Source organism: Ochotona princeps, chromosome 2 (genome assembly GCF_030435755.1).
Source record: "Ochotona princeps isolate mOchPri1 chromosome 2, mOchPri1.hap1, whole genome shotgun sequence".
Lineage (NCBI taxonomy): Eukaryota > Metazoa > Chordata > Mammalia > Lagomorpha > Ochotonidae > Ochotona > Ochotona princeps.
Window position 1 is genome coordinate 107,547,891 of NC_080833.1, and position 72,089 is coordinate 107,619,979.

Here is a 72,089-nt window from a genome sequence, read left to right on the forward strand (position 1 = left end):
TATATATATATATATATATATATATATATATATATATATATATATGAAGAAGAAGAAGACAAATATTTGGGTTATTTTTAGATAGTAAGCTACAAAAACTACCAGAAATGGACAGAAAGGGCAAGGAAAAAAAGGACTTTCTGGGGAATTTCCTTAAGACCCAGCAGATGGTGCTACAGGCACACCCCCTCTACCTTCCAGAGTCAAAGGTAAGTTTGCACACGGATGGTATGAGAATATCATTGGGTATCCTCACCAGCTTATTTATTTCAACTTTATTTGAAAGGCAAAGAGACAGAGACACAGATCTTCCATCCTCTGGTTCACTCCCCAAATGCCTACAAAGGCCTTGAGCCAACGCCAGAAGCAGAAAACTCAATCCAGGTCTCCCACATTATTGGCAAGGACCCAACTACTGAGTCACCACCTGTTGCCTTTCAAAATGTGCATCAACAGAAAGCTATAGTTGAAAGCAGAGCCAGAACTCAAATCCCACTCTGCTATGGGAAGCAGGCAATCAAATGGATATCTTAACAGCCACACAAACACCTGCCCCTATTTTGTTTTAAAGAGAAGCATTACATTCCTCAAAAATTATCTGCAAAATCCTGCTTTTCCAAAACATGAACAGGCCCTTCCAGCAAATGATTTGAAATGAGTTACTAGCACATTTTCTGTGCGACTCAGTTTTCTCATCTACAAAGCAGAGATAATAACAATACCTACTTTTCAGGGAGTAGTGGGGATTGAGGAAATTACACACCTCGGCATGTACAGAACTCCGCTGCAAGGAGAATACATTTCATTTCTTCTGCTAATAGAGAATAGCACTAAAAAACCCAGAACTCCACACATACCATTGCAAATAGTTTCTCCTAAATTGTATTGTCTCCAAGATGAAAAACCACTAGTCAAACTTATGATGAGAGAATACGGATAGCTCTGTCGGTGCTGTTAGTGTGGAGTACACACTCCAGTAAAATCATGATGTCAGCTTTAGAAAGGAGTTTTATAATAACATGTGCATACTCTTACATTAGTAATTCTCAACAGAAAGAGAAGTCAAACGTATATTCAACATGCCTCTCATTTTCATAACACAAATCAAGGAATAAATCTTGAGTCAGATATTCAAAAAATAAAGCACTAAAAGGATTTTTTTAAGATTTACTCATCGTTATTTGAAAGGCAGATTTACAGAGAGGAGAGACAGAGAGTGAGGGAGCTCAGCAGGTTCACTTCCCAAGTGGTCGAACCGACCCGAAAACCAGAAGCCAGGAGCCAGGAGCTTCTGGATCTCTCATCTGGATACAGGGGCCCAAAGACCTGACCCATCCTCCACTGCTTTCCCAGTCCACAAGCAAGGAGCTGAGGGAGTGGAGCGGTAGGGACCCAAACTATTACCCATATAGGATGCCATCACTGCAAAGTGCAAGATTAGCCTGTTGAGCCACCATGTCAAACCCTAGCTTTTTATAATAGTATAATACTGTTCAAAAAGTCTTAGTAATACCTTTAATACACGAAAAGTACATGTATCAAAATATATGAAAATACCTTCGATAATGAAGAGTTACTTCACAGAGAACTTACTGTATTTACAGTAAACGCAGATGTCACAAACATCTTCCTCACATGAAGCCAAAGGTCCTTTGTTTTGTCCTTCCCCGTCTCCCCACACATGATGAGATTCACATGTCCATGTGCACTTTTTCCTCAAACATGAGTTAGTGGTTCTGATGTCCCATGCTTTCCAGCCCTTTCCTTACCTTTAGATTCTTCTCTGCTGGAGATACTTCCTAAACAGCAAATACAGATGAGGAGCAGAGTATACTAAGCTACAACTCACAGGCCATATCTAGCTCATGATCAATTTCTAATGAATTTTTTATGTTTGCAAGTGATTGAAAAAAAATATGACATTATGTGAATTTTAAAGGCTCATGCCAGTAACTATGGTATTGAAACAGAGTCTTACTCATTTCTTCTCATGTCATCTATGACCTATTTCAAGTTACAACAGCAGAGGAATTGCATGCACATCTAGGAACTCCTGGCATGCATAGCCTGCAATATTTACTATCCAGCCCTTCACTGAAGATATTCACTGCTCTGAATTTGGGAGAACACTGGCCTCACAAGCATGTCCAACTGGAACAGTCTTCACCTGCAACTGTTTCCTCCCTCTGTGGCAGCAGCTGACTCGTGCAGGAAACCAGTCTTCACTCAGCAAGTTCCACCTCTCCTTCATTCTGAGTCGCAGTCACACCTTTAAAAAGATCATTGTTCTGATGAAGCCTGGTAACCTGGCCCAAATCAGGCATTCAGGACACTGTCATTAAGTGAATAGTGACCTATGGCCTCTGGATAGTTCTTGGAAGAAAGCACGTAGTCTAGCAATGGCTGAATTTTTAAACATGTAATTTATCATTTGCCAATAGTTGCTGCTACTGCTTCTGATGGCCATATTGCAGAAGTGTTAAATCAAAAAAACTTTACAGATTCCCAATGAAACCCGTAATGTACATGTACAATGCATGGCACCAGAGCAGGGTCCTAAGAGGGCACAAAATTTCATATTCTGGTGAAATCGTGTCCCCTGAGCCACAGAGAGTGAAAGGACAGACCCTAGCCGCACTGTGGAAAAAAAAAACAGGAAGTGGCTGAATACAAGGGACTGCAGTCATGATCTCTGCTCCTCTTCCAGGTCACTTCAAACTGACAAGCATTTATTGGAGACCTTTACATATCAAACAATATACTGGATTTCCAAGGGACATACAAATAAATATGGGATGCCCATTCCTACTTCTCAAGGAGCTCATAGTGTAGAAATGACACACACACACAGAGACATACATATCTACACGTGTGTATGAAAGGATATACATCAAATAACTAACAGTAGTTATCTTTGGCTAGTGGGTTTACAGGTGTTTTGATTTTCTTTTCTTTGCCTATCAGTATTTTCTAATTTTCATATTAAACATTAATTTCATAATGTACTAATTTTAAAAGAGTCTAACAAAATGAATAGAGTAAACAAATGAGTATACCTGAGTAATTCAAGAAACATTTTCTACACGAGGGACAATGTAGATCGTTTTTTAAAAAGATGTATTTGTGGGTCCGGCAGCGTGGCCTAGCGACTAAAGTCCTCGCCTTGAAAGCCCCGGGATCCCATATGGACGCCGGTTCTAATCCCGGCAGCTCCACTTCCCATCCAGCTCCCTGCTTGTGGCCTGGGAAAGCAGCTGAGGATGGCCCAATGCATTGGGGCACTGCGCCCGCGTGGGAGACCCGGAAGAGGTTCTAGGTTCCCGGCTTCAGATCGGCGCACATTGGCCCATTGCGGCTCACTTGGGGAGTGAATAATCAGACAGAAGATGTTCCTCTCTGTCTCTCCTCCTCTCTGTATATCTGGCGGTAATAAAATCAATAAATCTTTAAAAAAAAAAAAGATGTATTTGTTTATATTGGAAAGACAGATTTAAAGAAAAAAAAGAGAGTTAGAAAGATCTTCCATCCCCTGGTTCATTTCACAAATGGCTGCAATGGCCTGAGCTGAGCCAATCCAATGCCAGGAGCTTCTTCCAGGTTTCCCACATGGGTACAGGATCCCAAGGCTTTGGGCCGTCCTCAACTGCCTTCCCAGGCCACAAGCAGGGAGCTGGATGAGAAGTGGACACAAACTGGCACTCATATGGGATTCTGACACTAGGAGGTGGAGGATTAGCCAGTTGAGCCAATGTGCAGCCTCCAAAAATATATGGATTTTAAAGAAAGAAATTTACTAAGCAGATAATAAGGAAAAATGTTTTCAGAAAAATATGAAATACCATATTTTAGCATTCAGGAATACTAAAATTTTCCATGGAACATAAAGGGGTATACAGAAAAAATAAATGGAACCAGAGATCAGCCAGCTCAGACCGTGAGGCACTTTGGACAATATTAAAGAACATGAATTTTAGGATCAACATAATGGCTCAAATGGCTAATCCTCCCCCTTAAAGTACCGGATTCCATATGGGCACTGATTCATGTCCCAGCTATTCTATTTCTCTTCCAGCTCCCTGTTTGTGGCCTGGGAAAGCAGTGGAAGATGGTCCAAAGCTTTGGAATCCTGCACCACGTGGGATACCTGGAAGAGGTTCCTGACTCCTGGCTTCAGATACGTTAGCTCCATCTGTTGTGGTCACTTGGGAAATGAACCAGCAGATGGAAGATTTTTCATTCAGTTTCTCCTTCTCTCTGTAAATCTTTCAAATAAAAACAATGAAATAGATTTTTTTAAAAAGCAGGCATTTCTTCCTAAGGTTATATGGTAGCTGAAATGAAAGCTATTCCTGACAAATGGCCACTTAGTTCTGATAAAGAGTAGGTACAGGGATGATTCTGTAACTTTTATTCATCCCAAAAGGAAATAACACTACATTAGATAACACCTTGGTTGGTATTGTAGATAAGAAAACTTAACTTAGAATTAGAGCATTTGACTAGATAGTTTTTTAAGTTCTTTCTAAACACTAAGTATCAAAATTCTCTGACATCTGTGTCATGATACATACCTGCACACATTTCATTTGATATCTATCAAAGTCCACACAATTTACTACCAATACATTGTACTAGAAGATAGTTTGTCCAGCATGTCAAGAGGCCTCTCTGTGAAATGCCCTGAGACTCAGGCAGGTGGGGTTGATACTAGCCCAGATTTGGGCACTGCTAATGCAATCTCAGGTGAACATGTGAGGAAGCGAGGAGGTAAACACCTGGGAGGTGGAGATGGAGAAGGAGCAGGACTTGTTTAGGAGTGAATTGGGACATCTCCACAAAAGCAGCTCCTCCCTAAGACAGACCATTACGTTCTATATAAAAAGGCCACTCTCCCCAACTAGCAACACCCTGCAAGCTGCTTCAGACTGCCGTACTGTTCCTCTGGTGAACTAGGTGAGTAAACTGGGGCTCAGCTCCACTCCATGAGAACTGAATGAGAGAAATGAGAAAGGTCCAAGATGCGACCTAAGGCAAAGAGGCACTAACACCAGGCTTATTTTTAGTCTACTTTGGGGGATTTCATTATAATCATTACCTTGAGAAAGAAAATGAAATAACAGTTGAACTATGGATAGTACCTCCTTCCCTTAGGGTTCTTCCTTAAACTCATGGGAATCTAATGATCCACTAGGCAGATTGTCTCCTTAAGTACAGAGTTTTTTGTCTCGGTTTTTGACCTGTATGACCTGAGAGTCAGTCCCTGCCTGAAGAATGGAAACAAAAACTGAATGTGAAAGCAGATGCCTCGCAGCTCTATATCATCTATGCTTATTGCTGATTTTACTCACTTTGTCTACTTTCTCAAGCCTAGAAGTCTGGAAAGTCCAGGTTAGTCACTACTGCTGCTTAGCTAGAGTCACACATGCAATGTAGGTAACAGACTATCCTCCACCATGGAATTTGTAAAAAACTTGGGAGGAATTGAGGAAATGAAAGGACTGGCACACTCCAGATTTCCATGGCTCCTAAATACAACATCCTTGTTAGAGACCAGCAGCTCAAAACACAAAGTGATTGCTTCTGTGTTTATTCAGGAATGGAAATTAGCAATATGCATTGTTCCTAATTTCATCACTCTCTTACTACAGGGCTTGAACAAGTCATTCAACTTTGAATAGGTCAATTACAATAGGATAAAATTACTCATGCTGATTAATCTGAACAATTATCACAAATGATGGACCTATTCATGTATTTAAGAAAGAAAAAAAATTCAGAGGCAGGTCTCTTTTCCTCCCTTTCAAGGTTAACTTCAGTTTGTGAAAAGATGTCTAAGCTCCTACAAAGTATTATCACTACCATCGATGTTTTCTACCAATACGCCATCCAGAAAGGGGAGTGTGACATGTTGAACAAGACAGAGCTGAAAGAACTTTTGGAAAATGAGTTTCACCAAATTCTGAAGGTAAGAACTTGGCACCAGGACTAATTCTATAGCAATTCTATTTTCTACCCCGCCTACCTTTTTGTTGTATATGTCTAACACACTGAAGAATTCTACCTACTTGGTCAGATAGAACGGGGCTTGTTAAATACAATTTTTTTAAAAAAAACTAACCCACAAGAGTTTCCATAACATGATCAAGGTAAATGATCCTACTAAGTAAAAGAATTCACGGATTTTAAAATGTCCTATCTATAGAAACAATTCTATGGAACAGAAATGACAGGGTCTTCAGAAAAATTACAAACTATATAAAATGCATCTTCTTCCTTTTGTCTTTTTTCAATTCTGAATTCTATCCCCCACAAGTGCCCATTTCTGAGATTACAGCACTGTAAGGCCTATGAATTCAGGAAATTGACTCTTACTCCCTCCCCCCAACACACACACCAAATCACAAAAGAAGGTGGTTACCAAATTAAAATTGTTGGCTTTGGAAAGAAGATTTGGGAACTGATCTAGCTCTTTAGCTTCAATTCCTTAAATTCAACTGCCAACTGAATACTACTCAGATTCCTATGGATATCTTAAGAGTCATGAATGAATCTCATCATCTTCTGCTCTAAACCTTTTTTTTGCTTTTTGCCCAAGGCAAAACCATGGGCCATTATTGATGTCTTCTGTCTCAGCAGGCACCACCACCTCACAATCTTCATCTAGTTCATCAATTGACTCTTAAAATAGCAACCACCTTCTTCCAATCTCAATATTAGATGTTCAAAATCCTTTAACAGCTTCCATCTGTTCCGAAGTTCAATGTTTCTTAGAATGACTTAAAATCATTTTCTGGCACCTGATGATATTTCTAGTAATAATCTCTTAACTTCTTAGGTTCTAAATCTAGCAATCCTGACTTTCTTTCAGTTCCTTGGAAAAGCCATGCCTTCTCTCACTTTTGCCCTTTGTTTCTATCATTTCCTCTTCCTGGAACAATTCTATTTCCCTTCTTAATTCTTCCATTTCACTAATCTTAACCCATCCTTCAAAAGAAATCACATCCTCTTATTAACACTTCTTTGATCCTCAGTGATTCCTTTCTGATGTACTTACAGAAACTTTATCATAATAAATCATGATTTTGTCTCTAATACAATAAACTTTCAATTTCATTTTGTTATGAACAAAACTTGTTCTCTTTTTTGCTCTATCATAAAATACAATGTAAGGAAGATGCCTGATTCAAATAAAGCTTTTTGATTAATTGCTTACTTACACTAGAAAAATAAATAAGTCATACATAATTAATATAGTCAACCAAATTAAATAATTCGTACTTCAGATTTTTACAACCCTCCCAAAAAGTCCCTTTATTTGCTTTTAACCTTTAGTTGCTCATAGAAATAGCTCATAGCTATTTCTCACTAAATTATTAAGTTCATATTCCTTTCTGTCTGCTCAGGATAGGACAAGTCAGCCTAAAGAACTATGCAATTGGCCTCCACTTAAAAATGGCAAATATTCATATTACTATATCCTTCAGTTGACTATCTGGGTGTGTAGTCCAGACTGACAAAGGTCTCCTGTCTTTTCACCGTTGTTTTTATACAGAATCCAGATGATCCAGATACTGTAGATGTCATCATGCAAAGTCTGGATCGAGACCATAACAAGAAAGTGAGTTTTACTGAGTATCTTCTGATGATATACAGGTTAGCTCATGCTTGTAATAAAATCATTGGCAAGGATTACTGTCAAGCTTCAGGGTCAAAGCAAAGAGATCATAGTCACCAGCACCAAGAGGAACAGAATGAAACAGAAGAAAGAGAAGAAAATGAGCAAGAATCCTCTTCTAGATATTCAAGTTCAAGTGCAGGAGAGAAGGACTCCTATTCCAGGGGCTCCAGAGGAAATAACAGAAACAAACTGAGGTCCAGCTCCAGAAAACTGAGACATCAAAGAGGCTTGTCTAGCTCTGGACATAGACAAAGCTCTGAAGAAAGGACAGATTCAAGCTTGGGCCACTTCAAGAATAGTGAGAAAAACAAGCATGGCTCTCAACAGCAAGATGAATCTGAGAGGCACACGTGCTGCACTCATGAATCTGGTTCAGGTCAGAACTATCTAAATAGAAGGCATGAAACAAACACTACCTATCAATCTGGACACTGTAAAGAACAAGGATATTGTTCTACTTCAAGTGAGCACTCTGGTTATGGAAAACATAGGTCACACTCAGGCCAGTCTTCCACTCAAAGAACACAGGAATCCAACTCAAGTGGTACATCCAGAAACAGCAGACAACAAAAACACGGATCTGGGTCAGGAGGATCCTCAACTTTTGAAGAATGTGGGTCTGGCTTAGGCCAATCCACAAGTAATGGACAACACAGCTCAACATCAGGACAGTCATCCTGTTATGGCCAACATGGATCCAGCTCAGGACAATCTTCAGGCTATGGTCAACAAGGATCTGGCTTAGGCCAATCATCCAGTTATGGACATCACAGTTCAACATCAGGACAGTCGTGCTGTGGCCAACATGGATCCAGCTCAGGACAGTCTTCCAGCTATGGTCAGCATGGGTCTGGGTCAAGTCAATCTTCTAGTTATGGCCAACATGGATCTAGTTCCAGGCAGTCTTCTAGCCACAGACAACATGGCTATGAATCAGGTCAGTCCTCTGGCTTTGGGCAACAAGCATCCAGATCAAGACAATCTACTGGCTCTAGTCAACACGGATCTGGTTTAAGCCAATCCTCCAGTTATGGACAACATGGTTCAACAACAGGACAGTCATGCTGTGGCCAACATGGGTCCAGTTCAGGACAGTCTTCCAACTATGGTCAGCAAGGGTCTGGCTTCAATCAGTCATCTAACTATGGCGAACATGGGTGTGCTTCAGGCCAGTTTTCCAGCCACAGGAGACATGGTTCTGGCTCAAGAGAATCCTCTGGTTTTAGCCAGCATGAATCCAGCTTAGGACAGTCTGGCTCCGGATCAGGTCAGTCTTCCCAGTATGGCCAACATGGGTCCGGATCAAGCCAGTCTTCTAGCCACAGCCAACAAGGGTCAGGTCTAGGCCAGTCTTCCAGGTATGGCCAACATGGGTCTGGCTCGGGTCACTCTTCTAGCCACAGCCAACAAGGGTCCATTTCAGGTCAGTCTTCCCGGTATGGCCGACATAGATCTGGCTCAAGCCAGTCTTCTAGCCATAGTCAACAAGGGTCCATTTCAGGTCAGTCTTCCCGGTATGGCCAACATGGGTCTGGCTCGGGTCACTCTTCTAGCCACAGCCAACAAGGGTCCATTTCAGGTCAGTCTTCCCGGTATGGCCGACATAGATCTGGCTCAAGTCAATCTTCTAGCCATAGCCAACAAGGGTCAGGTTTAGGTCAGTCTTCAAGGTACAGCCAACATGGGTCTGGCTCGGGTCACTCTTCTAGCCACAGCCAACAAGGGTCAGGTCTAGGTACATCTTCCAGGTATGGCCAACATGGGTCTGGCTCAAGCCAGTCTTCTAGCCATAGTCAACAAGGGTCCATTTCAGGTCAGCCTTCCCGGTATGGCCAACATAGATCTGGCTCAAGTCAATCCTCTAGCCACAGCCAACAAGGGTCAGGTCTGGGTCAGTCTTCTAGGTATGGCCGACATGGGTCTGGATCAAGCCAGTCTTCTAGCCATAGCCAACAAGGGTCCATTTCAGGTCAGTCTTCCCGGTATGGCCGACATAGATCTGGCTCAAGTCAATCTTCTAGCCATAGCCAACAAGGGTCAGGTTTAGGTCAGTCTTCAAGGTATAGCCAACATGGGTCTGGCTCGGGTCACTCTTCTGGCTTTGGGCAAAATCAATCTGGTTTAGGCAAATCCTCTGGCCATGGTCAGCTGGGATCTGGCTCCAATCAGTCTAGTAACCACAGCTGGCAGGAGTCTCAATCACAACATTCTTCTGGGTTCAGTCCACAAAGGTCAGGATCAGGTCAGTCTTCTGGTTATGGGCAACAAGGATCTGGCTTCAGTCAGTCTTCTAGTTATGGACAACATGGTTCAACATCAGGACAGTCATCATGTTGTGGCCAACATGAATCTAGCTCAGGGGAGACTCCCAGCTACAACCAACATGGGTCTGCTTCAGGCCAATTTTCAAACCACAGTAGACATGTGTCTGGCTCAAGAGAATCTTCTGGTTTTAGCCAGCATGAATCTGGCTTAGGTCAATCTGACAGGTATGGTCAGCAAGGGTTTGGCTCTAATCAATCCTCTAGCCATAGCCAACAAGGGTCAGGATTAGGTCAGTCTTCTAGGTATGGCCAGCATGGGTCTGGCTCGGGTCACTCTTCTGGCTTTGGGCAAAATCAATCCGGCTTAGGTCAATCCTCTGGCCATGGTCAGCTGGGATCTGGCTCCAATCAGTCTAGCAACCACAGCTGGCAGGAGTCTCAATCACAACAATCTTCTGGGTTCAGCCCACAAAGATCAGGATCAGGTCAGTCTTCTGGCTATGGGCAACAAGGATCTGGCTTCAGTCAGTCTTCTAGTTATGGACAACATGGTTCAACAACAGGACAGTCGTGCTGTGGCCAACAGGGGTCCAGTTCAGGACAGTCTTCCAACTATGGTCAGCAAGGGTCTGGCTTCAATCAGTCATCTAGCTATGGCGAACATGGGTGTGCTTCAGGCCAGTTTTCCAGCCACAGGAGACATGGTTCTGGCTCAAGAGAATCCTCTGGTTTTAGCCAGCATGAATCCAGCTTAGGACAGTCTGGCTCCGGATCAGGTCAGTCTTCCCAGTATGGCCAACATGGGTCTGGCTCAAGTCAATCCTCTAGCCACAGTCAACAAGGGTCAGGATTAGGTCAGTCTTCAAGATATGGCCAACATGGGTCTGGCTCGGGTCACTCTTCTGGCTTTGGGCAAAATCAGTCTGGGTTAGGTCAATCCTCTGGCCATGGTCAGCTGGGATCTGGCTCCAATCAGTATAGTAACCACAGCTGGCAGGAGTCTCAATCACAACAATCTTCTGGGTTCAGCCCACAAAGGTCAGGATCAGGTCAGTCATCTGGCTTTAACCAACAAGGATCTGGCTTAGGCCAATCATCCAGTTATGGACATCACAGTTCAACATCAGGACAGTCGTGCTGTGGCCAACATGGATCCAGCTCAGGACAGTCTTCCAGCTATGGTCAGCATGGGTCTGGGTCAAGTCAATCTTCTAGTTATGGCCAACATGGATCTAGTTCCAGGCAGTCTTCTAGCCACAGACAACATGGCTATGAATCAGGTCAGTCCTCTGGCTTTGGGCAACAAGCATCCAGATCAAGACAATCTACTGGCTCTAGTCAACACGGATCTGGTTTAAGCCAATCCTCCAGTTATGGACAACATGGTTCAACAACAGGACAGTCGTGCTGTGGCCAACATGGGTCCAGTTCAGGACAGTCTTCCAACTATGGTCAGCAAGGGTCTGGCTTCAATCAGTCATCTAACTATGGTGAACATGGGTGTGCTTCAGGCCAGTTTTCCAGCCACAGGAGACATGGTTCTGGCTCAAGAGAATCCTCTGGTTTTAGCCAGCATGAATCCAGCTTAGGACAGTCTGGCTCCGGATCAGGTCAGTCTTCCCAGTATGGCCAACATGGGTCCGGATCAAGCCAGTCTTCTAGCCACAGCCAACAAGGGTCAGGTCTAGGCCAGTCTTCCAGGTATGGCCAACATGGGTCTGGCTCGGGTCACTCTTCTAGCCACAGCCAACAAGGGTCCATTTCAGGTCAGTCTTCCCGGTATGGCCGACATAGATCTGGCTCAAGCCAGTCTTCTAGCCATAGTCAACAAGGGTCCATTTCAGGTCAGTCTTCAAGGTACAGCCAACATGGGTCTGGCTCGGGTCACTCTTCTGGCTTTGGGCAAAATCAATCTGAGTTAGGTCAATCCTCTGGTTATGGTCAGCTGGGATCTGGCTCCAATCAATCTTCTTGCCACAACCGACAAGAGTCTCAATCACAACATTCTTCTGGGTTCAGTCCACAAAGGTCAGGAACAGGTCAGTCTTCTGGTTATGGGCAACAAGCATCCAGATCAGGACAATCTTCTCATTCCAATCAACAGGGATCTGGCTTTGGCCAGTCTTCTAGTTATGGACAACCTAGTTATGGTGGATGTAGTTCAGGATCAGGTCATTCTTCCTGCCACAATCAACAGGGGACTAGTTCAGGTCAGTCTACAGGTTATGGTCAACCTGGATCTTTTTCAGGTCATTATTCTAGCCATAGCCAACATGTATCTGGGTCAGGTCAGTGTCCTAACTATGAGCAATATGGATCTGGCCCATGTTCATCATCAAGCTCTGAGCAACATAATTATGGTTATGGTCAGTGTTCTAGCTCTGAACAATATGTACCCTGTTCATATCCCTCAAGCTCAGGACAGTATAGTTCTGGATCTGGACAGTGTTATGGCTCTGAACAATGTGGATCTGCTTCTTGCCCCTCATCAAGTGCCGGACAATATGGATCTGGCTCATATCCCTCAAGCTCAGGACAGTATATTTCTGGATCCAGTCAGTGTTCTAGCTCTCAACAATATATGTCCGGCTCACAAGGAAGATGGCAATCTAGATGTAGACACTCAAACTGTAGTGAAGGGCAACCAAAACGCAATTATAGAGAAGTAGAGTGGTCTTCAGGACGTGGCTTTGAATAAATCATACCTTTTGAACAATCTAAATCCCATACTATCAATAAAGTGTCAGTTTGCAATGAGGACAACAGACAAGGTGGCTATCGTTATCAGAGAAGAGGGGGAAGTTATTGTGAAGGGGAAAGTAAAGATTTGTTAGTAGTACTCCATTCTATGAATATGTCCAAGAGCTGAGGACTTAATTCTAAGGACAAATGATAAACACAACTAAAATTAAGTGAAGAAATAATTTTAAAAATAACAAATTGTTACTTTTAAATAAGCAATTAATCATGGAAGTTCTTCCTCTCTTTTTCTTTTATCCTTACAATCTATTCCTTGGTATTGGGTTTCTTCCAAATCTAGGGTGTTTGGGCTACTTGCTAGGAAACATTGAGCTGAATAAATAATTAGTGTGGAGTAATAAATTTTGGAGAGTAATACAAAACACTTAAAGAACTCAGGTTTCAATTAAAGTATCTTTTTAATAGCTCATTGTCCAATTAGCAGTGATGTCAAGGCTAAGTTTGCACTTCTAAAAACAAAATATTATGTATGCATTGTCAACTATAGAACTTAGGATTACTCGTACAGCAAAATACAACCTAATTATCAGTGCATTCTGTGTTAGTGGTAGCAGAAGGTAGAATGTCATAAAAGCAAAACATAGCAGTAATAGTTAATTTTCTTTTCAAACTTTGGTACATCTTTAATCAGCTACTGGCATTAAAACGCATTTCAGTTGCTCCTCCCTAGCCAGTGAAAAGGAACATAATTTCTTAAAGAGCAGAAATGAATTGGTTTAGAATCAATGAATCTAAATTGATTTATGGTCAATTTAGTTACATCAAGAAAGAGCTTACCCTCTATTTCCAATAAACTGTCCTATATTCAAAATCATTAGAGGAGCTATACCACGGGAAAACAACATCTCAAATACACTTTTCTAGCTAATTGGCCATTTCATCTAGAGAAATACTATCCAAATTTGAATGGGAAGGAACACTATCTGCTACTGCTAAACAGAATTCAACAGGTTAACTAAAATATACGCTTCAAGTGATTGGATATAAACAATTGTATTGCATTAAAATTGAAAAGAAATAAATGATAATCAAATACTCACATCTGTCTCAATCTGCTTCATAATACTTCTCAACATGTGGTCAACTCAGAAAACAAATCATCTATTTTGCAAGATCCTCTCCTTCATAACAACTCAAATACATTTTTAAAAATTTTAAACTCAGACAAACTGCTAGACTTAAAAATAGCTGAAATTCCAGAGGCGAGCCGAGGGCTGCGGGAGAGGACGTCTAGCTCGGATCCCGAACCCAGTCCACCATGTGCCCATGGCTCATGGCGGGCTGGGCCCGGACATGCCTGGGTGCGGCCTGCTTCCTTCTGGGGTGAGTACGCCGAGGGGGGAGGCCTCCGTGACTGGGCATGTCCGGGGCCCACCCGCCACCCTCACTGGGTGGTGAACGGGATTGGGGAGGGGTGCAACCTCGGGCCTGCAGGATTTAACCTCCGGCTGCCAGAGGCGAGCCGAGGGCTGCGGGAGAGGACGTCTAGCTCGGATCCCGAACCCAGTCCGCCATGTGCCCATGGCTCATGGCGGGCTGGGCCCGGACATGCCTGGGTGCGGCCTGCTTCCTTCCGGGGTGAGTACGCCGAGGGGGGAGGCCTCCGTAACTGGGCATGTCCGGGGCCCACCCGCCACCCTCATTGGGTGGTGAACGGGATTGGGGAGGGGTGCAACCTCGGGCCTGCAGGATTTAACCTCCGGCTGCCAGAGGCGAGCCGAGGGCTGCGGGAGAGGACGTCTAGCTCGGATCCCGAACCCAGTCCACCATGTGCCCATGGCTCATGGCGGGCTGGGCCCGGACATGCCTGGGTGCGGCCTGCTTCCTTCCGGGGTGAGTACGCCGAGGGGGGAGGCCTCCGTGACTGGGCATGTCCGGGGCCCACCCGCCACCCTCATTGGGTGGTGAACGGGAATGGGGAGGGGTGCAACCTCGGGCCTGCAGGATTTAACCTCCGGCTGCCAGAGGCGAGCCGAGGGCTGCGGGAGAGGACGTCTAGCTCGGATCCCGAACCCAGTCCGCCATGTGCCCATGGCGCCAGGCTGTGCCTGCTGGCCGCCCGGCCGGGGAGCTCTGGGGTATTGGACATCTGAATCGCTGCTGAGATAGCTCTAGAGTGACCCCACTGTTTCTGGGATCTGAGTCAATCCTAAAGATTCCCAATGCCAGTAACTCTTCCTTTGAAGAACTTCCAATCCCTTAATAATGCTGAGCTTTGAACACCTATCAAGTAAAAGATAAGCTCCGGCTTGCGTAGCAGGCTGGCACCTAATGGTCCTCGGAGCAACCACGTGCAGGTGCGTGATTTACGGCTAGGAACGGTCCCAATCTGGGATGCCACAGCTGGGATGAGGTTCCCACCAAGGGTGTATGTGCTGGAATGGGGGCTGCGTTCTATCTAGGAAACAGTTGCAGTCACCCGAGGCACTAGTGTGGGCTGGGATTGGATGCACCAGGCCGGTTCAGATCCCAGCACCATCTGGTGTTATGGAGAAACAGGGTAGATGTGGGACTGACTAGGCTGGGTCTCAATCCCCTTCTGAGCCATGTGTGAGCTGTATGTGGGTATGGACGAGCCATGGCTGGGCTGAAACATCCAACAACAAGAGTCAGAATGGGGTGAAAGCCAGCCAGGAAAAGCCACTGTTCCTGCTAGGACAGGAGGTGAACTGAGTAGGGCTGGCTCAAGAACCCCCTGGCAAGCGCAAAATCTGGCATTGGGAGGGGTTCTGATGGAGGAGCCTGGGCAACTCCTCTGGCAGGACACAGTCCCTGCAGGTAAGCGCGAGAAGCATGATTGGAAACAGCCCAGAATAGGCCATGGAAAGTTTCCCACTGGCATGCATTCGGCATGGGTCAGGAGCAGACCAGGCTGAATCAGTTCATGTCATCCTCTGGCAAATCCGATCACCAGAACAGAGTGTGGAATGGGCCGGGTTTGGTTGCGACAAAACCAGTACACATTATGGAACGCCAGGGCGTGGTTGCCTGTACTGGATATGAATGCAGCACCCATCCAGCACACGTGAGATCCAGGAAGGGAGGGGCAGAGCTGGCGGGGTGGTTAAGGGGCTGGTCCCCTCGCTGGACAACCACTCCCACTGGAGAGTGTTGGCTGGGATAGAGACAGACACGACTAAACAAGGCTACAACACCTGTGCGCTGCATGTGGACAAGATCAGGGCCACAGCATCAGCTGGCAGAAGCTGGCACTGGGGACTAATTCTGTCGAGTCAAATCACAGGACCACCTAAAGAGTGCATAAACCGGGACAGAGAGACCTGGGAGGGAAAAAGTGGGTTCCCCCTTCTTGGGTCACTATTCCCGTGGGAGGGCATGAAAACTAGGACGGGGGCTGGGATGGCTAGATAGAGAGGTACTCAACAATATCTGTGAGGGCTGGATGGTTGAGTTGGTTAGATAAAACCAAGCTTTAATACCCATTGACAAGTACCAGAGCCAAATGGGATGGGGGACAGATTGGTCTTCTGCTACACATACTGGCAAACCAGGGTAGGGGGCGGTCTGGTGGGGGTTATTGTGGGTCGCCCCAACTAGGCTACAGCTCCCACTGGTTGATGTAAGGGCCGAACCAGACTGGACTGCAACACCCATTGGTTCCAGTGCAACTCGGGACTGAAAACAGAACCAACACAGCAATTGCAACCACCAGCTGATCAGGGTGATGGACTGTGCCGGGCCCTGTGCTTGCTAGAACATACAAGAATCTGGTCTGGGAATACCTCAAAGTATCTTTGGAGATCTCCCCACTTGAACTGCTGGACTCAGAATTCTAACCAAGAAAAGACAGAAGACAGAATAGGACAATCATTCATCTCAGCTACATGTTGGCAGCGAAATATGGGACAAATGGAGACTTTATGATGGACCATATCAATCAGTGGACGACCTCATCGAGCGAAACTGGCAGTGACTCATAACTGGAGAACTATTAACTCCACTTGAGCACATATCTCAGAGCATGCCCCACATCCGGGAGTTGGGGTGGGCAGGAAACCGGGTGGGGCTTCTCCCTCAATATCCCCTTTTACCTCAGATACATGATGGAAACAATATGGACATAATAGCATTGCCCACCTCCCTATCCCCCTGAACCTTTTTTTTTTTTTTCTTCTCTTTCTTGATTTTCCTTCAACTATAGTTAACTATGTAAAGATTGTCAACAACAATACAATTAAAAAAAAAAGAAAATGACAAAAAAAAAAAAATAGCTGAAATTCTATGACAGTTGTCTTAGTAATGACTATTTGGATATGACACTATGAACACAATCAAAAGAAAGCAAACTAAATGAGACATCAGACTGAAAAGATTCTGCCCAGCAAAAGGAATTTAAAATAATAATAAAAAAAATCAGCCTACAGAATGGAAAAAATGTTTACATAAAGACTTCAAGAAGTTCAATAGTAAACATACACACAGACAAACACACACAAATAATACAATATAAAAATGGGCAAAGAGACAAAGAAACATACAGGCAACAGGTACATGAAAAAGTACTCAATATCAATATCCATTAGAAATATTGGACCCGGCGGCGTGGCCTAGGGTCTAAAGTCCTCGCCTTGAACGCCCCGGGATCCCATATGGGCGCCGGTTCTAATCCCGGCAGCTCCACTTCCCATCCAGCTCCCTGCTTGTGGCCTGGGAAAAGCAGTCGAGGACGGCCCAAAGCTTTGGGACACTGCACCCACGTGGGAGACCTGGAAGAAATTCCTGGCTCCTGGCTTCGGATTGGCGCGCACCGGCCCGTTGCGGCTCACTTGGGGAGTGAAACATCGGATGGAAGATGTTCCTCTCTGTCTCTCCTCCTCTCTGTATATCCAGCTTTCCAATAATAATAAATCTTAAAAAAAAAAAAAGAAATATTCACATCAACTATAATGAAATGTCACCTTGAAGATGCTAGGATGACTATTATCAAAAAATCAAAAGATAACAGGGTTAGTGAAAATGTGGTAAAAAGAGAACTCTTACATACTGTTGGTGGGAATTTAAATTGTTATAGCTACTACAGAAAGAGGTACAGAGGTTCCTCAAAACATAGAACTAACATACATATGACCCAACAATCCCATTTCCAGGAAAGTAAATAAAATCACTTTCCTGAAAAGGTATTTTTACTTCTGTGATCAATAAAACATTATTTACATTAATAAGGAATCTGAAACCAATTTAAGTATTCTTCAACAGGTGACTAGATAAGGAAAATGTGACATAGTAGATAAATGTAAACACTGTAATATTATTTATCTTTGAAAAGAAGGAAATCCTTTAATTTCAAACATGGATGAACCTGAAGGACATTAAGATAAATGAAATAAGCTATAAGTATCAAGACAAATATTACTTATTTGTGAAATATTACATATTATGTGAAATATTACATATTATGTGAAATATGGCTTTTTGTTATTGTTATACTTTTGTTTTCAAAAGATTAATTTTTCTGGCCGAAAGTCTTAATTATTTTAGAGGTAATCTGTGACTACTTTGCCATGTGTGTGTTTTTCCTTTCTTCCTGCGTGTTCTATGAGGAAGATATTCTGACTTTGTAGATGAAACATGCTTATGCTTTATTGTACAAGAAGTCTTATGTTTTTAAAGCAAATAAAGGTGTTTTAAAAAATAAATAAATAAATAAATAAATCTTATAAAGAAATAGTAAAAAAAGAAAAAAGAAATGCAATGTAGGTGTCACAAGCAATGTAACCCCATTATGTGCAAAGATCCTAGACCTACGATGTTTATAAAGACTTAAACTGATCAATCAATATACAACTTACAGTAATTTTAAAATAAATATTGTGTTGTTCAAACATATTCAGCATTGAAAACTTGGGAATTTATACGTTAACTCTATGCCAAATCCCCAATACCCCTGCTCTCTGAGAACATTTTTTTTTTTTTGGTATAAAAATGGTCTGGAATCAATCTTTTCTAGAAATAATAATTGATACTTGTGACACTATTACAGATGATGATGACAATGAGAACTGATCATGTCTTTTAAGCAAAGAACCCACCAAATTCAAGAATAACAAACATCATCTCTTTCAAAGTTCATGAAAAAGACAGGAGAGCCTGACATATATGAGGCAAAGCATTAGAATAAGGCAAATAAAATTATTTTTTAACAGTTCAATCTAGGTCACAGTACAATTAACCATCCCAGAGGGCAAGAATTTTACTTTTAATAATTTTAAGGTGATGTATAGTATCTGGAATAGAAGAGACTTCACAAATATTTTTTTGAATTTATGAGGCTGGCAGACAAGATTTCTCAGACCAGAAATCTGAATGATTTTTTGTGGAATGTTTTACATAAAATAAATGTTAACAATATTATTAAGTTATTACCAATTTTATTTCTAAAGTGTTCTGTAATAAATTTTACTGTTGCGAAGTATGATGAAACATTGATGCTCTACAGATAGAAAAAAAAAGACAAATATTACTTGATCTCATTTATACATGGAATCTTTAAAAAGTCCAATATACAGAAGCAGAAAGTAGGAGGCTTATTATCAGATGTTTGGAAGAGAGAAAAAAAAAATATTGATCAAAGTATATAAACTTCCAGGGGTCGGGTCTTGGGGCTGGGAGCAACTACAGATCCCTGCAGTGTGGCAGCTGTGTGGGGGGCCGGACCCAATGCTGGGGATTTAAGCTAAAGCTGCTGCAGCCAGGTAGTGATTGAGTCCCAGGATTAGGTGGCCAGCTCATCAAGTGGTGTGAGGCTCTGCCTGCTGGCCGCCTGGCGGCAAATTCTAGGGTTTTTAGGTTATGTAATTGCTGCCTAGGGACACCCATGAATAAGGCCAGTTTTAGTGTAGGTGAGAGATGAATTCTGGGTGATTCCCAGTAACAGGGTCATGAAACTTTCGAGCAAACATGGGGTCTGGGACCTGATGGTTTGGAGGGAAGTATCCATAAAATCTATTTGGGCCAGACTGATTCACCAGACCAATTACGAATCCTGAGATGGGCTGTTGGCATAGAGCATCACAGACTGCCACACACCAGTCCATACCAAAGCTATGGATGGGAGCCTGTTTGGCAGGGCTAGGTACCATTACCTGACTGGGTGGTGGAATAGTGGACTGGTCACACTTGGCAGGGACAAGACACTAACCAGCACGCAAGAGAACTTGGTCCAGGGGTAGACTATGTGAGGAAAGTGTGGGCCCAACCCTGTGGAAATACAAGTCCCACAGGTTAGCTCACGAGCTGGGTTGGCAATGGACTAAGCTAGGAATGACCATGGAACCTGCCATCACTTACAGGTAAAGGAACCGATGGCAATCTTGGCAGGTCAAGGCAGCATCACCCAAAGGTGCATCCTAAAATAGGATGTGGGGTGGGCCGAGCTGCAACTGGAAGGGGATGGACTGGGCAAGACCAAGCAAACTTCAACTCACAAAAAAGAACAGAAATCAGATGGAGCACATGTCATTCCAGTCTAGGCTCTTACACCAATTGGTCTGCATGAGGCAGGGATACTATGCCACAGCATTGAAGTCAAAGGCTGAGACAAGGGAGGGGCTAAGTCAACTGGGTCAGAGCAACCACTGGCATGCGCATAATCTAGGGCTAGGAATAGATGCCGTTGGGGAGCTGTGAGAGTACACCCTTGCTGGGTTGGGATTCCCACGGGAGGGTGCGGGGGCTGGAGTTGGGGCTGCGTTCCGGTTTGGATATGGCTGCAATCTTCCTAGGCACAAGTGTGGACTGGGGCTGGGTGCACCAAGCTGGACTGGACGCCAGCACCATCTGGTGCTCTGGAGAACCTGGGTAGATGTAGGACTACTGAGCCATGTGTGAGCAGTGTCTGGGTATGGACAAGCCTTGGCTGGGGTGAAACATCCAACACCAAGAACTGGAATGGACTGAAGGCCAGCAATGAGGGCTGGCACATGGAACCACCAGTATGCGCAAGATCTGGCATAGGGAGAGGTTCTGAAGGAAGAGCTTGGGAAACTCCTCTGTCGGAACACAGTCCCTGCAGGTGAGCGCAAGAACTATGTTAGGCAGCAACCCAGACCAGGCCAGAGGAAGATACCCACCATCATACTTATGGCATAGGTAGGGGGCAGACCAGGCTGAACCCATTCACATCACCCGCTGGCAAATCCAAGCACCAGTAGAGTGTGGGTCAGGCCAGTTTCAGTTGCAACACATACCAGTACACATTAAGGAATGCCAAGGTGAGGTGAGCTGTACCAGATGTGGTTGCAGAGCCCAAACAGCACATGTGAGAACCAGGGGGTAGGGGGGTGCGAATGTGGGCTCCCCTGCTGGACAACCACTCCCACTGGAGAGCATGAGTTGGGATGGGGGCAGACCAGAACAGGCAGGGCTACACCTGTGGGCCTCATGTGAGCTAGATTAGGGAAGAGCCAGGTTGGGTTGACTGTTCTGACTGGTGCAAGCAAAAGTTAGAGTGGGTGAGGTTTGGTTGGGCTTTGCCGCAGCATCAGATGGCAGAGGCTGGCAATAGCAGGCTAATTCTGTTAAGTTAAATGCCAGAACCATCTGGAGAGTGCAGTGGCTTAGTAGGGAAACAGTGGGCACCTCCCTCATGGGTTATCACTCGCACTGGAGGGCACAAAAACCAGGGGTAGCTGGACAGAGGGGCACCTGCCAGTATCTGTGTGGGCTGTATAGTAGGTTGTTTGGGTTGAACTAGGCTTCAATGCCCACTGACAGGTACAAGAGCTAAATGGGATGTGGGACAGACTGAGCAAGCCTGTGGTACATACTGACATGCATGGGAACCAGGGCAGGGGGCAAGCCTGGTGGGGGTTATGGGGAGTCGCCCCAACTAGGCTGCAGCTCCCACTGGTTTGCATGAGGACCAAGTATGAAGTAGGTAGGATCGAGCTGGACTACAACACCCATTGGTTCACGTGGAAGACAAGGCTGGAAACAGAACTGACCCAGCAATGACAATGACCAGCATGTGCATAAGATGACTGGGGCAACGGACGGTGCTGGACTCTGTACTGGCAAACTCACACAAGAATCAGGTTTGGGATCATCTCAGATGAAGTTTTTTTGGAGATCCCTCCAACTGAACTGTTGATCTCAGAACCCCAACCATGAAGAGACTATGTCATCCAGTAGATTCTGAATAGATTTCATAGCGATTGGAATAGTGAGATTGGCAGCAATTCAAAACTGTTGAACTATCAAAACTGCTTGAGCAGGACCCTCAGAGCGTGCCTCACATCAGGGACCTGGGATGGGTGGGAGGCTGGGTGGGGCTTTTCATTATTAGTGTGGAAACAATGGTATTATCCACTTTCCTGTAGCCCTTGACCATTTGTACCCTAATCGACTAAGTAAGATTATTTTAAAAAAAGTATATAAACTTCCAGCTATAAGATGAATGAGTCCTGGGGTCCTAATGTGTAGTACGGTGACTATAGCAAATAGAAACATACTGCCTACCTGAAACTTGCTGAAAGAGTAGATCTTCAGTGTTCTCACCACATTTAAAAATAAGCAAAAAAAAGTTAATTTTGTGAAATGATGGATATGTTAAATTAGCTTAATGTGGTAGTCATTTCACAATTTATACATACATTAAAACATCAAATTGTTCACTTCGGACATTACAATTTTATCAACGACATCTAAATAAAACTGGAAGAAACAAAGTAGGCAAGATATGAAAGGACAAAGAAGAGGTACAAATGTCCAATAGGCTCATTGAAAAATAAACCTCAATTTTAGTTCTCTTCTTCAAAAATAAAAAGATCTAAGACAAACGAAAACATACTCAAAAACATTGTGATGAATCAAAAGCCAGACACAAAAGAACACATACTTATGATGTGATTAAATGAAACCTAATATATCTACATATATTTCACTAAATCTACAAAAACAAAGGAAAGGACAGGCATTGCAGCATAAAGAAGTGGTTCAAGTCCCAACCTCTCGACTTTCAGTCCAGTTCCCTGATAATGGCTTAGGAAAAGTAACGTAAGGTGGTCCAAGTAACTGGGCTCCTGAAACCCAAATGGGAGACCTAGATAAAGCTCCTGGCTCCTGGCTTCAACCCGGCCCATCCTGGCCATTGTGGTCATCTGGGAAGTAAACCAGCAGATGAAAGACTGACTTTCTTTCTTTCTTTCTTTCTTTCTTTCTTTTTCTTTCTCTTTCTTTCTTCCTCTCTCTCTTTCTTCCAACTCTGACTTTTAAATAAATAGATAAATCTTCTTGAAAAGTACAAAACAGATCAGTAGTTAACAAGGAGTGACAGTACCTGGGAATTGGCTGGAAAGAATCACAAGAGCCCAGATTGGCAAAGTTATTCCATATCTATATTGTCATGATGATTACACATGGATATATATTTTTCTCAAAATATAGAACTATATATCTAAAATCAGTGCATTTTATCAAATATAAATTATACTTCAATGAAGTTAGTTGTTTAAGGCTTTTTGTGACACACTAATTCAAAAATTACATAGAAGACCAAAGGTTCAATAAATGACTAGGACAGGTGATCACTGAGTTGAATAGTTAAAACACCCATATCCCATGTTACAGTACCGAGATTCAATCCTCAGCTTCACTCCTGATTCTAGTAATGAAGCTAATGAAGACTTTGGGATGCAGCAGATGATAATCGATAGATCAAATTATCAGGTTCTTAACACCTGGATTTAATTCTCATTTCTCAGCTTCAGCCCCTTGATGCTGCAGGCATTTAGGAAGTAAATCATCAAATGGAAGCTCTCCCCGTGTATATCTACCTCTATCTTTCTCTCAAGGGAAATAGTGTCATCTCACCAGACCTCAAAACATATCACAAAGCGATAATTCTTAAAACAAAGTAGAGTTGTTAGAGACAGATAGTCAAAGCAATAGAATAACCAAAAATAGACCCATGAACACTTGGTATGTGACAGCACTGGCAATGGGGCATGGAGAAACTTTTTTAAAAGATTTTTTTATTTTTATTGGAAAGTCATATATACAGAGAGAAAGATCATCAGTCCTATGATTCATTCCCCAAGTGACCACAACGGCCGGAGCTGAGCCAATCCGAAGCCAGGAGCCAGGAATTTCCTCCAGCTCTCTAACATGGGTGCAGAATCCCAAGGCTTTGGGCCGTCTTCAACTGCTTTCCCAGGCCACAAGCAGGGAGCTGGAAGGGAAGTGGAGCTGCTGGGATTAGAACCAGCACCCATATGGGATCCTGGAGCATTCAAGGTGAGGACTTTAGTCGCTAGACCACCACGCTGGGTCCCATGATGAAACTTGTAACTTATGAAGCCAAGATAATTACCTCCATATATATATATATCTTTATTTCATACCACATGCCAAAAACTATCAAGTAAATTAAAGACCTAACTATGAAAAAATGTAAACAAAATATGTAACAACTTTATGATGGTCACTAAAGCAAGGAAACCATAGGGCCAGTGTTATAGTACAATGAGTTAAGCCATGAAAAGCTTAGATGGTTACCAAAATAACCATCTAAGAAGCAATTTGGCTACCATACAAATTTATAAAAGCAAAAAAAAAAATTACCAACAACCTAAAAGTTGAATGAAAGAACAGTTAAACTATGATATACCTGTATACTGAAATGCTAAATAACAATTAAAATTAATGACCTACAGGCATATACTCACTGAGAAATTTCAAAAGTATGCCATTGAGAGAAAAGTTATAAAATATGTACATATGGTATGATAGATACCACTTACACAGTCCTACAATATAAACGACAGTGTCAGAGAGGGCAGCTAATACATATTTGATAAATCTAAGCATCTTTATGAGACTGATAAATCTACAACCAGGATAGTGGCACCTCTACAAGAAGAGGAGAAAATGAGACACAGAAAGAGTAACAAACAAACCACAAGGCTTCTTAAACAAGACAGAATTCATTTTATTATTTCCTACTCTTCTGTCTAAACCTCAAATTATTTCACAGGAAAAGGAGGACACAGAGACCAGGTTAGAATGTCCACGAAGGACTTCTCTGATGTATCTAGTCCAACACGTCCCAGTTTTTAAAATAAACGTATCAATACATGATGCCTAATATACAACAGATGAATCACACAACGATCTGTCTCAGACTGGAAACTTAGTAGGAAAACTTCTGAAATATTTAACTGTTAACAATTTTCCCAAAAGAAAAAATCATTCACTCACCAGTATTTCAAACAGCGCATTTCTAGCTATAAATTTTAAAATTGCCATTCTGTTCCTCTTATTTTGGTACCTAGCAGGAATGTGGAACGTCTGATTCATGTGAATATACAACCCACTGGTATGGCCCTGAAGACCAAATTTCAATAAATTCAATAAATTGGTACCAGGCTAGATTTTAGGTTGATAATTTTGAATGGCCTTTTATGAATATCCTGATGGCACTTGGTAGAAAAGAAACTTCCCCACTCCTGTTAAGGCATTAAGTTATAATAGCACAGCTTTCCTAAATCTGATCAACCCTGGGACACCGGTATGAGTATATTTCTGGATCTACAAAGATGAGTACAAAACTCTTTTTTCAGGCAACCCCTAATCTTACTTTTTAAATTTTAAATTTATTTATTTGAAACACTCAGAGAGAAACAGACAGAGCACCTGTCTGCTGGTTCACTCCACAAATGCCCACAACAGCCATGACTGGGCCAGGCCTTCATACATAAATCTGACTCCAAACACGTTTGTTACTATGGCATTGCTCCAATTCAGTTAAATTTCTCTCCGAACAACAGCCAGACACCCAGCATTAAAGTAGACCCTTCTCCCGCACAATGATGGAGACACACCAAATAATATTCACCCTTGGATTCCTTTAGCAGCACAGATCACAGCAGTTTCTAAGGGTGGATCACTGTTGCACCTAACTCATGTCCTCCACTGTGTTTATCTCATCACAGTTAACGGTCCTCATTAGCTTCAATTTCAGAAGTGGCAATTTTTGATGCGTTACGTGAAGTTCAGTTTGAACTAATAATAAACAACCACACACAGCACTGCATTCATTAAAAGACATAGATCCTATAACCAACTCTCCCAACAGCCCAAAGTTCCAGTTTGATTCCCCAACCTATTCCCATGCGCCCAAGAATCTCCCACTTCAATTGCTTTATCCCAAATATGAAGGATTTCTGGGCAGCAGCCTTCACCCCAACTTGGCCTTCATATATAAATTCTGGCTAGAACACTCCAAATGTGAAAGCTCTTAAGTCAGCAAGTTCCCTAGAGTACATAACAACTCAATCATATTTCTACAAGTCACACAGAGAAAAAAAAAAAAAAAAACAGCACACACAGATACTGAAGAAATTGTGCTCAGGAAGGAAATAACAGATGTCTTTAGCTGAAGGATACAGGGAAGAGTACCAGGAAGACAGAGAAGAAAAGCAAACGACACAGATAAAAGTGGTATTCTACAAGCCAAGGAAAGAAAATTCTTGCTAGAAGTGAACAAAGCCAATAAAATATATCTTGTAACAAATAAAACCATAGTATACTGGCAGAAGAGTAGACAACACGAACCAATATAAGCAAATAGACAGCCCTGAAATAGTTCCTTAAATGTATTTGTAATTATGTGTATATGCAATTATGGATTGCCTGCTGCATGCATAGGATGGAAAACACCTAGGAAAGTTATCTAGGAGCCTATGCTGTCGCACAGCACATAAAGCCACCATTTATGACAACATCTCATATGGGAACACCAGTTCAAATTCCAGCTGTTCTGCTTCTGATCCAGCTCCCTGATAATGAGCTTGAGAATGCAATGGATGATGGCCCAAGTACCTGGGCCCTGCTACCCATGTGGAAGACCCAGATGGAGTTTCTGGCTCCTGTCTCAGCCTGGCCTCGTCACAATCATTATGGCCATTTGGAGAATGAATCAATGGATGGAAGATCTTTCCTTGCCTGCCTCTCTCTGTCACTCTAACGTTCAAATAAATAAAAGAAATCTTTAAAACTAAAGAAGAAAAATGTATCTAGTGTAGTAATAAATGTTAGTGGCTATCTTTATTATAACTTATTGAAGTTGTTATAATTATGACATATAATCATGGAAAGGAAGGATAGTTTAAGAAGTCTGTAGTAAAGAGAAAATAATAGACAAGGCAGAAAGAAGCTTTTACAAAGAAGAAAATTAAAGTATGTGCTAGAAACATAGCAAGCATGCAATAAAAAAATATATGAATTAGTGATAATGCTTATAAACCAGAGAGAGAAAACTGTTCAATAGCATCTTCTTTCTAATTTTAATGTATCATATTTGCAACTTGGCTTTGGAATATAGAAGATGTTGATGTCTTTGTCTTTAGGCCCTTTCAGTTTGGACTAATGAAGGCTCAGAATACACCTGTGTGAAATCCAAGGGGTGGTTAGAAGGGAGACCTCATAAATACTGCACATATCTGGCCATAGTTGTTTTTGTTCTTCTAAAATACTTCACTTCAAAGAATCTTGAACTTCAACAAAATAAACTCACTCTAAAACACAAACTAAATTATGTCAACTTCATATTTGTTTTCTTGTCAGGAAAAAAAATACCAGGTTTCTGAGATGGTGGGACATGGGAACATGGGGATAAAACACAACGGTTTTACGGTTGATCGATTTGATAAAAATTCCAAAACCTCCTATTCCACCTCAACAATATAACACTCTTAAAATGAAAAGTCCCACTGTGTTTGCAGAGGAAGAAGGAAGAAAATACATAGATGGAAGACAGGAAAATGGAGGAGGACTTTGTTGAGACCCTAACAACAATGTCACAATTTTTTTGTAGTTTTAAACTTGGTTACCTTCCCCTCCTACAAAACAAAAGCACAGTAAGAATTCAGCTGCTTTAGTTTTCTGTGCACCTCTGCAAGTGATAACTAATAATGCTTCCATAGTTATGTCAGAAAATTCATGCACACATTCCAGAAATAATCACATTGGATAGCTGCCTCTGTTGTGACTACCATCTCCTGCAGAAATTCAGTCCTCACTCTACAAATTCCAGCTTCCCTTCAATTCCACATCCTGAATCACACACACCTTGCAAAAGTCATTCCCTAAAGATATCTGCCTATCTGACAGCAACCCAAAGGACAACAGAACACGTTGTCTCAATGGCCTATTAAATATTAATAACTAATAATAGAAACACTGGTTGAGATTTATTATATGCTAACACTGTTCTAAGAACTTTCTGTATATGAGGATTGATTTTTACAGTATTTCCTCCTTCCAATGACTTCCCACCCCTTTAGTATTTTAATCTTTCAGTCTCCACATCCAAAATGCAATAGGATACATTATCTTGTATTTTAATTTTGCATTAATTTTAATTTTAATTAATTTTAATTTTTATTAATTAAAATATAAGATAACATGTTTGTATTTTAATCATTCACTGTTTATATTTTAACCTTTCAGTCTCCACATCCAAAATGCAATAAGATACATTATGTTATCTTGACAAAGGCCTCCACAAAGTTCAGGAACAGGTAGAACCTGTACTACCATCTTCATCCAAATTGATTCTATGCTTCCAACTTAATAGGCCGGATAGACAGTGTCAGCACAAACCAAATTCAAGTATTCAAAAGACAGAGCAGGAGCAAATTTAAAGAAGCTGATAAACTTAGTTTAGGGCATTCAATGAATTTGAAGCATTGACTATCAATCTGACACTGTGCTGGGTTCTAGACCTATGAATTTGACACTGTGCTAGGTTCCATTCTAACAGCATTCATTCTGAAGTATGTAGAGATGGAAAATAAACAAACAATAATGAGAAACAGAATCGTGTGACAGAGTAACCAAGGGAACATTTTTCATTTGGGGCATTCAGGTACTCAAACATAGGCAAGTGGATTTACAGATCCTAATGACATGTGTCATTACGTCTTCATGGTATATTTCCAAGGATTTCCGTGTTTAATATTTCATGATGCTGTAACACAAACTTCCCAACCTGATGCTCCAGGCTCTACTCCAGTCCAGCCCTGCATTTCTATCATCTTAACACCACCACTCCCAAGCATACCTTCTCCATTCCATGTAGGCTAAGCCTCTCACTGGCCCACAGCACATCAAGTGCACCTCCAACCTGTTCTAACCCCTACATCTATTGTACCCCATCCTTCAGGATTAAGCTGGTTCTTCCTCATTCTTATCCACTGAGGCTTACCAATCTCTCCTATCCTCAATCTCCTAATTCATAAGACAACTGATGACCTATAAATATAATCTTCTGTCCTCCTCTGCTGTTTTACCTATGCTATAAGCCAGTTTTAACTTTTAAAATAAGGTACCAGAATCACCTGGTTGCATGTATACACAGCAGGGGAAAGGAAGTCAGTACATATCAAGAGTTGTCAGAGACAGAGTAGAAGAAACAAACCCAGGCTCAAACAGACACGTCAACAGGGTGAAGCATAGTATCCAAGGGGCACAATTCCCAAACAGAACCACATAGCCTCATCAAGTAGAAAGATATCAACAACTGAGAATACAGGGCATTAAGCAGATGCAAAGGGGAATATATCTGACTCTGGACAGCAAAGTATAAACCTGGTCTCATAGACTAATCCAACAAGTATAAGCCTGCGGCCTGGGATAACCAGAGGCACTACCTACACAGCAACTGGAAGTAAAACATAACTGAGAAAAAATTCTGGAACCTAGAAACAAAGAAAGGGTAACCATGTGTAAGAACCTGACACAAAGGGCCAGCTTTATGGCCTATGAATTAAGCCACCACTTGTGATGCCAGCATCTCATATGAGTGCTAGTTCAAGTCTCAGTTGTTCTGCTCATAGAGCTCCCTGCTAATGGCCTGGGAAAAGCAGCAGCAGATGACCCCTGCCACCCACATGGGAAACTTGGGTAAATCTCCTGGTTCCTACTGCAGGTTTTGGCCTGACCCAGCCCTGTCCATTGTAGCCATCTGAGTGAACCAATGGATGGAACAGCTGTCTGTTTCTCTCTCTCTCTCTCTAACTCTTTTAAATAATTTTTTCTTTGACTTAATTATAAGCTACAAAAAGAGACCATTACTGGATTTGCTTGGGTGAAGTCAAGGAAAGCAGCTAAAAATGTTTATTATAAATTACGTCTTTTCAAAACAGAGGCATTTCTTTTGCCTCATCTCTACCCTCCAAGGCATTTGGCAAAATAAACATTTGATTAGACACAGCAAATAAAGATCAGACAGTTTGCATATTAATCAATGGGGAAAAGGAGGCCAGGATAACCTGAGTCATCATCTGAGCCAGCTATGGATTATGTAAGTTTACAAGAAGGTTCCAGCACCTTAACAAACACAAAAGTGATCTGGTAAATGAATACAGGACCCGAAATGAAGAGGTGAATCCAGACCATTTTTGCCAGAGACCACTTGTAAGGACTTCAATAAGTCATTTCACCTCCTAGCACCGCAGCTACCTCATTTATAAACGGGTAAATGTAACCGCTCCAACTTTGTCATAGTATGTAGAACACCCCCCCCCCCCCGCCCCCGGAATTCTCCTTGGCGATCTTCTTCACTTCAAATCTTCGCTCAAATCTTACCTTCCCAGGAGACCCAACCTAAAACTCCTGTTGCAACTACTGTAACCCCATCCCCACTGGCCTACCTTTTCTCTTTTTCATTGCATTTCCAATATACCATACACTTCTTATATATATTGTTGCCTGCTAGAAGACACACTTTATAACAGCAAGGAGCTTTTTTCTACTCATTAGTATACCTGAAGTCCCTGAATGGTACGTGGAACAGAGTAAACATCCAATAAATACCTATTGGTTGAATATATAAATCTAGTAAGTCCAAAATCTTGTGACAGAGATGTCTAGAATAATAAAATTTAAATTTTCCTTGAGGCTAGGATTTCCCACCCACACTCTGAAACATCCCTGTAACTCCTGGAATTCTACCATAGCGTGGGCAGGTGCTTAGTCAGCCCTTACTAAACTGCTAATTAAATTAGGGGTACCCAAAAGGTAAACATCCCTGTGCTCCAGGGCCACCTGCTGGTAACTACTTAGTGGTTGCCTAAACAACTAAACCAACAGGAATTTCCAGGGGTGAATGGAGTGGCGGGAAGTACTTACCTGACTGCCCTGGTGGGCAATTAGGCTAAAGATAAAACACAGAAGAATGAAGACTTGGGGTGTGGTGGGATTCATAATTTTTCCAAACGCTCTTGGAAGAGATTTTTTTGAACCTGCTGAAAGACCACAGGTCTAGTGTTTGCCATAACTCGTTTTCCATTTAAACAGTAACAGCGCCTGTTTCTTGAATCTGGTACTATTTCTAAAGCACCATTATTAGTAGTACATTTTATAAATGAACGTTTCTTTTTTTATTTCGGCTAGGTTATTGGAACTACTTAAAATACAGAGAACCATCAAGGCACGGGGCGCTCAGCTGAGGGGTACTTGTGTGACACAGCTCCACAGACCAGCCCTCCCTTGAAGCCCACTACAGTCTGGTTCCCGGGCTCTTAGATCCCAACTCGCCTCTTTCCATTCGGCTCACTCCAGAAGACACAGAAGCGGCCGGCGCCCAGGCCCGAGCTCCTTGCGGGGGACGCCGTCCAGGCGCTTCCAGCCGGGTCCCGGAAGTGCCGCCCCTGCCGGGAAGCGGCTTTCATCCCCTCACGGCTTGGCGCCAAGCCTGCCCACCTGCCCTCAGCGAAGGGCCGCCTCCTACGGCTGTTCTGGAACGTGCCGTCCCGAGGGGCCTCAGGGTCACTCGGCGGCTCCGGGGCTGGCGGCTGCTCCGAGACTCCTCTGCTTTGGGACACTGTGTCCGCACCCCAACTGTCCGACGGAGCCCTGAGGGAGGGAAGCCTGGGAGCCCCTGACGGAAAATGAGGCCCTGGAAGGCAGCACCCCTCTTTGGGCTCCAAGGGTTCCCCAGAATAAGGGGGGGCTTTCGGCAGCGCCGTGAAGCGAAAAATAGTAAAATCACATTTAGGGTTTCCCTTGCCTGCTGTGAGGAGATCGTGCCTGGGAAGGACTCCACGCCCGCGCTGTAAGAGATGGACAAGTGCTCCGCCTGGTGGCCATGCGATCCTCGGGCATCCCAGTGCTCCCTCAGTTGCGGCGTCTCCTGAGTGAGGTACCAAATGGTTTTAGGTGCCGTGTCGATTACTGATGCTTTAAATTTTTGAAAAGGTTAGAACCACCGCCACAAACCATTGTCTCAAATATCATTTTAGTACAAAACTGGTTTTCAGTAGCTACTACTGACTTAAAATACTAACAGAGATTGCAAAAATCATAAAGATGTTAATCAAATGTCTAAAGTTGGAGAAAATGTTTAGCCTCATAAGGGAATAGGTGAGTTTTTAGTATAGGCTCCAGCATGTTTTATATAGGATTAACATTTTTGCATGGGATTAACATTTGAATCTTAGTCATGTGGCTAACATTTGAAACCTTATTCTCCATAGTATGATTGCACTTCATCAAAGCAGTTGACAGCCTGAATAGAACAAAAGACTGGCTGTTGAACAAGAAAAATTCCCCAGGAGACTGCATCCACATCATTGGCTCTCCTAGGCCTCCAATCTATTGACTGTACTGAAGATTTTAGACTTTCCAGGTGCCAGAGTTACATGAGCCAATTCTTTATAAGTTTTTTGTACGCACACACAGACACATCCCATTGGTTCTGTTTCGCAGAGGGAAATCCTAATACAATGAATGATCTCAAAGCATCCTTGCCTCTTTGACACTGTGTGGGGATGTGAGAACAGCAGGGAAGAGAAGACCTGACAACAGCTGATGCCCTGGGATCCGTGGGGGTATCACTCTGTCTTCTGTTCACTGGGCACACTTACCCTGTCTTCACTGCTTCTCTCTTAGCCCTTTCCACCAGGCCCTTGGGATGTCAGATTCTAGAACATTTCAATTACTCTTTCTGGAAGAGAACAATGTAGTGAAACAGAGATAGAAGTATGACCCAAACAGGACATCTAGTGCCATGGATCAGCCCCCCGTCACAGTTTGCAACATTTGCTAATCAAACTCCCTTTCCTTCTTTGAAATTCAATAAAATGTGTCTGATGAGAGTGAGAGTTCAACTAGATGATATCTCAGGTCTATACTGGATAAGAATAATTGACTCACTTATGCCCCTGCTTCTACAGTATGCTCTGGACCTATCTCGGGGATGCTTGTCCCACCCTATACTGCCACGATTAGGTAGATGAGGCGGATTCATTCTAAAGTATAGTATGAGAAAGCCCTAGCTAGTGATCCTAGAGCCACTACCTGTTACTGCCTATTTTTGACAATATGTTGGATACCACACTTTTTTATATTTAATTTTTCAATTCTTTTTTAGAAAAGGGGCAAGAAAATGAAGTAATGCTGTTTCTTGAGATTTCTTTGCAGAATCCAGTAATTTCCCTGAGCTCCTTTGGCACTGATTTTTTTTTCCATATCATTCATGCATTTATTTAAAAGACTTATTTATTTATTTTTTTATTTAATTATTTTGCATTATGTTACAGTTTCATAGGCTCTGGGAATCCCCCCCACGCCCCTCCCCCCTGGTGGATTCCTCCACCTTGATGCAGTATTACAGTTCAAATTCAATCAAGATTCTTTCCTTGCAAACATATACCAAGTATAAAGTCCAGCTATTTATTGTCCAGATGGGTTGAACAGTCTCTTGGGGAGACCATTTCTGGTCCGTTGTTAGAGCTGGCAGAGTATCATCCCATTCAACCAAGAGTCCCTACATAACATCAACAGCAATTTGCAACATTATGGAATTGACATGGTTGTGAGTAACCAGTGTGTTACAAAAAAAAAAAAAAAAAAAAGAAAGCAAGATCTTAACCACAACCTATGATTAGCCCATTGACATTTCAGTTTTAGTTTTATATACAGAACCGACTGCTATATACCTTAAAATGGCTATAAGGTACCATTCAGCTGTCTCGTGTCTATTTCATTTTAGTATTTAGCCATTTGTTGTGTTGAAGTATAATTTTGCTGATCTTGGCAGATTTTAGGGTAATCTAGACTGACTTGTAACTCTAACAAGACATTTGTCAACAATTAAGGTGCTGAACATTTTTTTGTTTGTTTTTTCGGGGGGGTGTGCAGGGAAATCCCCAACACCATGGTGAGGAGTGACTAATCTTTGTGTCCCACCCAGCGAGGCATGAGCCAATCCACGCCAGCTCTTTCCTGTCAGATTCCAAGCTCTACTTTTTGTTGTTCGTCATTTATTTTAGGTTTTTTTAGTTTGTATGATTGTTTGCTATGAGGGGTTTTCGGAGCGATCCTGATGGTCATCGCGAGAGAGGGCGGGGGTCAAGAGGTGGAGCCAGGTTCAGACCAGAGAAAGCTCTCCTCCCTGGTCCCGAAGGACGTTTATTGTTCTTCTGTTTCTGCGAACCACTCAGGGCTTCTGGTTGTCTTTCCGATGACGTTGGCTTCTGCACGGTAGTGTTTGGACTTCTTCCATCCCCTGCAGAAGCTCCGGTTGAGGGTGGGTGACCTCAGAGTACTCAGCCTCCGAGGGCATCCAATTCCCTGTGGTCTCCTAGGCAGTTGGGATGTAGTCCTTGTTGCTCGTATTAATAGTTGTGGTGAAGGTCTGGGAGTCTTCATGGTTGGGATCCAAACTTCCTCCTTACCACCTGCTCCACCCTGGAGTGCCCTCCTGCTCCACACACATGACCTCCTGTTAAGAGGTTGTCAGGATCGTAGCCAGTTCCCCCCTCATGCATTGGTATAGTCGTTTTGCTATTGTTTAGTGGCACTGATTTTTTAAATATTTATTGATTCATTTGTTTATTTACTGATTTGAAGGGTAGAAAGAGAGAAGAGATGTCTTTCATCCACTGATTTAGTCCCCAAATAACTACAACAACCAGGTCTAGGCCTGGCTGAAGTCAGCTACTCTACCTGGTTCTCCCATGTGAGATGCAGAGGCCCGAGGACTTGGGCTGTCTTCTACGGCCTTCCCAGGTACATTAACAGGGAGCTAGATACAAAGCAGAGCAGCCAGGATCTCCAAACTGGAAAGTGAATTGTGGAATGAAACTTTTCTCGGGGTCTGTAAATAGCACACAAGTCTGTCCATCAGCCAACAGCTGGTAAGAAAATGAGAAGAGGAGGCTGGTGTGTTGGTTCTACCTGAGAGCACCAGGATCCTACGTGGGTGCTGGTTCGTGTCTCGGCTGCTCCACTTCCCATCCAACTCCCTGCTGATGGCCTGGGAGGGCAGTGGAAGATGCACAAGTCTTGAGACCCTGCATCTGCATGAGAGACCCAGAAGTTCCTGGCTGCTGGTTACAGATCAAATGGGATCCAGTTGTTGTGGCCATTTGGGAAGTGAACCAGCAGATGCAAGATCTCTCTGTCACTCCCTCTTTCTGTATATCCACCTTTTGAATGAAAATAAAATAAATCTTTTTTAAAACAAAGAAAATGAAAAACAGGAAGTTTAAAATTCAGTTGTCTGGGTATGAATCCTGTCTGTGTCCATGTGTACCTTGAGTGAGTAATCAAACTTCTGTATGTCTGAGTGTGACCTTGAGTAGATCATCAAACTGCTCTGTGCCCCCAGTTTGTTCACTTACCAATGGGATGAAGCAAGAATTCAAAAGGGACTTGGTGTGCATCATAAAACTCGTGTTACTTGTCAGACAGTTCTAGTTCCACAATGTTTTATCTTTGGAATAAAATCTCTAGAAGCAAGAAAGGAAATGTATCACAAAGGTGTCAGAATAGTACAATTAAACATACCATCAACTTTTGGAACAGAAACAAAAATAAATTTCTGTACCACTATGACCTAGAAAATAGAATATCTTTCCCGCATGAACACTCAGGCTGATAAAAGACTAAATACTTTAGGTCCTAAGCCTAGGAAGGCTTTATTGCACACAAGACACACTTGGCCAATACATTGAGCTCCTGCTCCCTGACAGTACTGACAAAATTCCTCCAAACCACCACCAGGTGTCTACAGACACTTACACTAAACACAGAAGCTGGAGTCACCAGTTCAAGGGCATGGTTTGATAGAGAGGGACTGTGGGCTAGAACCTAGGCTGCTGTGCTGCTTATACTCAGCCCTAGCTCCAAAGTACTTTTGGGCTATACGAACAGATTTCCAAGGAAGAATTTTAGGTCCAGGGTAGCTGGGGCATATCACTCGTCCCTTTACCTTCTTAAAGAATAATACTTAGGCATCTCAACCAGAGGAAAAATCCTCTTGAGGCCACCAGGAAAACAATTTATATAAATTTCTCCCTCGATTCCACAAGCCTTCACCCCAAGATCTGGTGCTATTCACTGCTGAGACGTTTTTGTCAGCTGTGGAATTTTTATCAGAAGACCCAGTAATCTTTTCTTGTGTCTTTAACATCTAGTCCTCTTGGGTGTGCAAAAACAGCACTGTTTAGTGCAGAGCGGAAGTCCTAAAAGCCAAGTTACCTGTCTTCCTCCTTTTAGCTACAGCTGTTGACAAATAGGAGAATGGTATCTATTCTTTTTTTCTGCAAACACTCAACATATGTAGCTCAACTCAGCATGTTCACTGAGCATCTGAGCAAGGTGTTGCACTATATTCTGTGCTTGGTTAGAACTCTAAAACAATCAAACAGATCCTGTCCAGTGTCAGGGGCCCAATACATCTGGTGCTATCTGTTCCATTTTGCCATTAATTTAGAGCTTCTTCCCAGTTCCTTCATGACCCTGATCTGAGAAATAGATTCAGGACTTGGTGATCATCTACACGTTTTTATTTCCTCTTTTGGTCATAATGGCCATATTGGCAGGAAATGAAAACTGGCAGTAAAGGAAGACTATAATAAGGTCACTGGTTTAGGTGAGGGTCGAGTGTGTGATGGGCAGAGCCAGGATGGACTGCAATACTCATTGGTTCCAGTGGAGGTTGGGGCTGAGAATAGAACCAACCCAGCAGTTGTAACCACCAGCTGATCGGGGTGATGGAATGTGGCGGGCACTGTGATACTAGTACATATAGGAACCTGGTCTGGGAACACCTCAAAGCTTCTTTGGGGATCCCCTCAATCAAAATGGAGGAATCAGAACATTAACCAAGAAAAGATGGAAGATGGAGTATATCAACCAACCACCTCAGCTATATGTTGGCAGCGAAATACTGGACAAGGGGAGACTCTATGATGGACTATGTCAATCAGTGGACTCTGTACCAGCCTCATTGTACCTGGATTGTTGCTGATGGTATGTTGGAGCTTTTAATTGATCGGGGTCTGAAGGCTGGCTCTGCCTTCAGACCAGAGAGGGTCTCCCTAAGAAGCTGTTGAACTTGACTGGACAATAGGATGCTGGACTCTGTGTTTGGTATATGCTTGCAATGAGGGAATCCCAAATGAACTTGAGCTGTGGTTATGCAACAAGGTGGAGGAATCCACTATGGGGGGAGGGCTTGGGAGGGGGGAGAGGGCTTGGGGGGGGTGGGGAGACCCCCAGTACCTATGAAACTGTGTCACATAATACAATGTAATTAATGAATAAGTCTTCCTTTAAAAAATTTGTCAATGATTTTGTCAGTTATTAAATAGAAAAAAATTATTAAACAAATCTTGCAAGAAATAAAAAAATAATAATAAGGTCGTGGACCAGAGCAAAAAGATTGGAAAAAATCTATTTCCAGAGCAATCCCTTGAGCTGCTGTCGGGGATTTTGTGTAGAGAAAAAGATGAACTCCCTTGATTCTTGATGCACTGCCAAGACCATGTCCAGAGCAATTTAGAGCCAAGATTAACAGCACTAAAAGGAACTACTGCCCTAATTTCTCCTTTCTGTCACCAACAATTTTGTACATGAGAAAACTAAGAAATGCACAGTGCCCAATATTATATGGCTGATCAGTACAAGAAATAAGGCATGAGCTCAGTTTTTGTGACTCCCTTTGCTTGCAAGTATCCATTAGTGCCTTGTTCTTCAGCAAGAGGCCACAATGCCACCATCAGCTTTCAGCTGCTATTGCTTCAGCCAGAATGTTGCAAGGTCTGGATGCAAAGTGGCAGTTATCTCTGGGGAATCGTCTGAAGTGAGTTTATACCACTAGTGGGTTAAATGTTCATGGGTTCACACAGAGGGCTTGAGGCTTCAGGGGACTGATTCATACAACCACACTCAGCATCCACTCATTTATAGGCTGGACACCAAAACTCATGTAATACTCCCTGGGCTTCATCATCACACAGGGCACTGGGATGTGCTTGGCATGCTGCACAAGATCTCTAACATGCCCAAGTCATATATCACAAGTTTACAGGATGAGCAGATGGAAAAGAGAATATATTTCACTTCAAGAGGTATTTTTAAAGAACCACACTATCCTTTTTCCGAATAGTGCTACAAGAAATTTAAAGTTCAAACTCCTCTCCCTTTCCTCTTTTTAAGCAGCATGGTGACACTTTATTGGTTCTTGTCACCCAACATTCCTTAGTACCATGTTCACAGGATCTCATATTTACAGGTTTTTCCACATTGCTTTCACTTCAAGGTGGTTGTTTCCAGTTGCTTCCTTAACCCTCTATGTTCCATAGAACACCAATAAAGGCTTAAACTGAGCCACAAACATACCATTTACTGCAGGTTTGAAATAAATCTCCTGTTGCTGAAATATTCACAGAATGGAAAACTTGGAACTTAATTAGTATTCTAAACTCATCGCACTATTCCCAGCACATGGATGGATAAATCATGTCTGGAAAAGGCTCCCAATAAAACAAGCAACCAACCTTCTCCATGATGTGTAACTTCAGGTTAACCTCAGAGGACTGATGTTAGTGTTATGTTGTCTTCCAGACTTTCTGCCTCTCTTCTTTTGGGGGGCTTTAAATCCATCTTGCCTTCTAATAACCATGTCACATACCAAATTCAGGTCTTCAATGTCTTGAGAAAGATGGAACCCTGGAAGTGAACTCTTATTCCTTGGCCCACCATATGGATGAAAATCAAATCCCATGTAACTCTGTGACTGAAGCCTTTGAGTCTTGTCATCTCAATGTACCTCATTCTCTGGGATATCAGAATCACATCATTGGATCTGATTCATCACCTGAAAAGGCCTTAACTCTTCAGGACAGACCTTTTCATGATGCCCTCTGGCACACCTGACCTGGGTGAACTACCAGACCCCAGGGCATTTGATGTAAGATGAAACTCCTCCTGAGGTTTGCAGTGAAGAGTACTATCAATGCACAACAGCAACAGTAATAATAACATGCCCAAAAGGGGGAGCAATAATATCAGCTCTGGAATGGTTTCTCGTCGTTTGTAAGCAAGGGGAGGAAACCAGGAATCTATGGAACAGGGCTTTGGTGTACTATGCTATGGACCATGCAGTGTGTCCAGGCAGTTTGCTGTGCCAAAGCTGGCAGGAAGAGCTATGCTGACCTAAGCCACTCATCTAGCCAGAGGTGGGGCTCAAAACTCTCAGTCACAGCAAGAAGGCTAGCCTGAGGCTGCCAAGCCAGTGTTGATCCAGACTGGCATTCCAGAGCCAGAAAAGACATTAGAGGGCATTATAGCTCTCCACTTCCTTAGGGGAAGTCTATAAAAAACAAAGACCTGCCCAAACAGCATTCTCCAGAAAGGGCTGACCTAGGAAACTGTGTCTCAAAATTCTTCCTGTGCCCTTCCCAAGACTGGTTTTGTGCAACTTTGGCCTGTCTCTACCTGCAGCGCTCCCAAAATAGAAGAAAAGAAGGTATAGACAGAGCAACCAGAGATGAGAGAAGTAGATCTAGCTACCACACACCAGACCTGAAAGTGTCTGAAATTCTGCACATTTTGAAAGGGATGTGTCTCAAAAAATGTGTTTAGGTTCCTCTTGAAAGCCAAAGTGTCACCATGCTGTACAACTCTGCATTCTGACTCCATAGGCCAGGCGCCCTTGGGTCTTCTTTCATGCTGACCTCAGCAGCAAGGAACCTCCCCATGTTGCTCTACACTTCTTCATAGTATCTAATTATCTCTGTGTGTGTGTGTGTGTGTGTGTGTGTGTGTGTGATGACTTGATTATTAAACTAATAAATCACCGGATCTTGTTTCTCCTTGCCACTTTTTCCAGGGCTTTACATAAAGTTGAGTAAATGAACTATCAGTGAATAAGTAACAATCAGTCATGAGTACAGTGGTGTATGAAAGAAATTAACAAACTATATGACAAATGCAGAGACAGCAGCCAGGAGAGTGACTGTTCTGGAGAACTCATCATGTAAGAAAGGGTTGAAAGCCAGAGAGACAGAGAGGTAGCGACAGGCTACCTCACTGTTTCCTAATGTTACACAGAGGAAGGATTCCTGGACCTTGTTCCAGAAGGCAGGATGGAAACTTAGGGGTACAGGTCCTACCTGATTGTAACTCCAAGCAGATGAATATTCATTCAACATGGCTACAGTTCTTCAGGGTGGGACACACTGCTCTGGGAAGAGCTTCATTCATCGGAGGGAATGGCCCAGCAGAGGCTGGAAGCCACCCTGGAGGAGTGGGGCAGGAATGGGCCTGCACCTTGCAAGATGCTGCCAACAAACTGAGGTTGCCTGGAAGATTCCAGGTTCAGCTTTGCCACGCCCCAGAGGGCAAAGGGATGACATTTCATGTGATAGGAGTCTTGTAGGACCTCAAAGGTAAACAAACCTCTCTTGCTTACTTTTTCAGAAACTTTATTCTCTGTGGTACTCCCAGAATTCCAACTTTCTTGTCTTGGGTACAAGCAAACTAAGAAAAATAACTTCTTTAAGAAGTCAATCAAGGGCCCGGCGGCGTGGCCTAGCGGCTAAAGTCCTCGCCTTGAAAGCCCCGGGATCCCATATGGGCGCCGGTTCTAATCCTGGCAGCTCCACTTCCCATCCAGCTCCCTGCTTGTGGTCTGGGAAAGCAGCTGAGGATGGCCCAATGCATTGGGACACTGCACCCGCGTGGGAGGACCTGGAAGAGGTTCTAGGTTCCTGGCTTCGGATTGGCGCGCATCGGCCCGTTGCGGCTCACTTGGGGAGTGAATCATCGGACAGAAGATCTTCCTCTCTGTCTCTCCTCCTCTGTGTATATCTGGCTGTAATAAAATGAATAAATCTTTAAAAAAAAAGAAGTTAATCAAATCACTGACATTGTAGTGCAACAAGTTAAGCCGCTACTTATGATGCAATATTCCATATTGGAGTGCCAGTTCTAGTCCACCTGCTGTTCCACTTTCAATCCAGCTTCCTATTAAGGATACTGAGAGGGTAGTAGATGATGGCACAAGTGCTTGGCCCATGCCATCCATGGAGAAGAATGAATTGAATTCCTTTTAAAGTATTTATTTTGTTTTTATTTGAAAGGCAGACTTGCAGAGAGAAGAAGAGATTGAAAGAGAGGTCTCCCAACCACTGGTTCATTGCTCAGATGGCCAGAATGGTCAGAGCTGAGCTGATCCCAAGCCAGGAGGCAGGAATGTCTTCTGGGTCTCCCACATAGATTCAGCATCCCAAGAACCTGAGCTATCGTTCACTGCTTTCCCATGTCATAAGCAGGGAGCAGTATTGGAAGTGAAGCAGCTGAAAACATGAATTGGCATCCATATTGGAAGCTGGTACTGCAGGCTAAGGTTTAACCTACTATGCAATGGCGGCAACCCCTGAAATTAAATTTTTGACTCTTGACTTAGGGCCGGACCAGCCTGGCTGTTTGCAGCCATCTGAGGAATGAACTGAAGAGTGGAGGATGTCTCAGTCTTTGCTTCTCTCTTCATTCCTTTACGTTTCAAAGTAGATTTTTTAAAAAAGACTCCAATCCATATTTTGAAAAACATACCTCAAGAAAGCAACCAGAAAACCTAATGGTGAAACATTCAGCACAGTAGGATTTGGTAGGAACTCTTTCATATCCTCCAATCAATCATAACTTACAACGTCGCCTGTGTCCAGCGTAGTGTTAGGTATAGGGACTGGAGCCTACACTGAGCAATCGAAATCCAGGATTCAGTTCCTCATCCTGCCTTACACTGATTATGCGCTCCTGATTAGTTACTTAGCTTCTTAGAATACTTAGAATCTCATTGTCCTCCTATGCAATTAAGATTACTCACATATCTCACAGGGCCAAATGGAAACTAAATATGAGAATGCTTTGTAAAATGTAAAAGTATGTTGGTAGATAGATAGATAGATAGATAGATAGATAGATAGATAGATAGATGACATGGGTGAGGGATTATTTGACATAGTGGGGTAGGACACAAGCACCTCTGGCCCAGGGGACGACTGAGTTAAGCCCCAATCTCCTGATCCCTGCCCAGAGTTTAATCTTAACCCCTGGTCCTAGCAAGCTCTCTTCCATTGCCCTGACTCCACTGCCCCAGGCAGCCCAGATGCTTTTGAGCTCGCCACCTTCCACACAACCTGAGGAACAGAGGATGTTCTCAACCTCTGCCCTTCCCACCCCTGCTTCAGAAGGAGACAGCTGACATAAATGGAAAACCAGCCTGACCAATTCAGGCAGCTAAACCCTTAAGTTTCTTTATTGTGAACAAAGGGTATCATTATGATGTCGCTAGAACTGACTCAGAGCATGTAAAAACTGAGTTCCACAAAGACTCCACACTCTAACTTGTCACTGATTGTGTGGCAAACAAAAAGAAACCAACCAAGCAACTGGAAGGACAGAATTCAGCTAGGAGTCAAGAATAAATTTTCAATGAGAAATGAGCTGTAGAGGCAAGTGTGTGGTATAGTGCTTGAGACTCTTGGAAATTCAGTATCACAATGCCTGGATTTTGGGTCTAGCTCCATTTCAGATTTCTGTTAATGCACATCCTGTAGGCAGCAGGTGGTGACTCACTTTACTGGATCCCTGCCACCCAATGTGTGAGACCTGGATTAAGTTCGTGACCAGCCCAGGCCTTTTTGGACAATTGGCAGTGAACCAGCATACAGGCGCACTCTTTTTCTCTCTGTTTCTCTATCATTGTTTATCTCTTTCTGTCTCTCAAATAACTAAAAAAAATAAATAACAAGTAATCCACTGGAGCCAGAGAGATGGCTCAACAGCTCAACTAGCTAATTCTCCACCTACAAGCACCAGCATCCCATATGAGTACTGGTTCATGCCCTGGTTGCTCCATTTCTTATCCAATTTTCTGCTTATGGCCTGGGAAAGCCGTGGAGGATGGCCCAAAGCTATGGGCTCCTGCACCTGTGTAGGAGACCCAGAAGAAGCTCCTGGCCTTAGATCGGCTCAGCTCCAGCTACAGTGGCCATTTGGGGAATGAACCAGCCTTGGAAGATCTTTCTCTCTGTCTCTCCTTCTCTCTGTAAATCCTCTTTCCCAATAAAAATAAATAAACCTTAAGAAAATCAGCAATAAACTATAAAGGAAATGAGATATCTTGGTTATTGTCATTCTGATTGCTCTTCTGATATGTCGTTTTGGTATAGGCTAAATCAAGGGTAGGGAAATTTTTTCTGTGTAGAATTAGATAGAATGTCCAAAAACATGCTCCTGGAACTACAGTTTTGAGCTCAGGAATACTACAAATCTGTTTGGAAATAAATATTCCACTTTTTATGTTAACTGTTGACACCATGTAAAATAAGACAAGCAATATTAGTTGTCTGAGTAAGTTCCCATGCACTGTTTTACATTATAATTTCAGATTGAATTCATTAGGAAAAAACATTCAAATTTATCATAAAGGCTAATTTCCAACACCATTCAGTATTGGAAACCAATGTAGTGGGTAACGGTGATTCTTCTCATAAAAAAAAAATTTAACCTCTGCCATAAATTCCAACAATCATTTTAGCACTAGTAGATCAGCATTCAGACTACTACACAGCAAATTAAGTGCAGGTTAGTGCTTTCTCAGAAAAATATCTTTGTTCATAGTGGATCCATAAAAACTATTCACAGAAACAAATTATTTACTTCAAATACAGCATTAATTTCTTTTTTAAAAAAAAGTGCTAGATAACACCAAAAGTGTCCATGAACTGATCAAGAACCAAGAAAAATCCCTCAAAATCATTTGCCTTATATTTAAATTGACTTTTGATATTACTCCCAAAGTCAGGCATCATTGTTTGCCAAAAGACTAGTAACTCTTCAGTAAGTTTGTTTTCTCTGGAACATTTTTTCAGCTGCTGCAATGGAACATAATCTAATTAAGTACCCACTGGCAAATAGCTTTCCTTCCTTGACTAATGAATGAAACAATAAAAAAAAAAAACTTATTTTAGTTGCGGTCTCAATTCCTTTTATTTTCTCCTCTTTTCTTTTTTTCCTTTTTTTGGTAAAAATAAAATATTTTAAATGTCTTATTTTTCTGACCATTGCTTCCAGTGTCTTGGGAACACCATGACAAATGTTTAGTCTGATAATGTCAATGTACGTTCTTTTAAGACAGCTATAATGTCATTGACTGGTAAGTCTAATGCTTTGCCATCTAGCAAACAGAAAGTTCATACTCTCTCTGCTGTATCTTAAAGTATAACATCTGAAGTCTAATTTGCTCTTTTGGCTTTGACATAAAGAATGTGCACTGATAATAAATAAAAGAAAATAAAAATGTGTTAGCACAATATAAGTGTAGCACTGCAAACTGTGTCATTGAAATTGTGTAATTTTCAACAACTTGGAAAGATTAGATTTTCTCATACAGATGCTAAGGGGATGATGCAATTTTAACATACACTGTTAACATGATTTAAGATCTCTTAAGTGTAGGCAATAACCAATAAATACCGATGAAGAAATCAATGAGTGAATGAAGCATGGTGTGGCTGTCTGTAAGTCTACTGTCAGAATGGTGCAAGCCTTGGTTCTGAGGCCTAACAGTCTAGATTGAAATCCCGCCAATGTTATTTACCACCTTTATGACCTGTGACAAATTATTTCTACCTTTTAGCCTTTATTTTCTCATCTATAAAAATGAGATCATGTATGTAAAGTACTTCGCTTAGAGTGTAATGAGTTCAGTAAGTATTAACTAAAGATGTTATTATTATTAGAGAAGGAAAAGCCTATGGGAGCCTGAGGAGTTTGAACAGGTTTTATGGAGGGTGTGACTCTTCAAACAACTTGCGTAGAGAAAATAGGAAAGAGAATGCAGGCAAGGGCACCAGACACAACTTTAGATATTTTGCTAGGGAATATTTAGGAGCCTTCAGACTTTCTGATGAATCAAGTTTAAGGCCAATGCTGAAAGGCTGAGGAATAGGGTGAGGATTGGTTCATGTTGATCTTGCAAAAACATGCTTTTGACAAGAATTGGGATTCCTTTCAGTGTCTTTTCCGAACTAATGAACCAACCACTGCCATAGTGCTAGCAATGGTGGAGCCAGAGCCAGGAGAGTCACTCTCAGGGGCTTAGTAGATAGGCCATCAACATAATCACAAAGAACAACAGCAGCCACACGTGTTACATGGCTGTGAGCAGGGCACTGTGCTGTAATTTATTTTCAATAATTTAGGTACTACAACAGAGAATGTCATAAATGCCATCTTTCTGTTAATAAGAAGCATAGATGGGGATTCTGACCTTGGCACCACTTAACCATGTGTCAGCCTGGGATGGGACGCCTTTCTTTTGTCAAGTTCCATTTAGATATTTCTGTAATTCATAAATCTTACAAAATTGTAGACTTAAAATTAGTCTGCTATAGATTCACTGAACTTCGAGTTTTCCTTGGCAGGTCCAGACCAAATGACTTTGCAGCACTTCAGGCCAGATATTCCCTGCGTGGACCTCTATTTCCACATTATAAATGGAATTTGACACTGTAGTGCTCTAGTTTTTAAGATGATCAACCACAGGTTACCGTTTCCAAAGCAAAGTTTAAAATACTTTAAAAAGAACAGCGGTTAGTTGAATGACTGTAAATGACAGAGTTCTGCCAGCCAGGCTCCACTCATCTTAGCCCAACTGGTGTCAAGAATCAAAATCTAAAAAACCACTGGAATAAGAGGGGAAGGGCGTGGAAAGGGGTGGGGGGATTCCCAGAGCCTATGAAACTGTCACATAATGCAAAATAATTAATTTTAAAAATCTAAAAAAAAATAAAATAAATAATAATAATAAAATCCCCACTGGAATAGACAGATGCCATGCTGGGTTGTTCCAGCTTGAGGAATCTCTGTAGCGGCAGGTGTCAACTGGAACCAAAGTGCAGTGATTCCCTATGCTTAAGCAGGGAGAGGACAAAAAGGACTCAGTGTTTGTCTACTGGTGGGAGTGGATGCTGAAAGGTGAGTGAATTCAAAGAGTTTCAGAAGAGAATACAACACAAAAGGGACTGAGTGGAGGTGTGGAAGTATATCTGGGACTCAGCCAAGAGATGTTTTAACTACTGAAGATGAGACTTTGGGAGAGATGGAATCAGAGCTCAATGGAAGGCAAGATTGTGTTGACTGAGATAAAGTTGTGCTGCTGCCAAGGCTCTTGGTGTCCACTCAGATCCGTGAGGTCTGTAGGAGAGTGAGGTCAGTGCAGTCAATAGCATGCCCCATCACTGTTGTGGCTGACCATCGGCAAACTTCTCCAACACCTGTCACATCCCTCACAGTCTCATCAGGCTCCACAACCTGAGTTCTATTGTCACAAACCCCTATGAGGTGGGAAAGAGATCGGATTCAAGGGACAGGAACTTAAGATCCAAAACATTCTTCCCAGAGTTCCTGAATAGTAGCTAGTGTGGGGCTCAAGGAGAAACGGAACTATTGCCATAAGGAAATTTATTAGGCATAGCAATGCATTGTGTCACTAGATCCCCCAGTTTAGGAGGAGCCAAAAACCTTTCAAGTGTCATCATGTCCTTAATCCTAAAATGCAGTTAATCCCCTATAGCACTCTTGAACTCTTGTGAGTATGTAGGTGGCAATACCTATTATCTTCATTAAACTGGGAAGTGGAAGACCAGGAAGAATGTTATGATGGATGCCTAATGCAACAAGAAACGTAATATGAGGAGGGACTCTGCATTTGGGGAGACATTTAACAAAGAAAGCAGTGTACAGGAGACAAGGACAGAGGGCTAGAAATGAAGAAAACAAAAAAACTCCCAACCTAGGCTCAGTTTCAGCTGGGAAGCCTTTGTTGAGCTCCTTCTGGACAGGAGGGCACCCTGCTCTGAACAGCAGCCTACAATGTTCCAGTGCAGCACTCCTCATACTGTTGGGCAACCATTTACCTATTTCCTTTTCCAGAAAAAAAAAAAAATGTCTACAAAAGCACACGTCTTGTTTGTCCTGTTCATGTTCTGTCCCCAGTGTTTATTGAGTAGAGAGCCTAGGACATGGAAGGAAATAAGGCTAAGATGAATGTGGCTAAATGCGATCTGGCTTCTGAGAAGCCACAGAGCTGCCAGCTGGAGCCAACAGCAAACATCGCCTCTTTCAGGCCATTATCAAATGTCCCCTTCTCAGAGCAGATTTTCTCAGCCACCAATTACAAGTCACAACCCTTCCAACCCTCACTACACCATCCCAGGACTTCCTATGCCTTTCTTTGATTATTTGTCAGTAGATCACCTGACAGTGACATGCTACACGTTACCTGTTTAATTTTTTTATATCTGCCCTCCCTAGAATACAAAATCTGTACCAAGGCAGAATTTCACCACTGCATCCTCCATGCCAAGAACACTGCCTGGTGCATACCAGTCTATCAATAAGCATTTGTAAAATGAATGAATCATGAAATGGATAAAATTTTCCAATCCGTGGCCTATTTCAGTTCCCCAAACTTTTCAAATACAAGCACTTCCTCCAGGATTTCTCTCACAGCTCCCACTCCTGAGGACTCATGGAAATGCCAGTGTAGAAACAATTCTACAGTGTGTCTTTCCATCCCTCCATCTCTCCATTTTAGTCTGAACAACCCCTATTCCCTGCCCCATTGGGGTTTCTCTCTCTCTCTCTCTCTCTCTCCCTCTCATGATCTGGACATAGACATCTGGATATAGATGTTCAAAATAGCCATTCAGAAGCCATCTCTGAGTGCTTTCACCCTGGAGCCTAACTCAAGCAGAGACCTCAGGAGGAAATCTATGGTGCCTAAGCCAAACAGCTGAGGATGGCACCCACAGCTTCCAAAACTCTGTATGGATTCTTATTTTTTAAGCCGTCACCTCTTTAGGTAAATAATTCCCACAATGTATAGCCTGTTGTGTGGAATAAGACTCCATTTTCTTGGCATTAATTTGTATTTCTCAAGCCTTAAAGGGGTGTGAATTTTCTTACTCTAAATGTTCAGGTATTTGTTGGCATAACATCAGCTCTTTGTTGATCCTCCAGTCTTAAAGTTAATCCCTTCCCTGCTGTCATCCTCTCCAAATGCAAAGATTCAATTTTACCACTTGACATCCTCAAAAAGTATTTACCCATCAGGGTGAGTACTCTTCCAGACACCAAGACTATCATGTGCATACTTGTTGCTACAACCTATGTAGCATGAACCAGGATGAAAAGAGCGGCAACATGCAACTAGATATAAGAAAAAGATAGAGACACAAAGAACAGATTTATAAAAGTGGAGGCCAAATGTTTTCCCTCTACAAAAGGGAGAGGAATTTCACTGAGCTCTTCCCAGCAGGTTTTATTTTCTTGGAGTATCAAATTTCTCTGCTGACTGGGCAATAGTCTAAGGTCACATCTGTATTCCCAGTGTTCACAAGCCGCTGAGACCCCAGGAGCTCAGCCTGCACCAGAGGGAGGAGCAGAACAGGATTCTGCCCTGAGCACACAAGCTCCCAGAGCTCGGTGTCTTAGAACGCCACCTGCAGCTGAGGGCTTGACTGCTGCCTTGCAGCAGCAGCAGTAGAGTTTATTCCCAGATCGCTCAGTCCAGCGCTATGTCTCTCCTTCTCAGACTGTTGATGTCTATGCTAAACAGTCTTGCTACTAGAGGAGAGAGATAATAAATGAATAACCAAATCAGGAGATGAAATATCCAGCGGAGTAAAAGAATGGCATCAAACTGGTGAATGGTGGGAGGAGTTTTCCATTTTATGGGTGACCTGGAAGAATTTGTCAATAAAACGGCATTTGAGCAGAAATCTGAATGAAATGAGGAATTAACCCATGTGATCATCTGAGGGAACAGCATTCCAGGCAATGGGAACAGAAAGTACCAAAGTCTTAAGGTAAGAGATCCATTATCATCATCTTCTAGCTACCTTTTACTAAAATTTTCCCACTACTTCCCATTTCAGGATAAGGAGACAGGGCCATTAGGAAGCTCCTGTTCAGCATGGAGGAAAGGTGTGCCAACGGATAAGTGCAGCACACAGGCGAGCAAAGTGCGAGAGACACAGGCAGGACTTGCAAACAGATACATGCTCTGAGGGACATTCTCCTGAGGTGATACTGCCACTCCTGGGCAGCAGAGGACGGCTTGGAGCCCACTCACTGTTTCATATAAAGCCTTTTAGTTTCAGATATGATAACAGCTATAATCTCTCATATTTGCTATATGATAATGCGGCAGGTATCATGCCAAGATTTCTACCACTACTGCTTCTTTTCCTCTATAGAAAAACAATATTGAAAGCAGCCAACATGTTTGAGTGCTACTAATGTGGCAGCAGAATTCTTTTTTTCTTTCATTTAAAGATTTATTTATTTTTATGGCAAAGTCAGATATACATAGAGGAGGAGAGACAGACAGGAAGACCTTCCATCTGATGATTCACTCCCCAAGTGACCATAACAGCCAGAACTGAGCCGATCCACAGCCAAGAGCCAGGAGCTTCTTCCACGTCTCCCACACGGGTGCAGTGTCCCAAAGCTTTGGGCTGTCCTCGACTGCTTTCCCAGGCCACAAGCAGGGAGCTGGATGGGAAGTGGAGCGGCCAGGATTAGAACCAGCACCCATATGGGATCCCAGCACGTTCAAGGCACTTTAGCCACGAGACCATTGCACCAGCCCCGGCAACAGAATTCTAAAAACAACAACTCTGGGCTGTGACACAGATAAGAGATCTTATAAAAACCAGGTTCACACACACTTACAATCCAAAGATGGATTACTGGAGGAACAGAAAATGTAGGATTTATTGAGATATGCTCAGAGCAAAAACATCGGCCTGTCATTGTGGGCAAGACTTCATGCATTCTAGGAGGAGTGAGCACAGAGATCAAGATCAGTAACAATAAAACTAGACTCAACTGGCTAAATCCTTGCCTTGCATGCGACGGGATCCCATATGGGCACAGGTTCATGTCCTGGTTGCTCCACTTCACATCCAGCTCCTTGTATGTGGCCTGGAAAAGCAGTAGAGGATGGTCCAAAGCCTTGGAACTCTGCAACCACATAGGAGACTTGGAAGATGCTCCTGGCTCCTAGCTTCAGATTGGTTCAGCTTCAGCCATTGTGGCCATTTAGGGAGTGAAACAGTCGATGGAAAATCTTTCTGTCTGCCTCTCCTTCTCTCCATAACTCTGCCTTTTAAAAAAACACAAGTAGGGCCCGGCGCGATAGCATAGTGGTTAAAGTCCTCCTTGCATGCGCCAGGATCCCATATGGTTGCTGGTTCTAATCCCGGCAGCTCCACTTCCCATCCAGCTCCCTGCTTGTGGCCTGGAAAAGCAGTCGAGGACAGCCCAAAGCCTTGGGACCCTGCACCCGCGTGGGAGACCTGGAAGAGCTCCTGGTTCCTGGCCTCGGATCAGCACAGCACCAGCTATTGCAGTCACTTGGGGAGTGAATCATCGGACGGAAGACCTTCCACTCTGTCTCTCCTCCTCTCTGTATATCTACCTTTCCAATAAAAACAAATAAATCTTAAAAAAACAAACTAAATAAAGAACAAAGCTACCTTTTCCTAGGAAGGTGACAGCGTGAAATAGAAGCTGCTTATGTGATGTCTAGGACAAGGCCACCATACCAACGGGCATGACAGGTGAAGATGTGAGTGTGCACAACTGAGTGACTGAGTTACAGCTGAATCAGCACACACAGATTGCAGCCTTGGAAAACAAGTATTTAAGTACATCACATCCGTAGCCCTTGTATCAATCCTCCCTGCTCAGTATCAGAAAGAGGTCTTTCAGCTTAATGACAGTTTGCAGACCCAGGAATGGAATGCAGTTCTTCTGACTCCCCATCCAGCTTATCTCCCTGCCAGTGCCACTGAAGCACTTCACACTGCCAATATTTCCTGCCAAATGTGTTATCTTGTACTTGCTGAGAGATGAAATCCAGGCCCCTTTCCTGCTCACTTTGCATACTAGAAACAGTCCTCCAAAGTCATAATCACCGCTGAACAAATGCTCAAAATGATCTGCCCTCATTGTCCTTTATCTTGCCCCTCTTCCATGTGTAGTCTCTCCACTGCAGAACTGGTTCACCTCCACTTGCTCAAAATACATTGCTATCCAAAAAGCATTTGACTACATTTATATGCTAGATCCAGATGGATTGGGAAGAGCTAGGTTACCACAAAGGTGGGAGTGGGGCTTAAAACAGATTTTATAAGATCTCTGAGTCCTTAATTCATGACTTGAGGATTCAAAAGCTTCACAAAATTCCTTTTTGGTCTCTTAAGTTGTTCAGGGCAGCAATTCACCATCATGAGTGGCTAATGTATTAAATCATAATGGTAATTAATCTCTGGTCATTAAGTATTTGAGCTTCTGAAACATGCTATAAATGGAAGCCTAAATAAATTTAATGGTATGTTCAAGGGAGTCAGGACCTTTGATCCACAGTGAGTTTCTGGAAAGGTGGTAAAAGCTATGCCACCTTGAAAGAACAGAAAGGTACATTCTGACTGCTGCTCACCTGCGCCAGGCATTTGCACTCATTTGCACTCCTGCGCAGAACTGGGTTCCCATGCAGACCTGCCTAACCCCCTGTCACATGATCTCTCTGCCTTGGACTGGATTATTAATGTGACCAAAGAAAACAGCAGAACAGAGTCTTGGGACAAGAAAGATCCTGTGTCACACATTCACATTAGAAAATGTGGCTCTGCCCACAGCTCTACTATTGTCTTCTTATATAATATTGTTGAAGAGATTATATATAAACATATATGAAGAGACCTTGTTAAAACAGAAGTTGCACTCTTTCCTATGAGGCTTGATTTTTCTCTTTATTTCAATGCCAGGAAACTGCTGGATACTTGAAACTATTTTTAGGGAAGTGAGAGGTCTTAGAGGCAGGGCTTCAGTCCTTTCAGATGATAGGAACTTTCCCTGCATTCCCTTTCACCAGCCCACCTCTTTGTACTACAGAGTCAGGTTCCAGAACATGCCAGCATCTCTTCTTTCACACCAGCAGGAATGGTTAACACACTGCATAGAAAAATGGAGACAAGACATTCACATAGGCAACCCCAAGAGACTTAGTCCAGCCCAGGTAATATCACTACAGAATCCTGCCTCTCCTTCTGCTGCCACTTTTCCTCCCCTAAACCCTCCCCTCTGCTTCTGGGATAGGAAAGTGCTGTGGTTTCTGAGGTAGCAAAAATAATAATAATAATAATGACTTCTTTCCTGTAGGGTAATTGGGGCCATGTGGAATACTTGTGACCACAACAAAGAGATTGAGATTAAAGGAAGATGAGTAGGCAGATCTCCCACGGCAAAGGGTTGTGGCAATTGAGCCAGGTCAATGATGATGCACACAGAGGGATGTGAAACTGCTTGGGGTATAGACATCGGGGTAGAAGTAGTCAGAGAGTATGCTTGTTCAAACTAGTTCCACTCTGGGGGGAAAACTTGATGATGATGAAATTTTGAACATAAAACAACTCTAACCCCAGTTCTTCCATAACCTCACCTGCAGAATCCTTTTTCTCTATGAAGAGGTCTGTTGCCTTCACTCATTCATCCATCAAGGAATAAATAATAAATGAAGGAATAAATAAGTAAATGAAGGAATGAACTAGCCCTTCCAACACGTTGATCCTTCCTTCTTTTCATTTTTTAAAAAGATTTATTTCTTTGGTGTGGCAAGTAACACTGCTCCTACAGCACTGATGTCCTATATGGTGGCTGTTGGAGGTACTCTACTTCCAACTACTTGTTGATGAACCTGAGAATGAAGTGGAAAATGACCAAAATACTGGGGACACAGTACTGTGGGAGACACAGAAGGAGCTCTTGGCTTCAGACCAGCCCAGTATGGTCATTGAAAGGCAGAGTTATTGGCGGGAGATCAGGGATAGGGGAGCCCGAAGGGAGATACTAGGGGAAGGGAGACAGAGAGAGAGAGAAATCTTCCATCAGCTGGTTCACTCCTCAAAGGGTCACAATGACTTGTTGGACAGAGCTGAAGCCAGGAGCCAAGAACCTCTTCTGGGTCTGTCATGTGTGTGCAGGATTCTAAGCCCTTGGACTATCCTCCACTGCTTTCCCAGTCACATTAGCAGGGAGCTGGACTGGAAGCAGAACAGCTGTGATACAAACCAGTGCCTAGTGGCAATGCTGGTTTTGCAGATGGTGACTTTATTCACAATGCTGCAATGCTAACCCTGATCCTTCCATCTTGTTTCTTACCTATGCCAAGAGTTTAATATGTAGACTTGACAAGCAGGTGTGTTGTTCAAGTGGTATCGCCCTCATTTATGGGACCAGGCAATAAACTGAGATGCACTGGAAATAGTACCATTCTCCAATCCCAGAACATCACCAAATCCCCAGGCCATCTTTCAGGAGCCTCTAGGACACGGGTTATGCCTTGTTGGTAAAGGCTTCTGAGGGATTATTCTCTTAGTCCTTAGCAATAGCACTGCATGATTAGCTGCTTCTGTTTCCTATTCTCGCAGGACTCTGGTTCCAGTATCCTACTGTACCTGATAACTGAGTGAATGAGACACAGGAGAGAGCTTCCCAGGGACATTGGGTAGTCTGCTCCTGTGAGAAGTTTTAGAACTGGCATTTGCCAAAGATGCCTGGGGCACTGGCCCCACCTGAGTCAAGAGCAAGGCAAGATGACCTTGGAGGTTCTAGTGAGTCTGATTCTCATCCAATGTTGCCTTCAGTTTACTTGATACAGAACTCCCTGTGTGCATATTGACCAGGGCCACAAGCGCCCTACTGGTAACAGCTGTGACTCCTGGGCTGAGCATCAGGTCCCACCCCTCAAATGGGCTTAGGAACTTTAGCATTCAGCGATTTCTGGAAAAATGAATGTGGTTCCTCTGCCATTTCTATGTGTAGGCCCTTCAAGATATCATAAGCCTCCTGAAATTATCATACACTAACCCTGGCCCATATCCCAAACCTGTTCTCCTGTTCCACACTCTGCAAGGAACTACAATTTTCACACATCCTTGTCTTTATTCTCAAGAGTCAACAATTTGAAAACAAGTTCTACTGCTCAGGAAGCAGACTTCACAAAGGTAGAGTTATTCTAGTTCATCCTGTTGTCACTTTACCACCCTCTCTAATTTTTCAAAATAAGGTGGAAAATCAGTCAAAAAGAAACAATATCGTTTCCAAGTTCATAATGGACACAGGTCCTTGAAAGGACTTGCATCTCTCCACCCAAGGGTCTCTGGTGCACCAGGGTAAAGGACCAGGAAAGGCTAGCTGAAAGTCAGGAACACAGGACTGTTCTTGAAAGGGGGAGAGTTGAATGCCTGAGTCTTGGCTCCACACACCAGATTCCCCAAATTTAACTCTCTATCCTAACAGAGTTGACTTGGGATGGAGCCTCAAATGAATTAATCAAAATGCTTACAATATGATGACACATTCACATCACAAAGCATATTTACCAATGTTCCCACCCCAATACTGCTTTCCTGTTTTACCTCAGGATATATTCATTCCTTTGATCAGCAAAACTTTATCAGGTGCCTATTATTGCAGATTCTTTGGCATCTGCTGAGTTATAAGGTTGTGCAACACCCCTGGAGGCCAGACACAGCTTCACATTCCTTGCCTCTGCCTGGCTATGTTTCCTGTTGGCATCCTGAAGCCGAGGCCTTTAAACCAACAAGCCCTCTTAAGAAAGAAAAAAAAAAGCAAAATCAGGAATTTTCTCAAAATGTTAAACATACAGTTACTTTGTACTATGCTTTCCATAGGAGTTACATCCCTGACTTACGCATTTAAAGCCCTAACTTATGCAGACATTTAAGTCTCAGTGTAAATGGAAAATGGATTAAGGACGGAAAGTTAATTGCGATTTCTAAAAGGCTGGCGCAGTAAGAGGTCTTTGGGTCCTGGTAGGGGGTTGGGGGGACCTTGTCTGGGAGATTAGCTCTCAGCCCTCAGGAGAAGTTTGTCTATTTCAGCAGCCTAGTCCACACCCCACCCCAGCCCCACCTGCCTCCTGAGTCACCCTGGATCCTCCCTCCACATCTGTTCTGTCTTTATCAAGTGTTAGACTGACAGAACCACCTCATTTTGGTCTAGGACCCTCTGAACTGTAAACTAAGGGACAGGCATTTGGTGCAGCCGTTCAGAAGCCTATATCCCATAGCAGAGTGCCTGGGTTCTAGCCCTGGCAACTTCCTGCTGATTGCTGATGCGCACTCTGAGAGGTATCAGATGGCCTGTCAAGAACTTGGATCCCCTGCCACCCATGCAGAAGATGGATCCACTTCCAGATTCCTGGCTTCAGCCTGGCCTGGCTCTGGCTAGAACAGACATAAAGGGAGCGAACCAACAGATGGAAACTTGTTCCTCTCCTTAGCTCTCTGCCCCATAAAATAAAAGCAGAACAAACAAATAAAATTTAAAAAGAAATTATAAATGCTGGCAACGTGGTGTAACAAATAAACCCACCACCTACAATGTCAGTATCACCTATGGGCACCAGTTTGAGTCCCGGATTTTCTGCTTCTGATGCAATTCCTTGCTAATGGTTCAGGGAAAACAGTTGAAGATGGTTAAAGTGTTTGGGCCAGTAGTGCCCATGTGGGAAACATGAAAGAAGCTCCTGGCTCTGTTAAACCGCGGGGGTTTAACGTGTATGGGCCCCAGGAGTCGCCGCCCGAAAGCTCCCAATAACCAGGTCAGAGGCTGCAAAAGCAAGAGGGATTTTATTGACGTTCGCGAACGGGCTCCCACTCCACAAGGAGAAGAAGCCCCGATGTCCAGGGGTACAGGCATTTTATACTGCGAGCTCAGCACACCTGCTGGGTTTGGTACAAATTTTATGACCTTAGTCTGGCACCAGCTCAGGGCCCTCCAGCCTCATTTCCTCGGACTAAGGAATTTACTTATCAGGAGATAGAAACTTAGGCCCTCTTCCCATTGTCAGGCCCAGCATGGCCATTCCCCTACCTTTAATCTGATCTCGCCAAGCAGGATACAGAAGCAGAAAAAGCATTAACCCTTACTTTTCTCTTTCAGCTCTTGGCTTCATCCTAACCCAACTCCAACTGTGTGGCCAGCTGGGGAGTAAAGAAGCAGATGGAAGATCTCTCTTTCTTTCTTCTCTCTCTCTCTCTCCTTCTTTCTTTGTAACTCTTTCAAATAAATAAATTACTTTTAAAAAGAAGAAGAAATTGTAATCCGAAATAAACCTTTTTTTTCTAAGAAATTTCTCTGGAATATTTTAGTACTAATAATGTACCCTCAGAGCCAGCAATTTGACTACAAGACATAAATCCAAGAGAACTGAAAACACATCTAAACACAAAAAAAAAAATGTATGGGGATGTTCTTAGTCACAATGACCAAAAGGTGGAAAGAACTAGAATATCCATTGAGATAAGAATGGAAAAAAAAATGTGGCCCATTCTTGCAGTGGAATATTATTCAGACTTACCAACGAATGGCATGCTCATTCATGTTACTACATGGAAGAACCTTGAAAATACATACTAAGGAGAGAAGCCAGAGAAAAAGATCACACGTTAGTATTAAATAATTCCATTTGTATGAAATGCCCAGAATAGATAAATCTGTAGAGACAGAAAGTAGATTAGAAGTTACCAGAGGATGGGAGAGGACAGAACTGACAGGATGGGATGACTGCTAACAGACAAAAGAATTTTTTTTTTTGAATAGGATAACCAAAATGTCCTATAATTAGCTTTTGGTAATAATTACCCAATACTAACAAACACTTCATTTTTAAATAGGCAAATCATACAGGCATGTAAATTATATCTCAATGAACCTCTTTGGCAAAAAGAAGAAAAGCTCAGAAACCTGACCCCAGTAATCCAAGTTCTGTCATACTATATCATTTTAGAGACTGCTGCTTTGGTCAGTGGCATAATTAACCATTTTCTGGAGATTACCTGAAAGTCAATGAACTGTGCTCCAAGAATGACTTTTGACACATTCTAACTTATTTCGCTTGGGTGAAAAACATGGCCTGAGACATTGCTGAGAGAAAAGATAGTGGACTCTTGGATCCAAAAACCTAAAGTAGAAGAGAAGAAAAGCCTAGGCTGCCTTCTGGGTGTAAAGCGCCTACTCCATTGTAAAACCTGTGTACTAGGGACCTTGTGGCACAGTGAGCTGAGCCACCTCCTGACACTGGCATCTGACATGAGCACCAGTTTCAATCCTGGCTGCCCAGCTAATGTGCTTAGGAGAGCAGAGGAAGATGGCACAAGTCCTCGGGCACCCATGTGGGAGATCTGGATAGATCTGGATAGAGATTCCTCTTCTGTTTTCACCCTGGCCAAGCCCTGAGCATTTCTGCCATTAGGGATTAAGCTAGTGGATAGATGATCTCTCTCTCTCTCTCTCTCTCTCTCTCTCTCTCTCTCTCTCTCTCTCTCTCTCCCCCTCTGTCTCTCAGTGTGTGTATCTATCTCTTCTGTTTCTGTAATTCTGCCTTTCAAATAAATAAATCTTTTTTTGAAAGTCCTGTGCACTTAGACTCCCAGGAACTAAGGTCTCCTTTCTTTGGCTCAGAACACATTTTCTGACAAAGCTAAAATATTGCTGAGACAGTGTTACATTAATATAAAAACCACTGACTCCTACAGCTGTCATTAATAGAAATGGCCTATAATTAACAAGAGGGCAATTCACCTGCAAAAAAATTTCAATATACACTTACTTGTGCAGGTGGTATAGATGACCTTTTCAGAAATCTCACAAGTTTTCCCATCTATTAATTAGTCCCACTCCTCTCCAGGAGGTGTTCATTTTGCCCTATCTGCAATCTATCTGTGTAATACCAAAAGCCTAGCAGGAATGAAGTGCCTGTCCCAGTAACACACAGGGGCTTTCCTTTGTAATACAAATAGGCATCCTGTTTTTACACTCTTTAGGTATATAATACCTCAGCAGAAGAGAGAAGGAAAACTAAAATGTTCACTATAACTTAATTATTTAGCCAAACTATGTTGAGGAAGTTCCCTGAAAACCACACTAACTCGAGAGAGTATCTGTCCCAATCACTAAGTATCTTTAGTGAAACAAACAGGAAAGCTTACACTGGGGTCAAGAATTCCATAGAACAAGGAAATGAAACTTAACCTCGACCCAGATCTGCCAAACTAGGCAGGTTTTGTTTTTATGAACATTTGTCTTGTCTTCCCGAACAGATGACAGCTACTTCAATACAGAAACTATTTAGGTGCTGCAGAAGTATAAAAAAAAAAAATTTGAATTATTAAGCAGCAGGAGGTTCTGATTTCAAGGTTCATAGCATGTCATTGGGAGTTCCTTTGCTGTTACTCAGTCTGTGTGGACAACTATTTCTCAAAGGGGACTGGGCAAATCACTAGTTCTGTCCCAAAAGAGGCAAGATAACATAGGGAGTTGCAAATACATGTCTTGATATCAGGAAGATGTGAGTTGAGCCACTGCACGATGGGCAAACTTGAAAGGTTATTTACCCTTCTCTGACCGTTTTTCCTTGTTTGAAAAATAAAACAATCCTTTCTGGGCCCAGTACAATGGCTCAATGGCTAAGTTCTCCCCTTGCATGCATCCAGATCATGTGTGGGTGCTGGTTCATGTCCCAGTTGCTCCACTTCCCTTCCAGTTCCCTGCCCGTGGCCTGGGGAAAGTAATGGAAGATGGCCCAAAGCCTTGGGACCCTGCACCTGCATGGGAGATTCAAAAGAAGCTCCTGGCTCCTGGCTTTTGATCAGCTTAGCTCCAGCCATTGCAGCCACTTGAGAAGTAAACCAGTGGACACAGGATTTTTCTGTTTCTTCTTCTCCCTGTAAACTGCCTTTTCAATAAAAATAAAATAAATCTTTTTAAAAAATCTTTTATGCCTCACCGGTGTTATTCCAAGAATTAAACAAAATAATATAAAATAAAATGTTTAACATAGCACCTGTCATACACTAAGATCCCAATAAATTGTACCTTAAAAGTGCCTTGCCTGGGACCAGTGTTGTGATAGAGGGAGCTGAGTCACCACTTTTGTTTCTGCCATCACATATGATCACTGCTTCAAATGCCAGCAGCTCCAATTCTAATCCAGCTCCCTGTTAATACACCTGAGCAGGTAGCAAAAGCTGGCTCAACTACTTGAACCTCTGGCATCCCCATGGGAGACCCAGCTAGAGTTTCAGGCTCTTGTCTCGGTATGGCCTAGCTGTAGCATAATGGGTATAGCTGTCTCCTGTGACATAAGCATCCTGTGTGAGATGCATCCCACCACTGATTCAGCTCCCTGCTGATGGCCTGGGAAAGAAGCAAAGGACGGCCAAGTGTCTGGACCCCTGCCACCACTGTGGGAGACCTGGATGAGGCTCCTTGCTCCTGGATTTTAGCTTTGGCTTGGCCCAGCACTGGCCATTACAGCTATCTAGGGAGTGAACCAGCAAATAGAACATCTCTCTTTCTCTGTTTCCTCCCTTCTCTCTATAACCATGACTTTTAGAGAAATAAATGTATTTTTTAAAAACCAAAATGATGCTTTAGAGACCAGAAGGCCACACTTAAGCATGCTTACATTAAAAACAGCAAAAACACATTGAAAAACAGTGAACAAAACTAGCAAAGATCCTTTAGCAATTATCAATTGCTAATGAAGTAATAGGATGTCAGTTATTGTCTTTCCCATTTGCCACAAAGAAGTGCAAAGTTCTGACACTTAGGAAATTCGTGCAGAGAACAGTTAAAATATTATCTGTAATAACCTGCTATTTTTTTAAAGATTTATTTATTTTTATTGTAAAGTCAGATATACAGAGAGGAGGAGAGACAGAGAGAAAGATCCTCCGTCCAATGATTCACTCCCCAAGTAACTGCAATGGCCGGTACTGCGCCAATCTGAAGCCAGGAGCCAGGAGCTCTTCTGGGTCTCCCACACGGGCCCAGGGCCCCAAGGCTTTGGGCCTCCTAGACTGCTTTTCCAGGCCATAAACAGAAAGCTGGATTGGAAGCGGGGCTTCCAGGATTAGAACCAGTGACCATATGGGATCCAGGTGCGTTCAAGGTGAGGACCTGAGCCGCTAGGCCACACCGGGCCCTAGTCTGCTGTTCTAATACTGGTGTCACAGAATCATAGAACACTAATGCCAAAGGAAATTCCAACTCTCTCCTTTTACAGATGAAGAAATCAAGGTCAGGCTGAGTGATCTCTCCAAAATTACCCAGAACATCCCATGATTCCTTCAAACATGCATTATTTCTTCCTTTTGCAGCCTCTCCCTCTCATCTCTAGTCTACCTGTGCTCTCCCTCTGACAGCAATACTTGTGAAACACTTTGAACCACAGAGGAGGATCCTATGTACCCCATTTATTGAAGTGCTTATAGGACCCTATCTATTTAAATAGCCATCAATTGATTGGCTGCTCAACACAGTTCTCTGCCCATCCCCCTAGAACTTATTAAGTGTTAAATGGATGCCTACATAGCAGATCCTGCTATTCAGAACACGTCTGTTTCTCTACTGCACCATCAAGCAAATGGAACTTCCCATATAGCCAAATGAAATCATGGCAGGAAGTCTTGGAGTGTGCCAACAGGAAAGGGTAGCAGTTGCTGTCTGTCATGTCAGCTATTGTCTGTATTCCCTACACATTCCATTCTGGGAGCAACCAAGCCTCCTCTAGGTCTTCAGTTTCAACAGCTGAGAAAACACATCCCTGAAGAGTACTAAGTAGAGATGTAATAGCGAAAGAGAATCTTTGCATGACTCATCTCTCAGGATTTATACAGAACCTTAAGCAAACCCTGAGTAATTCTGGAAGACCCAGAACAGCGGAGGGTGCAAGATGAAGGGAGAGCAAGAAGACACAAAGAGACAGAAAGCCAGTAGCTGCACTGACTCTCACATCCCGTCAGATCTCCTTTAAAGGTTACATCTCCTTAGTCCACTACAGTTCCTCTAGTTACTAGATTTGAAGATTTGCAGTCCTGTGATGTCTTCAACTCTCTGTTCCTTGTTTAATCTATCCCCAAACCCTAGCTCCTTCCAATTGAATTATTATATCCAAGTCGAAGTCCTTATTGCTTGTCACTGGGGCCATAAAATAGGCTCCTAATTGGTTTCTCTGCTTAGATACCCATTGTTCTTTCCAATCCATCCTGTCCACCATAGTCTAGAGCAATTAATTTGTTTTTTTTTTAATTTTATTTTAAATTCATTAATTACATTGTATTATGTGACACAGTTTCATAGGTACTGGGATTCTCCCCACACCTCCCCAAACCCTCCCACCATGGTGGATTCCTCCACCTTGTTGCATAACCACAGTTCAAGTTCAGTTGAGATTCCCCCATTGCAAGCATACACCAAACATAGAGTCCAGCATCTTTGACTAGAGCAATTAATTTGTGTCAGAATGCCCAGAACTCTCCCAAATTAAGAGGTGAAAGCCTCATATATTGGAAAATCCTTTAGTCTTGGGCAAATCCAGCCACAGTCCAAACACCTTATACAAATCTCACCTCTTTGCTATTTGTTTTTCCCTTCTCCTCTGCTCACCTGAATCCTTTTAAGAACAACACAAACTCCATCTCCTCAAGGAAGTTCAGCCCAGCCATGGACCTGGACTTTCCAATTCTCTGTATCTCCTATATCTGGTGTTCAAAATATTTTCCTATGTGAAACTTGTTTACTCCAAACAAACTGAAAACTTCCCTCACTTTTATGATTCCCTGCAGAATTCTGAACACATAGTAAATAACAAATGTCAATACCAATAACCGAATTGCTGATGAAGAGATAGTAAAAGGTCTAAACAGTAATGTAGATATGAGCAAAAAAAAAAAATACTGGGAAGTCTAGTCTATTTTACACTTTACACAACATTCTCCAATGCTTGCCTAATTCAATGTATAACTCATTCCAAAACATTTAGTAAGAATTTCCTGTACTCAGGACACTTGACTGTCCTGTCATGTATGCAAAGATAATGAATAATGAATAAATCAAGTTTGCGGTCACTGGCAGCAACTCTACCTCACAGACACTGCAAACATACATACTATCCTTTGATGCCAACCTTTTAGTAAGACTTAAAAACTCGTTCCACATCATCACCCTCCCCAAATGCCCAAAATCGATCATCTACATACTTCTCCCACTAGCCTGTGAAGTTGTCTTTACAAAAAACAGCAATTTCAAATGGACCAATATATTGCCATATGTTTCTTCAAGGCAAGAGATTATCCTAAGGCCAATATCTTTCTGGGAATATACATCTCGGATAAAACAAGGAATTCCTAGTTTCTTCCTAGTTGACAAACTTTTGTAATGCGTTCAGACAGCTATTATCCTTCACTATGGTTTGACACTTGCCCTACATCAGTCTTCATGAGCAACACATATTAAGAACAAATTCAACTTGTACTTGTGTCTTTTGAGATCCTCATAGCATAGACATGTATGCATACATATCCTCCTGCAATTAAATGGGGCTGGACTTCAACTGTGTCACCTACTCAAAGAACAAACAGGTTCATGAGCAAATGGGGGAAGTAAATAAAACCAACGGTTTGCAAGGAGAGGGGTCAAGCTAGGCTAAGGTAAGCTGAGTTGAACTGGGCAAGGCCCAGCATGATTCAGTTCCTGCCACAGAACGGGTGTCTCCTGGGATGATCCAGCAGGACAATTAAAGCCCCTATATATGGGAAGAGTTTTCAGGTCTCCAATAGCTTCCCTGGATTCTGACCATCGGCTCATTCCTCTTCAAGTAAGTAAGATGCTCACAGGGAACAATGGCAGTATCTACAAAGCCCTTGCGAGGAGCTGTACTATGCTGGGTTGGGAAGGTCTGAGATTATTCCCTGTACCTGATGTTTGAGTAGCTTCCTGCTTCTTTTTCACAGCTCTGTCTGAGAATGTGGCAATACCTGGGGTGACCTACTTGGGAGCCTGTGGAGTACATGTGCTTTTGCTTCAATGTGTCCTAGCCTCTTATTCTAGCACATGGATTGCAGTTTGTGCCTGTCTCCCACTGTAGCATGTGATATTTGAGACTTGACTGTGGGTCAATACAAGAAAGCAACTTGGCTAAGCAACTTGGCCTGGTCTTCATCCTAAACACAGACCCAATCTCGTTTCTTCTTTAGGCTCACCTATCTTTGCCCAGATGGCTGAACTCCTGAACAGCATACTCAATGTGACCAAAGTGTTCCAGAAATACGCCCAAGAGAATGGGGATTGTGCCTCACTATGCAAGAAAGAATTGAAGCAACTACTCTATGCTGAGTTCGGAGATATCCTTCGGGTAAGGTAACAGACACCTGGCCCCAGGGATTCAGATGTGAACCTGCATCCAAGGATTGGCATTTTACTTTATTTGATCAGACTTCACCCCTGTAACAGAGGAATTTGAGGCAGATCCTTAGCCTTAACAGTTCTCTCTGTGTCTCTCCCTCTTTCTCTCTTGCTCTCTGTCTCTCTTACTTCTCCTTAGTATCTGCTTGACTATGAAAGAATACAACTTCACAGTCATACAAAAAATAGTTTTTAAATGGAAAAGTAAAGTATTCTTTTAATAAGCTGGTTTGCAGTCTAGTAGGTTACAACCCCATAGCACAAAAGGTTTATAGAGATGCATATAGGATTATAGTTGTTATTTTATTTCCTTTGCATGATGCCTTTTATAATATAACAATCAACTGTATAAATTGTATTAATGTTGCAAAAAGAGAAAGTTAAGTTTTATTTTGGTAATTCACAAACTATCACACAAATTAAAACTCAGCGAGTGAAATAAGAATAAGACAATTTGAGATAAAAACAAAGTTATTATTTACAGTGGATATGGTTTTAATACAATACTGCCTTAAACTGTGTCTGGCAATGTAAAGAGGTGTTGTATATACTTAAATATGTAATTGTTGTAAGACTTAGAAAAAAAATCATGATGACACTTTCATGCATTTAACATATGCACAAATGAAAAGTTAAGTCTCATTAACTTTTTAAAAAAGATTTATTTTATTGGAAAGTCAGATATATAAAGAGGAGAAGAGACAGATAGAAAGATCTTTCATCCAGTGATTCACTCCTCAAGTGGCCACAATGGCCAGAGCTGCAGTGAACCGAAGCAAGGAGCCAGGAGCCTCCTTTGGGTCTCCCATGTGGGTGCAGAGCTGTCCTCGATTGCTTTTCCACATCACATACAGGGGGCTGGATAGGAAGTGGGGCTGCCGGGGTTAGAACCGGCACCCATATGGGATCCTGGCACATGCAAGGTGAAGACTTCAGCTACTAGGTTACTGCACCGTGCCCTCATTAACTTTTCAGTTTGGTTTGCAATGAGAAAAGTAGAAATTTGTGTTTTGTTTTGCTTATAGAATTACAGAGATGTGTTCAGCATTCTTTTGCTTGTTCATAGTAGATGCAGAAAGTAGGAATCAGATAGAGGGGCCATTGAAAAATGATTTTGATAGCTCAACATTTAAGCATCATTACATATTCAGATAGCTTTTTTTGCTTCCTATAAATATATGCATTGTGTATGTAGCAATAGATGTAAGTTTATACTTTGAAAGCAAATCTTGTTTCAATGTTTATTATAATAAAAAGCCTTGCTAATTTAGTAGTGACATTACCCTTGGTTGTACAGATGTACTTTTGTAAACCTTCACCCTGTAAATAGAATTTGTTTTATTTCTTCGCAAAACATTTGCATCTTAGTGTACCTTTATGTCATTGCCCTCTTTGACCTGGCAATATAGTGTTGTATAATGTAAATTTAATTCTCCAAATCAAGAGTGATTTTTAAAAAGTTTTTATCTTTATATGGTTTCAGAAGTATGAACCAGCTTTGTTTTTATTGTGAGAGGCATTTTGCTTTTTAGCAGTTGTTGACTCTGTTAATATGGACCTGCTAGGATTTGGATCATTTTCAACTGATGTCAGGGTATTATGTATGCTAGGAAGTATCGGACTGAGACACTTGGTCGCCATGGAGGCCAATGCTTTTTCCATCTTACTAAATGTGACGTGACTTTTTTCTTTATACAGAAGAGTACTGTATTTTTTAATAGCTTACCCACAAATAAGAGCAAATCTGTATGATAACAATTTTTTTCTCTGGACATAAGACATAACAGTAACATGATGTACATTTACAAGCGGCCTTATGTACATTTCCCAATAATCTTTTTAAGGCAAAATTGTGACCATATGTGTATAATTAAAATTGTTTTTAATCCTTTGTCTTTGGAAAAAAACCTTCAAAATAGCATAAAATAATTCCTCAGAAGAAAAGTAAAGATTCATACTTTGGGTTCTATATTCTAGTGTTCTCTGCACACCTTTTCTTGTTTTCATTCGTTCACTCATTTTTTTCATTCAATAAGGAGTCATTAGGCACCTATTCCATGCAAGGATCATCTCAGGCACTGGGAATACAAACACATAAAAACAGCTTCCTCTCTTTCCAGAATCTTACATAAGGGTGAGAAAGAACTAAGTGACACAGTTAGAATGTACCATACAATGGGACAGGATAACTTCCTTAAATGACTCAGGTTACTTTTAATGGAGCTTCTTCTAAATAAATGTAGCTACTGCTTATGATCATGCTTCCTTTTGTCTAGCACAGGATGTTGTAGGGGTACTTTATGCAAATAGTTTTTAATTTGTTTTTTTTAATTTTTAAGTAATATCTAACAGATTCAATGTGATTTGTAGATGCAAATCTGTTTTTAAAAATGATTTTCTTCATTTATTTGAAAGGCAGAGTTAGAGAGAGAGGAAGATAAATATATATGGAGAGAGAGAGATTATCCACCTGCTGGCTCACCCTCCAGAAAGCTGCAACAGCCAGGGCAGGCCAGGCTGAAGCCAGGAACTAGGAGCTTTTTCCACGTCTCCCACATAGGTACAGAGGTTCAAGTGCTTGGGTCATCTTCCAATCTGCCTTCTCAGGCATATTAGTTGGCAGCTAGATCAGAAGTGGAGCAGCTGGGCTTTGCAAATAGATTCAACCCATTCATCTGGTGATGAAAACCTTTCTTGATTCTAAATTATGGCTATTGTGAACCTTGCTTCTATAAAAGTGATGGCGCAGGTATCTTTTTGATTCATTTTGTTTAAGTCTTTTAGATATAAACCCAGTAATGGGGTTGCTGGATCATATGGTAAGTCTATTGCTAGTTCTTAAAGAAACCTTCACACTCTTTTTCACAGTGGCTGCACTAACTTACATGCCAACCAACAGTGTTTAAGTGTTACCCTTTCCGCACATCTTCACCACCATTGTTACCTTCTATGTTTTAAAATTTCAGCCATTTTGAAAAAAGTGAGATAATATCTCATTGTGATTTGTAATGTGGATGATGGTTTGAGAATCAGTTAATCAAATGCTAGAACCAAGCCACATACAAGGATTAGTTACCTACCTAGAACTGAATGGATTGGGCATGAAAACTCATGAACATTCTAGTAACCACAGGAAAAGACTTGATTTTCCTTTTTGCTTTCTCTTCACACAGAGACCAAATGACCCACAGACAGTGGATAACATATTGAATCTCTTAGATCAAGACAGAAATGGTCAAGTTGATTTTCATGAATATCTGCTATTGGTGTTCCAGTTGGCTGAAGCCTGTCATCGTAAACTTGGCAATGATTCGTGTGAAAATAGATGCTGCCAGCCAAAAAGGAGACAGGAAAGAAACCGAGATCGTCAGTTTCCAGAAAACACAGGCAAACAACACAGTCAACAACATGAGTGGGAAAGGCAGAACTCCTGCCAGAGTCCATCTGAGAGACAAAGTCAGGATGCCCAATATGACCAGTCAGGGAGGCAAGAAAAGGAGTCCCACTACAGTCAGTCTGAGAGACAGGGCCAGGACTCTCACTGTGATCAGTCAGAGAAGCAAAACACAGACTCCTTCCATGGCCAACCTGAGGGACAGGACCAGGAGTTCCCCTATGGTCAGTGTAAGAGCCAAGACAGGGACTTCCATCATGCTCAGTCAAGGAGACAAGACAAGAATTACAGCTTTGATCAAGGTGAAGACTCTAGCTCAGGTCAAAAAATGAACCATAAATCTAGCCGTGGCCAACATAAATTGCTAAGAAATATTAATGCCTCAAATCAGTGTGAGAAACCAGCTCAAGATTCTCATTATGGGCAGTTAAAGAGACTTGGACAACAATCAAGCCATTTTGGGAGCTTCAGGCCAGACGCTAGCTCTTGCCAGACAAATCAATGGGATTCAGGCTCCAGGAGGCTGGGTAAAGAAGCAGACAGTTATCAAAGACACAAGCAAGGATTAGATTCTCAACATGACCAGACAGACAATCAGGGTCAGAGTTCACACTACAGTCAGACAGACACACAGAGACAGAGTACCTGCCACGGTCGGACAGACACACAGGGACACAATGCTCACCACAGTCAGACAGATACACAAGGACATAGTACCCACCATGGTCAGAAAGACATACGGAGACAGAGTGCCCGCCACGGTCAGACAGACACACGGGGACACAGAGAGGCCCAGACCAGACACAGTGAAGGTGAAGAACAGAGTCACCAGACAGTGAAAGAGCAGGGCCATCCAAGGCGGAGTATTCATAGCCATGAGAGACATGAAAATCCACATGAGGTGCAGCACAGAACCCCTGAGGAAGAACAAAATTATCAGAGAGGTCACCAGCAAACCCACAAGGATGAACAGAACCACCAGAGACAAGACTGGCAAACGTACAAAGAGTTTCAAAACTACCAGCCACAACAGGGCAGACAAAACCATGAAGATGAGCATAACCACAAAAGACAAGACAGAAAAAGCCATGAAGAGAATCGAAGCCATCAGCAACAATGGGAGAGGCAAAGCTGGAAGAAGGAAGAAAAGCATCAGGAGTCTCAGGATCCCAGCAAGGGAACCCAAGGACCCCAGCAAGCCTATCAAAGCAGAGATGAAGTCCACAATGACAAACAGAGCTGGGATGCACAAGGAACACACTCAGCCTGGCACCTAACCCAAAGCAGTGTGAAGCCTCAGACGAGACAACAGAGTGCAAGTGATTCTACCAAGAAAGCTGTGGCTCCCAACCCCTTCTATAATTACGTACAAGAACAGAAATTGTATCAGTGTTAGGCTACGTGAGCACCAGAGCTAGAGCAACATAAAGATGAAATCTGCATGGCAATTTTTTCTCTACTTCTGTTTAGGAGGCAGAAAATTGATGTCTTCCTTCTGTCCTCTATCTCTCTGCAAAGATGTTTTCATGGGCTAGTGTTCCTTTGTAGTGCGTTTCAATTCTTTGATCAGCACTTCTAATGTTTTCTGGATGAGTGAGATCTAAGTGGTCAAATGGGTGAAATAATCTGATCTTAATCTGAGAGATTCAAATCATTTCCTGATTTTCTGTTTGTGAGAGTGGGATCTGATTGGATCAATGACAAATAGAACACCTCTCCCTAAAGTTCAGAAATCAGAAAGGTATTCTGATGATTTCCATTATAGCCAAGAATAGGGCTTTAGTGTAGTTTGGCTTCTGTGAATGAAACATCAGATTTGCAAGCCTCATAGACTAGAGAGAAACACAGTGAGTGGCTGTTGAGAGAACCCACTGCTGTAGACTCCTCTGATGTTTGCAACATATCCCGTACCCACTATCCTACCCCTCATCAGAGGGACTGTCCACTGAGTACCTGCCACTAGAGCTGACTGGACTGATTCCAGTTAAATACGTCTCTAATTTCTGATCATATAAAACAGGCAAAAGTGTATGTCATCTGTTTTCAGCTCCCAAGGGACCCAGACTGCTCATGCATCACTTGCAAGAACTGAAAACCTTTCTCAGGAAAATCTATGTGCAGACTATGGAATTGTGTTAAAATAGCCAATAAATCACTGGTGAGCAGTGACTCTGTTGACTGCTTTCTTCACTGTGCAACTACGGCATCTCTTGTGAGCCATTTCTGAGCATTCTCAGGCCTCATTTCCCGACTTCTAAAATTTCTTTGTTATCTGAACTCCTGGGTATTGAAAATCAGTGTGAAGTAAATAGCAAAGAGTCAAAATTAAACTTGCCTAAGCATAATTTTCCATTCCCATCACTAACAAGGAATCTCCTTTGACCCTTAACACTCATTCACTAGTAATTCAAACAATATTCAGATCTTGTCTACTCTGTATCCTCCAAATCTTGGATCAGTCTTGAGTCTCTTTCCACAAATCCCTCTCTACTACTATAATCTATCTTTTCAGGGGTTTCCCCATGACTTGAGAAAAAAATTCACATTCCTTAACATGGCACATAGTCCTTCACTGTCTGGCCCAGATGACCTAGTCTCATGACAGGCTCTTCCAGGGAGCATTCAGTTCAGTTCTACCATGCCAAGAACTTGGCCTTCTCATAACAGACCATGGTCTTCCATGAACTCATTTCTTTAACTTTACTATCCCATCTGCCTGGAATGCCGCTCTTATTTTAAGCCCGGTAAAACACTAGGAATCTCCTGGGTTCCAACTAAAGCATCACCTTTTACAAGTAACCTCCCTAAACTTTCATAGACTGCTTTCTCTAAGGTTTCCACTTAGATATTTGACCCATTTTTGTTATGATTTTTCCCTATAAAACTTAGAATAAAAACATATCTTACTCAACCTGGTACTACTCAGCACCTAATGTAGTCACTGATGTCTGGCTTCATTGTTTTTTCAGTAGATGAGAAGATAGAGGAAATAAACGTAGCTTTGGAATAGATTCAGTTGAATATTTATCTGAGGAACTGTTTGAGTCCTGACTGCTGATCCACTTCAGACCCAGCTCCCTGCTAATATGTCTGAAAAAGCAGCAGAGAGAGGTCCCCAAGTACTGAGCTCCCTGCAATCCTTGTGGGAAACTCGAATGGGGGTTCCAGGCTTTGGCCTAACACAGTCTTGGCTATCACGGTCATTTGGGAGTGAAAAACAATGGATGGGAGATCTTTCTCTCTCTCTCTCTCTCTCAAACACACACACACACACACACACACACACACACACATCCTCACTCACCACCCTGCACACTTTGCCTTTAAGTAAATATATCTTGGACCCGGCGGCGTGGCCTAGAGGCTAAAGTGCTCACCTTGAACACGCCGGAATCCCACATGGGCGCCGGTTCTAATCCCGGCAGCTCCACTTCCCATCCAGCTCCCTGCTTGTGGCCTGGGAAAGCAGTTGAGGACAGCCCAAAGCTTTGGGACCCTGCACTAGTGTGGTAGACCTGGAAGAAGTTCCTGGTTCCTGGCTTCGGATCGGCACACACCAGCCGTTGCGACTCACTTGGGGAGTGAATCATCAGATGGAAAATCTTTCTCTCTGTCTCTTCTCCTCTATGTATATCTGACTTTGTAATAAAAATAAATAAATCTTTTAAAAAAAGAAAATTAAAAAAAGTAAATATATCTTATAAAACGGTAATGCCATGTTTCCCACGAAAACTTTAAATAGCCTATGACAGCTTTTAAAAATAAGAAGAAAATAAAATCTCATTCAATAAATAAAACAGTAAGCTTTTAGCCAAGAACTAATATCCAGGATAGCAAGGATTGAGGTGTTAGAAACCAGCAAGCAGCAACTGTAGCTATTTTAAGTACCAAACATCATCAGATCTGCAAGTCAGGAATCAGATATTCGGGATTCAGAAACTGCTGACATTGCTGCCAAAACTGCCTGCCAACTTTCATGCTTCCATAATCTCATCTGCCAAAAGAAAGAGCCAAAATCACAGCATGCTAGCATCCAGCTCACTCTTCTCTTCCACGCATCATGATAGCTGCATTAACCGGAAAAACACTCACACTCAGCTAGCTGCAAGCAAATCTAGGGAATGTGAGAAGAGATACACAGAATGCTGAAGACCATCAGATTATATCCATAATGGGAAGGACACAGAGCAGGCCCTTTCTTCAAGGAGAGTAAAATATAGCAAGTGGCTGGCATTTAACCCAACAGTTAAGACACCAATTATATTGCCCCCTCCCAAAACAGAATACCTGAGTTTGATGCCTGGCTCCAGCTCCCAACTCCAGCTTCATGCTAATGCAGACCCCAGGAAGGAGTGGTGATGGCTCAAGTTATATGGTTCCTATCACCCATGCAGGAGACCTGAAACAAGCAACATGCTCCAATTTCAGTCCTGGTAAGACACCACTGTGAGCATTTGGAAAGGGAACTAGTAAATGGAAATTCCCTCTCTCTCTCTTTCTTCCCCTCAAACACAGAAATACAGCTATAGCAGACAACCCTATGGAAGGCATGATATCCTAAATACAAGAAACTTGCTGTCATGACACCAAGAAGGGAGAAAGCACTTATACCTGCAAGGGTTTGGACAGGATTTTATAGAGAGAATGCATCTAAATCCTGGGGGAGAAGGCCATGAGAAGGGTCAAGCCCTGCCTAGGCTTCAGGACCAATGTTGGCTGCTGTTTACTCAGGAATTGACTGTTCTCTATAACTTCATCTACGCCCAAAAACTGGAGAATACAGGTAAAAGGTTTCAAAATGTGAGGGCTGGTATTGTAGCGAGGCTCGTTCAGCTGCCATCTGCAACACTGGCATCACACATGAATGGCAGTTCAAGTCTCAGTTTCTTTACTTCCAAACCAGCTCCCTGCTAAGACGCCTGAGAAAGTAGCAGCAGGTGGCCCAAGTGCTTGGGCCTCCACCCCCCACGGAGAAGAGCCAGACAGAGTTCCAGGTTTCTGGCTTCGTCCTAATGCAGCACAAGCCATTGGGTCTATTTGGGGAATAAACCAGCAATGGAAGATCTTCTCTCTCTTTTCTTTCTCCTTTTCTCTCTCCCCATGCTCACTATAAGTCCTGCCTTTCAAATAAATAAAAAAATATTTTTTCCTAAAAAAATAAAAGGCTTCAAAATCTAGAAAACATTCAATCATTATGAAGGCAGTCCATGCATTACTCACACATCTCAAGCCAAGAACCTAGAGGTATTGCTCGTCAGTCACTCCCTCCTTCTACTTTTTTTTTAAAATATTTATTTTTTATTGGAAAGGCGGATATACACAGAGGACA

General features: G+C 42.6%; 2 protein-coding genes across 2 annotated transcripts; both read left to right on the forward strand.

Annotated features, from left to right (window-relative positions):
• The first annotated feature begins 5,827 nt into the window (after nucleotides 1–5,827).
• HRNR (hornerin) lies at nucleotides 5,828–12,611 on the forward strand. The gene is made up of 4 exons (XM_058655699.1): nucleotides 5,828–5,965; nucleotides 7,553–8,054; nucleotides 8,946–11,882; nucleotides 11,962–12,611. The coding sequence occupies exons 1-4, from the start codon at nucleotides 5,828–5,830 to the stop codon at nucleotides 12,609–12,611; spliced, it is 4,227 nt and encodes a 1,408-aa protein (XP_058511682.1).
• A 50,567-nt stretch (nucleotides 12,612–63,178) lies between these two features.
• Nucleotides 63,179–68,156, forward strand: RPTN (repetin). The gene is made up of 3 exons (XM_012928058.2): nucleotides 63,179–63,316; nucleotides 66,540–66,822; nucleotides 66,859–68,156. Exons 1-3 carry the CDS (start codon nucleotides 63,179–63,181, stop codon nucleotides 68,154–68,156), a joined length of 1,719 nt encoding a protein of 572 aa, XP_012783512.2.
• The last annotated feature ends 3,933 nt before the right edge of the window (nucleotides 68,157–72,089 follow it).

Coding starts and splice junctions, on each gene's coding strand:
- HRNR (XM_058655699.1), top strand. CDS start 5,828: ATGTCTAAGCTCCTACAAAGTATTATCACTACCATCGATGTTTTCTAC. Junction 5,966..7,552: donor AGTTTCACCAAATTCTGAAG/GTAAGAACTTGG, acceptor GTTTTTATACAG/AATCCAGATGATCCAGATAC. Junction 11,883..11,961: donor AGGTCAATCCTCTGGTTATG/GTCAGCTGGGAT, acceptor TTCTGGGTTCAG/TCCACAAAGGTCAGGAACAG.
- RPTN (XM_012928058.2), top strand. CDS start 63,179: ATGGCTGAACTCCTGAACAGCATACTCAATGTGACCAAAGTGTTCCAG. Junction 63,317..66,539: donor AGTTCGGAGATATCCTTCGG/GTAAGGTAACAG, acceptor CTCTTCACACAG/AGACCAAATGACCCACAGAC. Junction 66,823..66,858: donor GAGTCCATCTGAGAGACAAA/GTCAGGATGCCC, acceptor CAGGGAGGCAAG/AAAAGGAGTCCCACTACAGT.